We start from the raw sequence: 71,393 nt of genomic DNA, 5'->3' as shown, positions 1-71,393 counted from the left end.
GTGACGAATGCATTGAAAATATCACCATTCCGATGAGGCACAGCTTCTTCTAGCTCGCAGACCCGAACTACATTAGCATTATCAATTTGCAAGGCAACTCGGCGCAACCCCTATCCCAAAGCTTCACCGGGCGGTGAGAACTCCTATACTCTCCCTCTAAAACCATGTACAAACTCCCTTGACCGAAAATCCTCCAAGCCACCGCTATCGAATCACGAAATACAATCGCCAACAGCTCATCAAAATACTCTCGAAGAGAGCCCCATCCGTGTTCAAAGCTACACCCAACGTTAGAGGTGACCGGCCGAACGGAACTATGTCGCATTATTATTAGAACTTCCACAGTATTCTTCAACGAAAGCTAGAAGTAGTTACTGCTTTCCAACCATGCTAACAAGGGCTATTATCTTTTTGTCGACCGAAAGATACTCATTTTGAAAAGAGCATTATTACGCCACATCCAAATTTTCCGGCAAATAGTGTGTGTATCCAAGAGGATTCTCCAATTATCTTCTTTAACTCCTTGAATTTAGACATTAATTTGTCGATGTGCTCAATCATGGATACCAAGAGTAAAGCAACCGAAACATGTCATTCTAGTATCAAGAATACGAACGGAAGATAAGTCTTGTTATGAATGCAATCTCGCAAAACATAAATACGTACTTTTTTTTTTGCCTCCATAAGTCGTGCAAAGTACCTGGGTAAGACGTCTGCGATATCTCTCCAAATTTGTAAGGATTCTACCTTTGCCACACAATCAAATGAATACTCGAATTTTTTCAAAGTCTTTGGGACCAACCCCGCATTAATTTCCGCATTCTATCGAAAGAAGATGCTCGTAATTGCTAAGAACCTCATACATCGAGGAAGCTCGCGAAGGCACCACTACTAGTATTTCTCCAGAAAAATTCATAAATGACTTAAAATCCATAAACAAAATATAGAAATGAAATGACTAGAACATATGTGCATCAACAGGTAAGTAGAGACTTTGCTTCCACAGGATGAACCTCCAGGAGCAGAAATACCAACAATGACCATATCAAAATGAACATATCAATATGAGACTGCATAACATCTATTATCTTGACATTTTCTACATCAGCAGAGTTAGGAGGCCGAATTGGTGGAAGTGACCAACCTTTTTAGACCGCAGATCAGGAGGTTTGCTATCACTAAATTTAGAGGTGGCCAATTTAGTGACGAACAACAATGGAGTTATTCTTTGACTGAGGTAATAGTGGGCACAGAGTTGTCACCGCTTTATGCACTGAGGAGTCTAGGACCGAAGAAATCAAATTTGGCACTGTGGAAGACCTAGGGAAAGTAATCGGTTGTCATGAAAGAGGCGATTATGGTCCACCATATTATGCTTAGAAATCAGTGTGTGTCAACACTTGTCTCATTCACTTCAACAGCAATCGCCCTATTTTCATTTAGATGCTCAACCACCCTAGGAGAAGACCTGGAGGGACCTTTTTTGTTGCCTTTTGGTGACTTTTGCGCAAATGGAGATGATTGAGATTGCACATTAGAACTATTTGTATCACCGGAGAACGTTTCATTTTCAAAAACGGATTCTTAATGGGCTTGATCTTCTACCTCCAAACCATCCGAGCAAATCGAGAGGTGTTAGAATCATATTTAGCTCCTTTGTTACTTGTTGCTTTTCACTATTTTACGCATTAGCTTTTCATGGACGACATTCAGGATATCCAGGGACCATAAATACTATCCTCTCAGAAAATAATTTCTCCACCACCTCCTGAATTAGCGGCTTTGTCTGATTCGTTTGGAGGTTTATTCACATTAGCAGGATTATCCCCACAAAGATTAATGGTATGCCCAAATTTACCACAATGAAAACAAATATCTGGTAGTCCCTCGTATGCAACTTTTTGAGTTTTTCCTTTAAACTCAAACTAAGAGATTAAGGGTTTAGTCAGATCCACCTCCACCGCAATCTTAGCAAAACGTGCCCTATCACACATTGAGCAGTATTGTAGTCGATTTTAACAAGAGGGCCAATTTTATTTCCAAGTGCTCTCAAAATCTTCTTGTGGTATAAGTGGATGGGAAGCCCTGGAAAGCTAACCCAAGCTACATAGAATTAATTCAATCGTCACGTCAAAAAAAAAAACTGTTTCCATGGTTGAACCACCAAACCTAGAACAATCCACAGTCCATCCAACAAAACATGTATGTAGTCATCTTTGGAATCAAACTGTACTAGGTAATAATTTCTGCTCAAGATCAATCACTTTTCATGCATCCCTTTTTAGGCTTCCATAACTTTCCAGCCTTTTCACGAAAATTTAAAAAGTCAATTTCCTTGCCCAGCATTTTCACCACTACAGATTATTGCCAAGGTTTCGCAATTTTCTTTTCGAAATCCTCATCCTCTTCCAGCGTCAAATTAATTTGTCGACTACAGGTTCAGGTCTAATTACGGTAATGATGGACATGGTTTTGGTATCAAACAGGTTCTCATCCAGCTCGTCCATATTATCAGTATTTTAAAAAAAAAAAAATACACATTTATGAAAATATTTGCTAAGAGTATCTGTTAAAATTACCATTCGTGATGTAACTAATACCCTACTAATTTGAGCGGTAAGGATACATTTGGAAAGAGAAGTAATAATGAGTAATGACTTTAAAAAAATTCAAACATTCTGAAGTTAGACGATAGTCAACCTATCAGCCCGATCTAAAAAAAGAAAAGGAACACACAAACTAGTATTTTAGAAACAAATAAATTAGCTCTCAGACGAACATTAGCTGAAAACAAGCACCAGTTCCATAACTTCATCGACCGTGGTCCATTTTGAAACCTTTTGATTGTTAGATTCTAGCTGCGGGAATTCAGACTTCATAATAACTTTGATTTTCCTAGTAATTCAACAGTACAAGGCATTACCAATCATAAATGGCCTAGATGTCAACAACAATCTTTCCATCAAGTTGTGAGAAATCTTCGAAGAAGGCCTTAAAGTGCTCGTATGAATGTTTCACATCATCCACCGCGCACATTTCTCTTATGCTATGCATTGACCACTGCGGTGCTCCTACATCAACAGTTCGAATACCCACCCCGCTTGCCAATATAGGTCCAATAGTCGAGCCACATGGCATATCATTGCGAACCACAAAATCCTGCAAAAGAGCCTCTCAAACTTCTTAAAAATTACACTAATTATATGTGATGACATAAAACAAAACAGATGGCCACATAATAACTGTACATCCGTGATAAATGAACAACATAAAGATTTGACAAACAACAAAGGTGTCGGAAATTTATGACAGCTTGATATTTGGAAAATGTCAACCATTATTACATCTTCATATTGCCAGTTTCTGGGATGAAGTGTTTTAAAGATCCACTATTTTTCACTGACCTGAAGAGGGATGTTGTGCTTAGCAGCTATTTCTCTGAATATGAAGGAGGTGACTGCATTTGTGGCATATCGTTGATTAGCGTTGTGTTTTATAACAAGCCCACCATGAAATTTGGGTTGATGATTCTCTTCGTGCTTGTCCTGAAAAAAGAATTTAAATTAAGATGAAAGCCAAAAGATATTATAGTGTAGATAGTGACACACGAAACAACTTACCGAATAATTAGGATGCAAGGCATGTGCCATATCAGCAGAGACCAGGAAGCTCCTCTGGATCGCTTTCTGTATTAACTGAAGTGCAATGTACAATAATATCAGTGAGCCAGGAATAAACTTCAGTTCAAGCAACCAGAAAGTAATGAAGGTGTAACTACCGATCAGCCTCTGTCAATTAACCATGAAACATAAGATTTACATGCACTCACTAAAATAAGCTCTGAAAATATATTTTTTCCCAATTTGTTCTTTTTATTGTTCAAGCTCCTATGGATCGCTTTCTTTAGTAACTGAAGTGCAATGTACAATAATATCAGTGAGCCAGGAATAAACTTCAGTCAACCATGCAGAACGGCATGTGCCTTTGTATCACCATGAGACATTTACATGGAAGCTCTGAAAATATATTTTTCCCCAATTTATTCTTTTTATTGGATTGCATTTTTCTGCATATAAGATAGAACTGATAAAGAAAGTACGGAGAGCAATGTAGCATTATAATAATATCAGTGCTATCTGTCTCTATCAGTTTGTTAGAATATTTTAAATCCAGATACTTCACATTTTTCCTTAATTTCAATGAGAGATTCTATCAAAAGAAATTCTCTGACAGATAGTTTAGGTTAGGATTTAAACTAAATTAGTTTATCGTTTATGAAATATTTCATTAGGCCAAAGGCTAAAATAGGGTCATTTTTGTCCAACATGGCAATCTAGTAACCACTGTAGACATTACAGTAAAGAGAAGTGCTATCTTGTATTTTTTTCAACTAAGTGGACAAATAGGAAACATTGCAGACATTACAACTAAAGAGAATTAGGAGTACAAAACAAGACCAATATCAATATATCTTAGAAATTTCACAATTTTTCTCAATAGGATAGAGTTATCTAAAGTAATAATTCAGGCCTGCATGAAAATGCATTGTAAGAGCCCTGCTGCTTCTGGTTACAAGTTAACAAGCATATTCTGTGTCCATGAAACCAAAAAAAATAGGCAATTGAACATATTGCGGCAATATGGAGCAGTGAGATAGATCTATTCTATTGCTACCTTTGAATCTGGACTGAATGTACTTGTAATTCGTGAGAGAGCATCAAACATGACGGGCGATCCAGCTCCTTGTGCAGAATTAGACCCAACCTCTTCATGATCAAACAGAGCCACCATTCTTACACCAACCTCGTCCTCAAGACTATTTTCAGGAGAAGTAGCATCGATCAGTGCCTGACATCAACACCACCAAATTAGTTTCATTGCATGAATTTTAAACTAGAAGCACCATGATGGCATTTCATGTTGAACCATCTAGATTATGCAAGTTCACATAATATTTGAAGCAGGAACAGCAAAAGAATTACAGTTAAATGTGTTAGTGATCCTGTTACAAAAGACAACTAGCAAAGTATTCAATCTTTCTGATTAAATAGTTTGCCATTTCACTTTCATATTCTTTTCAAAGACTTCTAGGTTTGCTAAATTATCCCCTTCATAGGCTTTTCCTTGGTTTCCCTTCAATAAACTAAGGATTCAACATGATTTGAAGTAAAACCAGTTCCTGTTGTGCTGCTGTTTTGTCGATATACACCATCACGAAGTTAAATAAACCAACAACAACAACAACATAATCCCACCAAGGGTATAATCCCTACCTTTTGACAGGTAGGGAGGTTGTTTCCGATAGACCCCCGGCTCAAGGAGAGATGAAAAGGCATCATCAATAATAAACAGTAATAATACTCAGTAATAGCAGCAAAATAATAGGACGACGAAGTAAAAGAAACAATCAGATAGTGCTAGAGATAAGAACAAGCAATCCAAAGCAGTATGAAAGGCATGACAAAATACTATCGAAAGATAAGGACCTACAAGAGTAATACTACAACTACTAGTATACAAGGATAAGTAAGACAACACTCAACTACTTACTAACCCTCTGCCCTAATTCGTGTCCTCCATAACCTCTTATCTAAGGTCAATCCTCGGTAAGTCGGACCAGCGCCATGTTCTGTCTAATCACCTTTACCCAATACTTCTTCGGCCTACCTCTACCTCTCCTAAAACCGTCCCTAGCTAGCCTCTCACACCTCCGTATTGGGGCATCCGCGCATCTCCTCTACACATGCTCGAACCATCTCAATCTCGCTTCCCCAATCTTATCCTCCACAGAGGCCAGTCCCACCTTGCCCCGGATATCGTCATTTCTTATCCTATCTCTCCTAGAATGCCCACACATCCATCGCAGCATCCACATTTCCGCAACTTTCATCTTCTGAACGTGAAAGTTCTTGACTGGCCAACACTTTTCTCCATACAACGTAGTTGGTCTAACTACCACTCTGTAGAACTTGCCTTTTAAGTTTTGTTGGTACCTTCTTATCACACATGACTCCGGATGCAAGCCTCCATTTCATCCACCCAACACCAATATGATGTGTGACATCATCGTCAGTCTCTCTATTTCCTTGAATAATACACCCAAGATACTTGAAACTTCCTTTCTTTTAATAATACACCCAAGATACTTGAAACTTCCGAAAGGATTTTGTCTTTTGAACGGCTCCGAGTACCAAGCCTCACTTAGTGTGTCAACTTTCGATCGAGCATGCGTTACGCCACATTTTTAACTTGCTATCGATCTCCAGTATTTTGCCTTGTCCTTGCACTAACCCCGAACATTTCCTTTAGCTCGCTCAGGACCAGTGAGGGACGTGCGGCGAGTTCGAAAGGAAGCTTTGTTCTAACGACCAAAAAATTGCTTTAAGCTTATTTATCCCACTGGGATATCATTAATTCTTTGATTTGGAAAACCCCTACGATTAATGGTGCACTTACTAGTAAATATAAATTTTCGTTATATGTTTGAAAATAAGTGAGTCTCATAATGATATTGATGGTAGTTTTCATTACTTGCCCTTTATTAAGTATCGGTTAGATGAGAGAGCATGTCACTATCTCATGTGGCAGTTCATCAACTATCATATTACAAATTATCTCGTTAAGAACTAAATTTGTCCATCTGACAGAAAAACTTGATGACTAGGAGCTTATGGGGCATAATTTGAAAATAATATGAGCTAACGCTTAATTATTAGGTTGATAGTATTACAAGGGGCTGGAAATATGTAAAACCTGCTAAAGCACTTTCACCGACATACAACATGATATTGATGGTAAATCTTTAATGTTCAGTGAGGAGAGATACACACAGCATCAAGCCATCTTACAAATTATCTCCTAAATTTGTCCTCACATCCTGATGAGACTTATAACCAGAATTTAAAAAATAAGACACAATGCCTTATCTCAATCGCCCAACAACCTTGCATCTAAAAAACACAAAGACATGGCAAGCAAAAGATTACAAAAGGCATTATATGCTTTACCTCAAAGGTGACCCAGAAAGCATAGGCATGGACTAATACCTGAACTTGTTTTGCTAAAGCAACAAAAATGACAAAATAAAAGGCGAAGATATGAAGCAAAGAAACTTTGCAACTTCTCCCTTCTCAAACAAAGAAACTTTGCAACATCTCATAAAATATTGTATCCAATTTCTATATGTAAAGTATGCACATTGTATTTAACCATGCCTCTAATATAAATATGATGCCTTCTTCTAGTAAAATATCCATGAATAACTCACAATGAAACTTTCTGTATTCAGGCATCCTTTACCTTTAGAGAGCAGAATGACATGCATAAATTGTCCAGTCTTCCAGAAAAAATAAATTCCTTCATGGCACCAGCAATAACACTTGGCTGAGTGTCGCATGCTTGCAACTCAAAGTCACATATGTCACTTGGTTCACATCCAGCCTGAGCAGCAAGAAGCTGAAAGAAAAATAAAATAGCATGAAAATAAAACTGTAGCTTGATATACATCTTGAATATACTTCAAGCAATCTAAGAGAAACATTTAGCAACTCAGATTCATGAACACTAACATCCATAACGATTGCGATTTAAGCAATTTATGGTACCTGCAGAAGAAGGGAATGATGTTGCTCACCACCAGGATTTATCGTTTTACTGATCTTACTTCCATCATTTGCAGCTCCATTTTTAATAGAATCATCAGTGGAAGCTGGTTTATTAAGTTCAGCCTGCAAAATGATGTCATATAGATAATGAATGCAAATATCCTAACAGGACACAAGCTTATTCCGAAATAAAGAATCACAAAAAGTTATTAATAATTTTACTGTTTTATAATACTCCCTTGTCCCAATTTATATGACCCTCTTTCCATTTGAGATGTCCCGAAATTTTTTACTCCATTGCATTAATAATATTATTCTACAGAACTTTCACAAATCTGTTTTTGAATTAGCACAAATTAAACTTTCAAAGAAGATTACAAATTCATCTTACTATTCAACATTTAAACTTTGGTGCAACTTTCTCTATCAACCTAACTTTTCATCCATCTTAACTCTGCATCAAGTTAAACACCGTCAAATAAAATGGAACAAGAGAGTCACATTTTCTTTTAATCTATTTTCTTGTGGTATGTTCAGTCTGCTTAATGTATAATGTCCAAAGTGAGTTTACACATTTCAAGCAAGCATATGAAAAGGAGGGTATTTGCGGATGCTTCATGTCCAATAAAACAATATATTCAATTCAGATGATCTTCTGAAGTGCATGAAAAGGACCCACCAACATATGAAAAGCTTATCGAGCTAAGAATTTCAGGGTTAGGGGTTGCAGATGAATGCATGAACTACAAATGTACATATGCATGTAGGCAAGAACTAGAATTTTCTAGATGATGCTAACAAATTAAGAATCATAGCCGATGAGAAAACAAATTAGTTCATATCACAAACAAATCCCCCTACATTAAATGCTTTTTTGGAAAGGAAAGGAACCAAATTGATAAGAACAGAAGTACAGAGAAGAGAGCAAGGTGTCATCAAGGTAGACAAAATAATTATTTACACAAAGTTCCAATCACACTCGATCCTGAAATAAAGACTTAAACCATGAAAAATACACAAGCATCAAACATATGTAATGTAACATTACCTTAATTGATGTAGCCAATACTGGTAGAAGATGGCTCTGTGTGTTCACCTTAAATCCATCATTCACACCTCTGTAAATATAGGAATAAAACTGTAATAAATACTCTCATAAACCATAGGTGAAGATGATTTGGAGAAGAAAAAGATGTTCTGACTCGTTGAAGGTACAACTATGAAGCACATGATCATAATATGTTATGACTAATACGATGATGCAGATCCCTTTTGTTGATTTAGAAGATTTGAACAACATGAAAAAACAATTAGCATCTGTGGTCTCAATTGTACGTCATTTCACATACAAAGGTATAACCATGCTACATAAAACTCAGTACCTAAGCTAAGATCTTTTCTCTACATGTCTGCTCAAATACTGAAACCAAGAATTGTCACAAGTACTTCTAAATTTGATGAAGCTATTAACTGATTCAAAAAGAATAATTACATCTTATGAACTACATAGCAGTTCATAAGTCATAATTACCAGGACCAGTGGTGGAGCCACATGTAAACAAGGGAATTCAATCCAAAAATTACACATATAATCGGGTAAAAACAAAAAGTTTATGTCTATCTTAAAGTTTCTGAACCCCCTTGAAATAAAATACAGTAAAAAATAAAAAGCTTTTCGTGTAGTGGCAAAAAGTGGTTCAAAAATACTAGAGGTGGCATTTTTACATTATTTTGATAGAATTCCTGGCTCTGCCGCTGACCAAGACAATAACATGTTAAAGAGATGCTCAAAATTTTCTTTATTTCCAAATAGGCCCAAAGCTATTAGGCACACACAAGAAATGAAGGTTACATTAGAAATTTGAAACGCCAAGCACCCCAAGACTAATCTTGAAACATGCAACATCTGAAAAAGAGTTCATTTTCTTATGGTTTTACCTGTCTAAGTGAATTGCTAAAGTTGGAATTCGCATTATGGGCTCCTCAATTCTCACAAGCTTTTGCAAGTAAGATTCACAACCATCTTTCTTATTTCTTATCATCATCCTTCCAGCAATTGTTAAATCGCGATCAAACCATGTATGCCACAGACCACCACCATATGTTTGTACACCCACTTCCAGAAATCCACTTTTAATTACCTACAGCAATCCCAATCAATAAGAAGCATACACAAAAATTCAAAACTTAAACAAGCTTCAAAATCTGATTATTTTTTTACCTTTGAAACTGGCTTCAGCTTCACACAAGGACTATCAGTATGAGCACCAACTATGTGAAATCCATTTCCAGCAGCGTATCTAGAAATAAATTCATTTAATATTAACAATATATAAGAATAAACATAGCAAATGCATTTGCCGTTTTCTGCAAACCAATAGAACAGAAAACCTAAGAAAAATAAAAAGAATAAATTTTGGGGCATACTTTTTACCGAGAGCAAAAGCAACAATAGTAGAGTGGTTCCTAGTGAAGAAATACTTGTTGCCAGGTTTCAAATCCCAGTCTTCTCTTTCAAATATTTGTACATATCCTGCACTTTTAAGTCTCTTCTTTGCTTCATCTATAGAACCCCACCAAAGAAAAATCAAATAAAAAAACATAAATTAATTATTTTTTTTAAAAAGGAGATAAGAAATAAATCGAAGATTGATTTGATGGAATCAGGGAGAAAAGTAGAGTACCGACTGCATGAAAAGCAGTAGGAGAAGCGTTCAAGAAATCAATCAGATCGGCTGCTACTACTGCTGAACTCTCCATTCTTAGCGTCTTCAAACTCACTAGTTTCTTACACACTCCTTTTAGTTGCACTCAAAATTTTATTTAATTTGGACTAATCATCATCATCTATATATAAAGGGGTCGTTTAGTGCATGCTATAGGCTGCGATATCCGGTACTAATTTTTTATATCGTGTTTAGTAGGAAGGATAAATTTATGGAAAAGGACCAAAATTGTCCCCGAGCTTTGGAAAATAGTTCATTCATATCCTTCATTATACTTTAGGGCCAATTATCTTTCTGTTATCTTATGCGTCAATTACACCCTTATATACAAAAGTCACGCATTTATCACTCATCAGTCTCTTTAAAATTATTTTCCCCTCAAATAATTTTTTACCCACTAAAATAAACTAACCCGATCGATTTTTTTCCAGCCAAGGGGTAATGGGTTAGGTCCGTATTAGTTTGGCTGGAAAAAAAAATCGGGTCGGATTGAGTTATTTTAGTGGGTAAAAAATTATTTGAGGGAAAAATAATTTTGAAGAAATTTTGAGATGATACGTTGAAACTGTTGTACATAAGGTATAATTGACCCATTAAAGATAACTGGGTAAGGGTATAATTGGCCCTAAAGTATAACGAAGGGTATGGATGAACTATTTCCCAAAGTTTAGGGATAATTTTGGCCCTTTTCTGATAAATTTATCCTGCCAAATACAGTACAAAATGAAGCATAATTTAAAGTGTGGGATATCCCACCTTATCCCACTAAAGTTGGGATTATTTTATTCCATCTAGAGATATCCCACTAAGATTGGGATTATTTTATCCTATTTTTTTCAGATGGGATAAAATAATCTTAAAAGGTGAAATAAATTAGTTTCAAAATTATAATCTTGGGATAATTTTAACTACCTACCAAATCATCCCATGGGGTTTAATTATGGTGTAAATTGTTATTCCCAATGCTCCCGCAACTCTATTTTCGCGTCTTTTTTGTTTTTTGTTTTTTATTTCATTGGTTGCTTTGGAAAAGTGTGAGGAGGAAAAAGAAACGGAATACTAAAAAGAAAAATTGTGCAATCACTCATACGCATTAGGCAAAAAGTTAATTTTGATTCAGTAATTATATTATTAAATACTCCACTATGATATGTTAGTTTTCGCACAAATATAGATATGTTTTTAAAAAAATTCTTGAAAACAATCTAAGTACACAACTTTTTTCTAATATTAACTCAAAAACTAAAGATTATCGATATCTGGTTTAGTTTCAATGGTCGCGACTCTTGAAAATTATTATAAAATGTCAAATATGGTACTAATTTCTTTTTTTTTTTTCAAACAGATACATAAATGATACCGATTTCACGATTTCATTATTACATGCTTAAGTTACTTATATTTACTTTGTTGATTTCAATTCATATAGCTGCCAATTTGTAAGAATTAAAAAAAAACTGGCGATCTATGTAAGTTACAACACAAAGTCAATGGTCAGTTAATTATTCATTTTGAATAAAAGGAATTCAATGTTGGAATTAAAACTTAGAAGTTACCACGATATATTAAAGTAAAATTGCAATTTGCTTTTTGCAACTTCTTTTACGTCTTATAAGAGGCAAGTTCGATACAATTTTCGGTCATACAAAGGTTAAAATGTTAGAGGGAAGGCTGGGCATTTTTTCCAAATCTATTTTCTTAGGTTTGTCATCAACAGATCAAATCCCCTCTAGACATATATGAATCCTCGAATTACTGATGTTTTAACTCTTATCAATTATTAATTATTTAAATAACATAAGAAAACAGTAAACTAGTATTGTGCTACTTCTATGCATAGAGAAGAATTGAAATACTTGGTGTAAGAACACATATCTAACTTTCAGTTTCATATAGTATTATTTTGAGTGAAAGATCAACACTTTAAGAGTCATTTCGTTTCTATTTGCTAATTCTTCTTTCATGAAGAATATATGCATTTTGCTATAGTTAGTACAATGTGATTGTGGTAAAGATTAAATGGAAAAGAGCACACTTTATTAAGCATATGTGCCACTAGAGGTAGGCAATAGGCATATATGCTCTTAGAAGTTGTTACGCTAAGTTTTACTTTCTCATACACTTTGTTTTAATCTATGATACTGCATTATTCAGGGTTAGTTCCCACTAGGGCTGTACAAACAGGCCAGCTGGAGGGGGAAGCAACTAACATTTTTTTGTGCGGATTGCCCTTCTTTTTGGGTGGTCTTTAATTTTTGTCCCTCAAATTGGTATTTTAATTTTTTGTTCATTCTTTGTCATACCGAGGTTAGGTTCGAACTTCAACTCAGTAAAAAAAAAGAAGGAATTTCGCAAGGCAGAATTTTGCCTTCAAAACTTTACCTTAAGGTAGAGTTTGAAACTCTACCTAAAGCATGTAAAACTCTGTCTTGCGAATCCAAACTCTGGTTTCCGAAAATTGGTGGCAAGTAGAAGCATACCAACATTTTTTTTTTTTTTAATGGAGAAGCTTACCAACTTGATCCCATGGTTTCCTTTATGTCCAGTGAAGTGATTTTGTGTTGATTAGTAAGTTTCAAAAGGGGTTGGTTATATATTCCTGAGAAAGTGTTGTCATTCAAAAGTTCTTTGAAGAATTCTCATAATACATGATTGTCTTTTAACAGTAGCTATTCTTAAGAGCTGTTATGGTATTTTCTTTGGAAGTATTCTCTCAAAGGAATTTTCGATATAATTTTCGGTCATACAAAGGTCAAAATGTTAGAGGGAAATTAAGCTGGGCATTTTTCCAAATCTATTTTCCTAGGTTTGTCATCAACAAACCAAATCCCCTCTAAACATATATGAATCCTCGAATTACTGATGTTTTAACTCTTATCAATTATTAATTGTTTAGATAATATAAGAAAACAGTAAACTATTATTGTGCTACTTCTGTGCATAAAGAAAAATTGAAATACTTGGTGTAAGAACACATATCTAACTTTCAGTTTCATATAGTATTATTTTGAGTGAAAGATCAACACTTTTAAGAGCTCATTTCGTCTCTATTTGCTAATTCTTCTTTCATGAAGAATATATGCATTTTGCTATAGTTAGTACAATGTGATTGTGGTAAAGATTAAATGGAAAAGAGCACACTTTATTAAGCATATGTGCCACTATAGGTAGGCAATAGGCATATATGCTCTTAGAAGTTGTTACGCTAAGTCTTACTTTCTCATAAACTTTGTTTTAATCTATGATACTGCATTATTCAGGGTTAGTTCCCACTAGGGCTGTACAAACAGGGCCAGCTGGAGGGGGAAGCAACTAACATTTTTTTGTGCGGATTGCCCTTCTTTTTGGGTGGTTTTTAATTTTTGTCCCTCAAATTGGTGGTCTTTAATTTTTATCCTTCGCTCAATACCCCGAGGTTCTGGGTTCGAACCTCAGCTCAGTAAAAAAAAAAAAAAAAGGAATTTCGCAAGGCAGAATTTTGCCTTCAAAACTCTACCTTAAGGTAGAGTTTGAAACTCTGCCTAAAGCATGCAAAACTCTGTCTTGCGAATCCAAACTCTGCCTTGCAATTTTTTTTAAAATTTTTGACTGAGTGAGGGTTTGAACCCGAAACCAAAGAATTTTTAGTGAAGTGCAAAAATTAAAGACCACCAATTTGAGGGGCAAAATTAAAGACCACCCCAGCGAAGGCCAATCCTGCAATTGCCCAGCAACTAAAGCAGTTGCTTTAGTGCCCCCCAAATGAAGGCCCCAAATTTTTTATTTTATATACATTATTTATATAATATAAAATTATGAATAAAATAGACTAAATTTTATACTTCTTTTCTTGATGTGATAGAGGTTACTGAAATATATAATTCTGATTTTATACTCTTTCCGTCCCATTTATGTGACATTCTTTCATTTTTAGTTAGTCCAAAAAATAACGGCACCTCATTTTACCCTTTATGAGATGATTTATAGCCACAAAATTTCTTTGGCGTATTTTAAACCAAAAGTTTCAAAAATCTTTCTTTTTCTCTTATACTTCGTGTCCAATCAAATACCTTCGCATAAATTATAAGGTAATAAACATTATGCAATATATAAAAGTGAACAAATTGATGACTACTTTGATAATTTTGTAATGATGAAGTCTCTTGTAGGGTTGATTGTTTCTTATAAAAACTGGATTAAACCATTTTTTTAACTTCAAAACTGACTTGAATTGTTCTAAACATATGAAATTATTTTGACATCTGCATAGTGTTACGAAATTGAGATTATTAGATTATGAGAAGTTAGAAAAATATTATCGTAACCATCTATATATGTTTCTTACACAAATGTTTATTTAAATTTTAGTTAATAGAGTTACTAAATATCTTTAATAGTGAAGCTAGCATGTAACTGAGTGAATAATCAAGGTATACAAGATTAACTATATACCATCTTCACAACAACAAAAAATAGAATAAAAATATATGTAAAATTTTACGTATTAGATATTTTAAAGGCCTCTTATAGAGGTTTGGCTTTAGGCCACCGATTTCGTTGAGCGCCCCCTGTGTACAAAGGAAACTGATAATCCGCACCAAACCGACAAACCGAACCTAACCGGAAAAAAAATTCGATTAGTGGTTTGGTGTTGGAAAAAAAAACTGGATCATAATAGGTTTGGTTTGGTTTTAACTAAAACAAGTCAAACCGAAACCAAATCGACCCGATTATATGTATACTACTTTTAAATTATATTATACATAAAAAAAATTATTAGAATGTAATTTATAAATATTTTCTTAAAAGTTTTCATAATTCTGTATTTTTACATTCAAGTTTGGACTTAATTTGTGAAATGGTTCATAAGTTTTGAAGCCCATATAAGTAATAGTCTAGATGATCTTAGAGTATTACTCCATCAACTCTAATGTAGTTTATAGTTTTGTCATATTCTGGTTTGTCTCTAATGCTATTGGAAGCGGTTGGATTTAAGTTTTGGATTTAAGTGTTGAATTTCTCTGGCGATCATTTTCTTGTTGAGGTTATTTTTTAGCAATTACCCTTGTCATATCTTTTAGCAATTATCCTTGGATTTAAGTGGTGAAATTGGTGGCAAGCAGAAGCATACCAACATTTTTTTTTTTTAAAATGGAGAAGCCTACCAACTTGATCCCATGGTTTCCTTTATGTCCAGTGACATGTGGTTTTGTGTTAATCAGTAAGTTTCAAAAGGGGTTGGTTATATATTCCTGAGAAAGTGTTGCCATTCAAAAGTTGCTGAAGAATTCTCATAATACATGATTGTCTTTTAACAGTAGCTATTTTTAAGAGCTGTTATGGTATTTTCTTTGGAAGTATTCTCTCAAAGGAATTTTCGATATAATTTTCGGTCATACAAAGGTCAAAATGTTAGAGGGAAATTAAGCTGGGCATTTTTCCAAATCTATTTTCCTAGGTTTGTCATCAACAGATCAAATCCCCTCTAGACATATATGAATCCTCGAATTACTGATGTTTTAACTCTTATCAATTATTAATTGTTTAGATAATATAAGAAAACAGTAAACTATTATTGTGCTACTTCTGTGCATAAAGAAAAATTAAAATACTTGGTGTAAGAACACATATCTAACTTTCAGTTTCATATAGTATTATTTTGAGTGAAAGATCAACACTTTAAGAGTCATTTCATTTCTATTTGCTAATTCTTCTTTCATGAAGAATATATGCATTTTGCTATAGTTAGTACAATGTGATTGTGGTAAAGATTAAATGGAAAAGAGCACACTTTATTAAGCATATGTGCCACTATAGGTAGGCAATAGGCATATATGCTCTTAGAAGTTGTTACGCTAAGTTTTACTTTCTCATACACTTTGTTTTAATCTATGATACTGCAGGTTCCCACTTCCCACATTGCTTTTTTGAACTTACCACAGAACTGATCCTTTTTTTTTTTTTCTCAGCTTAGTAAACAGGAAAGATTCAACTCTGAAACAAGCTCATGGTACGAATATTTTGCATACAAAAACTTAGGCTCATTGATTTAACTTGTTGATCACAGAAATAAGTCTATTATTATTGTTTACACATGCACGCAGGGACAGGGTGTGCAACATCTCTGTCAATCTCGTTAGTCCTTGGCTCAGGCTGCCCCTGACTTTTGCTATGCAGTTTCTTCATTATCATTTTGAATTCATTCTCACCAACTGATGAATCTTCAGAGAATGGCAGCATCATTCTCTTGTTTGGCTTTATGTACTTTCAGTGTCCTACATATGCCCTATGTCCCTGACCACCAAAATTCAACAAAATACAATCAGCATTCTACAATGTTAATAAACAAGTTCATTATTGCTTTAACTAGGATTTTGACCGACTAATACCTCGAGAGCTCGGCCCATGTTACCTCCATGGGAATTAATGAAAACATCACTGCTCAGCGACACAATATAGTCGATAGCTGCCAAAGTTGAAGATTTTTCCAAGTATGGAGTGAGCTCTCTGTTTCATTGCAATGTATGCTTTGTCACTAAATTTGGGAACTCCTTTTGTAGAGGCTGCATAGCTTGTGTGCCTCCAAAGGGTTCTCCTCCAGCAACATATATACAAGCACTGCTTGGCGCTCCTAAACCCTTCAGAAATCTGCAACAAAATTCCCCATTTGAGAATGATTTTAAGTCCTTTGTTTCCTAAAGAAAAGATATGTTCAAGGACGTTAATGATTTTACCTAGCCATTTCTGATGCATTTAATGGACACATTCCAGCAAGTCGTCGTTGTGCATGAGTCATGTTCAACTTGCCTGTGAGGTATTCAGGATGAGATGCCCTTTCCCTACTTATAATTCTGTCATATTGGACGCCTAAACCGGTAAGACATCCGGTTCTGATCCAAGCATCCTTCTCTAACCTGAGATGGATCGCGACATAAGGACCTTTAATCCACATTCTTCTAGCTATCTGATAGCCTAACTCCCTAATTGGAGTTGCAAATCTTAGTGCATGGAATGCAACCTGTTCAAGTTACAACAGGAAAAAACAGTGATATCTTATCAAATAGTTAGCTTAGTTTCTTTGTATTACCTTGCATTTCAGCTTCTGCTGGTCAGGTGGAAGATTCTTGGAGAGCTTAGAATCTAACCCTTTCAATATAAGCAGACCTTCTTGGTTTAGCCATTAAAATGAAAATGTAACACAAAGTTATGACAATTCAACATTTTTATGTGTTTGGTTTCAAATAGAAGATCATTTCATTTGGACAATTTCTTAATTGATTGAAATAGGAGAAAGTTTTCTTGGCTAGCTTCTTTTTACAGTAATCTACTATGAGCTATATGTAAAATTCATCCATTTTAACCAATTCTCTAGGCAGTTAACTCAATTAGTACATATAACAATCTGAAATATTGGGCCTTGGCCCATCTAAGTTACTTAGGTATTAAGTCTTGGCCCATACTACTTCAATCATAAGCTATTTATTAATTACTTCTCTAGAACCTACTTGATAACTTAAAAAAAAAAAAAAAAATAACAATAAAAGAATAAAAAGGGAGAGAAGTATCAGCATAGTTCCAATAAGAATAAAAAAAAACAAGAGCTACAGGGAAAGGAAGTGAAGAAAAGGAGCTAGAGACTTAGAACCAGATAAGAAAAATTCAAGATCCAACTAGTTTCTCCATTCTTGACTTTGCAAGTAAGTTCTTTCATCACTAAATTCATCCTTTTGTTGGGTAGGGAGCAATAACAACTAAGATTTAGAATTAAATAAATTGAAATTCTCTTCTAGAGTTCTAAATTTGGGGAATAAAACTGAAAACCTGTTGTTGGTATGCTCAAGCCAGACAGAGAATAGCAGTAGCTAGAAATCAAACTTTAGTATCCTGATGAGCAGTGCTTAACTGGGGCAAATTAGCATCTGATAAGCCCATATGTGACTCGAATATTGCTTTATATATTTTAGATAACTGATACTTCAAGGGGACAATTGCCGGAAGCGAATTGGAGTTACTCAGCAAGAGTACAGTGAGTGATAATTCCTTCATAGTTGCTTTTCTTTTTTTGTAGCATGTTTTAAAGTCGTTTTCTTGCATGGAATTGGTCGTCTAACGAAAGAGATTATTTGCAAGCGGACAAGCAACAACATGGCCTTGTATATAAAAACACATCGATTCACTTCCACACACCGGATGTTCTTGAACTATGCCATTTATGAGTTGTTATAAATTCTTCCTTTTGATCAAGATGAGTTGATATATACTGTTGGATTTAAATTCTTGACACGGAAAGAATCCATTTGTATTATGAAAAAGGAACTTTCGGAAAAACTATTGCCAGAATCGCCGTTATCTAACGTCGGGATCGTTAGACCTGGTGCACCTTGTAAGTGAACTCGTATTGTACAAAGGCCCTCAGAAGGGAACCTAGCTGACGGGGTAGTCAGATGGCTATGGTAAATCCATAGCGTCAGAATGTATATTTCGATACTGGCATAGGGACCTCCCAATAAATAAGAATGTGATTATTTAATAGTTTAAACATAGTTTTCATAGATGCATTGTTCTGTTGGTTTAAAGGAGATATCTTTTGATGATTTTGTATGTTGCATGATTTCTTATACACATGCTTGTCCGGAATAAAACGCTATGGTTGATATTATTACTCACTCAGTCGGTGTGACTGACCCCACTCCCTTGTTCTATTTTCCTATAGATAATTTAGCCGAAGGTGACATTCTGACTCAGACGGAGCGATAGACGGGCGACAACGAATCCGAAGCCCCGCACTTGTTTCGCGAGGGCAACCATGTTGCTAACTACTATAGTATATTAGTTTTTTTTTTTTTTCTTTCTTTTCTTTCTAATCCTAGAGTTTTGCTCCTTAAGTCGGCCTTGTATATATCTTATTTTGGCTTGTGTTAGTAAAGTATAGCTTGGGACTTATAAGTTTTGCGGAAACTGTGGCTTGGGATTACGATGCTCTATGACACTCAATATGTTGGTATTGTAGTTCGTTGGATCATTTCTTGGTGTTGACAGGTTTTGATTTTTTGGATTTCCTCCCGGTGCAGAGGAAACTCTGCCGAAATTTTTACTAACAAGAAGTGATTTAGGCTTGTTCAGTTGGCTTAGGCTAACTGAGCGCCGGTCATGACCTAGGTGGGCGGGTCGTGACAAAGTTGGTATCAGAGCCAGGTTTAGGATATGACTTAAGGAGCACCGGTTTAGCGGAGACTTAATTGTGTATATGTTGTGCACCATATGCACGATCGGGACCCCGCAGAAATCGAGTAGGACTTGTCTTTTCTCATTCTTTGTTAAATCTGAAAATGTTATAAGCGGTCTAGAGCCAAGTTAGGATCTGAAAATGTTATAAGCGGTCTAGAGCCAAGTTAGGATCTAACACCCTTGATATGATTACAGATGGCAGATAGAGTTATGCTTCCACCAAACTTAAGATGGGGTCGAAGGAGAGGTCGGGGCCTATCGGCTAGGCGTACGATCGACCCGATTCGAAGAAGGCCCCGAAGAGACACCTCCGTCGCAACCTCGAGTCGGTACTGCTGCGCGACACGATAGGCAATGTTTCGGCGGGCGATGGAGAGTTTGGTAGAAAGGATCCGGACACGACCTCGAGCGGTATGATGCCGGAGGGTATAATGGATATAACCAACCCGATGAACCGCTCCGCAGGTCCATTCGAGAGTTTCTGGATATGAAACCTCCGGTGTTTACGGGGGCTAGTGAGACTAAAGACCCCTTGCTGTTTTTTGGATGGTATTCAGAAAGCATTAGATGCGCTTGAATGTTCCAGTACAAGATCGGTTGAGTTGGCTGCATATTGTTTGCAGGATATAGGCGAAGGCGGTTTAAATCTCTTAAGGCAGGGCGGCCACCTAACTCACGTCCTTTGACCTGGAAGGAGTTCACTAATGCATTGATTGATCGATTTCTACCTATGAGCCTAAGGGATGCTCTGGCGATACAGTTTGAGGGATTAAGGCAGACCCCACAAATGTCAGTGAACGAATATAATATCCAGTTCACTCGGTTGTCCTGACTTGCGCAATATGTGATGAATGACTCTATGCGAGCTAAGAGGTTCATTCGCGGTCTAATTGACCCCACCGTTCAAACCGTTGGCATCATACTTGACAAGGGAGATATAACTTACTCGCAAGCAGTGGACGTGGCGAGAGAAGTAGAGACTAGATGGAGAGACGAGAGGACAACAAAAGCACAGGATAAGAGAGCAAGGATTACAGGGTCTTTCGGAACGAGTATTGGTACAAGTCGAGGCTCAGGATCCCAGGGCCAACCGAGGACCGCACGGAGGGAGGTACGTCGTTGTCCAATCATCTAATAATGCTTCCACCTCTAGACAGAGCCATAGAGATTCAACATCAAATGGACAAGCCAGCAACACTACAGTTACCTGCTCTAGTTGCCGCAAAGCTCACTCAGGCCAATGTTGGAAGGACATCGGTGCGCCTTAGATGTGGGCGGATGGGACATTTCGAGAGAGATTGCCCGCAACAGAGGATCTAGTCAGGCATCGACACTGACTCATGGAACACCACCAAGTTCTAATGCATACGCGTCGGGGAAAATTCCAGGCCAGCAGGAAGAGGCGCCGGGAACAAAAGTACTAACGATGGAGGGCCAAGAGCGGTCGGGAGAGGTCAATCCCGAGTGTTTGCCCTGACGAGGCAGGATGCTGAGGCTTCAAATGCGGTTGTCACAGGTACACTATTAACCTGCTCACTTAAGGAAGTTATCTAAGTAATCTGAAAATGACCTATCCGTATGTGTTAACTAATTGCGGAAAAGAAAAATTTTGACGTATAACCCGATAATTACAGGTATACTTTCGGTGTGTTCATTTGATACTTTGGCTTTAATGGATCCTGGGTCTAACTATTCATACGTATCGTTATATTTTGCAATAAGATTTGATAGACCACCAGAGTTGTTGACAAACCCTTTTGTGGTTGCCACACCGGTTGGGGAATCCTTACTAGTTAAGCAAGTATATCACTCTTGTCAACTCGGTGTTGAGGGGAAAGACACGTTAACAGAACTTGTATGAGTTAGACATGGTAGATTTTGATGTGATCATGGGTATGGACTGGTTAGCTTCATGTCACGCAACCGTTGATTGCTACTCTAAAACGGTCCACTTCAACGTACCGGGTGAGCCAAGTTTTGTTGTACAATGCGAGCAAGGATCACCTCCCAATCAACTGATTTCATTCATCGGTCCAAAACAGATACTAAGCAAAGGTTGCCAGGGCTTCTTGGCACATGTCAAGGATACAAAGCCTACTGTACCAAAATTAGACCATTCTGTGGTTAGAGAATTTCCAGGACGTGTTCCCGGAAGATCTGTCCGGGTTACCTCTCGTTGGAGAAATTGATTTTGGCATAGATCTAGTGCACAGGGACGTTCCCCGTATCGATACCTCCGTATCGAATAGCAACTTAATTGAAGGAACAGTTGGACGACCTTAAAAAGAAGGGATTTATTAGACCAAGTACTTCGCCATGGGGTGCACCAGTCTTGTTTGTGAAGAAAAAGGATGGGTCCATGAGGTTATGCATAGATTATCGCCAATTATATGTTGCATGATTTCTTATACACATGCTTGTTCGGAATAAAACGCTATGGTTGATATTATTACTCACTCAGTCGGTGTGACTGACCCCACTCCCTTGTTCTATTTTCCTATAGATAATTTAGCCGAAGGTGACATTCTGACTCAGACGGAGCGATAAACAGAGCTGACAACGAATCCAGTAAGCCCCGCACTTGTTTCGCGAGGGCAACCATGTTGCTAACTACTATAGTATATTAGTTTTTTTTTTTCTTTCTTTCTTTCTAATCCTAGAGTTTTGCTCCTTAAGTCGGCCTTGTATATCTTATTTTGGCTTGTGTTAGTAAAGTATAGCTTGGGACTTATAAGTTTTGCGGAAGCCTATGGCTTGGGATTCGTGCTCATGACACTTAATATGTTGGTATTGTAGTTCGTTGGATCATTTTGGTGTTGAGGTTTTGATTTTTGGATTTCCTCCCGGTGCAGAGGAAACTCTGCCGAAATTTTTACTAACAAGAAGTGATTCAGGCTTGTTCAGTTGGCTTAGGCTAACTGAGCGCCGGTCATGACCTAGGTAGGCGGGTCATGACAGTACAGCAAAAGGAACGGTTCGTTTTTCTTACTTGCTTGAGAAATCTGGCTCTAAGCCAGAGTGGCGATACATGAAAAGGAAGTTCACGGTTGATGGTCTGCTTAGAAACAAAATGTGTCGATGACAAAGAAGCCACGATTCGAACATCAGCTTTCAAAGTCTTCTTGAAATGCTCAACATCGAAAATATCCGAAAATTCACTGCATACAGCCAAATATAGATCAATGAAATAACAAATCTTGAAGTGAAAAAAATACTAAAGTTACCTATCATCTCCCCAAATGTGATTCACTTGAAGAACAGGAACAACAAGAGAAGCTTGAAGAATTCTTGCTATAACAACTGCATCAACAATCTAGTTTCTTTCTTTGGTTCAATCCTCCCGAAACCACAACAACCAAAAATTTCCTCTTCTCTTTAGAAATCTTTGCAGAGGCTTTTCAATACTTGAGACTGAAATCCAAACAAGGCATGTAACCTTTATTATCTGGTTTAACAGCCAAAACAGAGGCTATGAACAGAGAAGAAGAAGAAGAAGTCTCGGGGCATGAAATTGATTTTGGAAAATGGTTGTGAATGTGGTTAGCAAAATCCCAAAGAAAGCGAGGGAAATGAGCAGAGAGATGAAACAAAGAGCGAGAAATGGGGAGAGTAATGGAGAGAATTGAATGGGGGTAGTGAGAGTAAATAGTGAAAAATGATGGGTTCAGAGAGATGAATGGGCTCTTGGAATTTCTTGTTCTGGCCATTGAAGATCAAGATTCTCTATGTATTCAGTGGAAGATGGTTTTCTAGAGAGAAAACGATGAAATACTTTCCGGTTGCAAATGTATCCCGAGCTGATGAAGGGACGAATCAGTTAAGTTAGTTACAAGATTCTTTTCTTCCTTTCCAGCCACAACTTGAACAACTCTATATTGCAGTTTTCCTCTGTATAACTATTTCCCTAAAATAGTTGCAAATTGCAGAGAGATCCCTCTTACTTCTACTTATTGGATATTGTAGACCTTTCACTTCACTCGAAGAGGGCAAGGGTGAGAAATAATGAAAACAGATAGAGGCGGATCAAGCTTTGTTGTATATATGGCTTACTGATAATCAATAGCTTCTGACCAAATTATGTATATGTATCAAGGAATTTAGTTTTTTGTTTTTTTTTTGTTAATTTAAGCCAATTCCACATACTACAATTGTCTGTGGCCATTAGAGGGTTTGGCATTGACATTGACCTTGTTAATTAAACATCCAAAATAAACATGGGAGGAGGGCTACGCTAATGACTCCCTTTTACATTATTGAGATTTGCTCAGCTCGAGGAGTTACAAAATTAAGGGAGAACATTACTAATTAGAGAACAACTTCTAATTAGTTATGTTCTCTTCAAAAAGCCAAAGGGATGTTTCCATATCCTATACATTTAGTGGTCGTTTGGTAGATAGTCAAAATTATCCTAGGATTGTAATTCCGGGACTAATTTAGCCCAAGAGTTGGGATTATTTTATCCCATCTTCTGGATGGGATAAAATAATCCCAGTATAAGTGGGATAAGATGGGATATCCTATCTTTTATCCCAGGATGCATTTTGTGCTTTATTCGGTACAAGGTATAAATTTATCATAGAATAAATTTATACCTCCTGCCAAACATGGTACAAAAAATTAGTGATGGGATATCCCAACTTATACCATGCACCAAATGACCCCTTATGGAACATCATAGCTAACGTAAAGAGTAAATATATTCACTCAACTTTGAGAAATATATTCAATGACTTTGCTACATATCAATAAAGTCACTCAACTTTAGTCTTTTCTCTCATAAAATCACTCAGGTAGATGTGTCATCAAAAAAATCTGACATGACAATATTAATTAATTTTTTTATGCCATGTAGATATGAACCCCACAAATAAAATAAAATAAATTCATGTCTTAATACCCCAACATCCACCCACCAACCCTTCATCTAAAACCCATTTTCCCCTATTCTCTCTAAGCTTTCTCTCCTCGTTTCTTTAAAATTGGGTTCAAGAAATCCATCTTTGTTTCTTTAAGCTCCTCTTCCACTCTATCAGTGGTTACATCACCTGTAACACCTTGTAAAATAGCCCCTCTAATTGAACATCATTATCCTCCCTATCATCCACTATTATATCCTCAATGCCGGCGTCATTAACAACTTTCAAATAGTTCTCAAAACGCAGCTCTAAAGCCTTTGAAGTTTCAGAAAAAGATACACCCAAATTCTGAAATGAAAACGATAGAAAGAATGCTTAGTATTAAATATTTACTTTAGTACTAATAAATGCTTAATCATTAGAATAAGTTATTGGCAGAAAGCAACAAAAAAGGATGTCGACGAAAATACTAAATTTTTAACTCTGAAATAGTGAAAGGAAGTGTAGAGAGAACAGGGGAAAATGGGTTTTAGATGAAGGGTTAGGGTGTGGGTGTTGGGGTATTAAGATATGAATTTATTTTATTTTATTTTATTTTATTTTATTTATGGAGTTCATGTCTACATGGCATAAAAAAATTAATTAATATTGTCATGTCAGATTTTTTTTATGACACATCTAGTTGAGTGATTTTATGAGAGAAAAGGTCAAAATTGAGTGATTTTATTAATTTTGCTACATAATTTCTCAAAGTTGATTGACCTTTTGAAATATTTACTCCTAAAGTAAAGGAAGATCCTACTCATTTTACATTGGACATGTAATAGATTCATGATGAAGGTACCACCAAGAGTCCACCAAAAAAGTAGCTACCATTTTGTGCAAAAGAATCACGCTCATTTTTGTACTGCTTGTCTTTGTTCTTCTTCTGCATGCTCCATCTCCTTCTTGTAGTTTTGTTCTTCATTTTCCTCTTGCTTGTCTGATCCTAAAGTTGGCTATTTGAGCCTTGTCCATCCTTACAATTGTTCGTGATAATACAATGAAACTACAATTACAATTGAAAAATAAAATGAAGAAATAAAAATATCTTCGGCTCAGGCGCGGATATCTCGCTCTCTTTAAGGAGATTCAAGCCCACTGTAGCAAATCTACCGGTCCAGCAGTAATCTTTCTGACTTGTCCCCTCCAGGATACAACAACCCGATCACGTTGTACAACTCAATAAACTCTGGACAAGACGTTGAGTCCAAAGCTCCATAAAAAAAAAACACCTTCCTTCAACTAATAAACTCTCTTTTAATTTCCTCACTTTTTAAGAACTCTCCAAAGTATATATTTTTCTTTACACCCCACAAGTTAAGGATGACAAACTATTTATAGCTAGGAAAATCATCCTTGAATTAATTTGATATGAATAGGGTAGTAAAGTAGGTAGATAAATGGAAGAATTATTATTTAGAGGTTACATAAGTTACAAGAAGAATGTGGGTAAGTTAATGTGATAATGGAGAAATGAGTTACAAATAAACTTATGGCCTCATTATGCCACCAGAACGTAAGGGTAAGAAAGAGACCATTCACTGCCTCTTAATGGCCACAAACATAAAAGGATGTGAATGCAGCAACAGAACATACCATTCAATGCCTCTTAATGCCACCAACATGAATGACATGGTCAAAGGAAGAAAATGAGACACTTTAACATGTCAATTAAATAATATTAAAATGCTTCAAATGTCCTTCAATCCCCCACTCATTTTAATATTAATATAAGAAAGTATATCAGTTGAAGGTAGACTATTATGCTTAATGAAGGTGTGCTCTGCATTGAACCTTCACTTAGTAAAATAATAATCTTTACTCCAGAGCCGTAGTAGCTCAGACTTGAACTATGACTGCTTTAGGGAAATAAAGAATTATTGCTCACACATAATAATCAAGGTGTTGACATGAGCTTTCACAGCCAGCACATTACGGCTTTGTGCTACCCCGGTTTCATGAGTGCTTTTGAGAACGAGCCCAATTCTCATAGGAAGCGGCCTACTTCCACACTCACATAGGTGAAATCTGTCAAGATTGCTTCTGTAACTTAACATCCCACTCATACGAGCTACAGAGTTTCATTAAGAGTCTATAAACTCAACCTCCACAAACTGTTACAGAATAATGCACCCACACCATAGGGAGGGAATAAATAAAATAGTGCATTTTCTCAATAAGTCATCATGTGATTCGTTTTCCCATTGAACCCGGTTATAGGATCTCTAGTCCCAGGTTGGGTTTCCTCATACGACTCATGAATTTATAGGCTTCAATCCCATCCCCCTCGATGTGCTCCAGACCTTTTCTCTTGCCAAGGCCTTGGTTAGTGGATCTGCAAGATTTTCACAAGATTTGACATAATCAACGTTAATGGTACCACTTATCAAATATGATCTCACAATCGTGTTTTCTCCCTTATAGGTCCGGATTTACCGTCATAATAACGGTTTTGAACTCTACGATTGCGGCGGTGCTATCTGATGAATTAAAATAGGAGGGATTGATTTTTCAAAATAAGGTATTTGAAATAATAAATCTCTCAACCAATTCGCCTCTTCACTAGCTGAAGCTAAAGCAATTAGTTCAGCCTCCATGGTAGATTTAGCAATAATAGTTTGCTTTTTTGATTTCCAACAAATAGCACCACCTGCCAACGTAAAAATATAACTAGTGGTAGAACAGGAATCACCAGATAAAGTGTTCCAATCAGCATCAGAAAAGCCTTCAAGTACAGCAGGATATTTTTTATAAAACAAGCCATAAGTTTTTGTACCCACTAAATATTTCATAACTCTTGTTATGGCATGCCAATGTTTACTACCTGGATTGCTTGTAAACCTGCTAAGTACTCCAACTGCATACGCAATATCAGGCCTAGTGCAATCAGTCACATATCTCAAACTTCCAATTAAGCTAGCATATTCCTTTTGATTTATCACATCATTTTCACTTTGAACAGGAAACAAGTGAACACTTGAATCAAAAGGAGTTACAACATGCTTGTAATCAAGAAAGTTATATTTTTTTCAAAATTTTCTCAACATAATCTGACTGGTCATGTAGCATCCCCCTTAGGAGGATACCACTTACGTAACAAAAGATAATTTTACACTTACCCGTTTAGAAGGAACTTATGCCAAAGGATATTCACAATTATAGTTAGTAGCGGAAATGGCCCCCGAGGAAAAAAAATTTGGAAGTACGGCATTTTTTTTTCTTTTCATTTATTTGTGCGCTCCGAAAAAAATTTCTTAGGTAAAATACAATATCAGAGTACTATTTTAATATGGTAATTCCCTTCTCAAGTTGTCGACACGTTTAAGAACTTCGCATTGAACTTTTATTTCCAAAACGACACCATTGCGGGTCCATACGATACAACAAACCCAAACTAGAGATTTTCACGAAACTAATTTCACCCTTTGTACATAATTACAAGACAGAATACAAATTCGGTATATAGCATGACTTGGGTTAAAGACACACCCTAAGATAGCAAAACCAGTCACCAAGTTTAAGTTACAAGCACATGGTCTTGTTTTCCACAAGCTTCCAAAATTTCATATATAAGTGCCACACATTGTATCATGTACAAGTCCCCAAAAAGTTTACAAAAACTAAATACATATGCACATGTGATCTTCACTAAGGCTCCCAAAAGTATACTCCAAGTGGCCATCTTCATACCTCATCTCGCACATTACCTACGATAGAAAACAACTATCGCTAAGCATAAAGCTTAGTGGTGTATAAACTTTGGGCTTGGAGCCATTAAATTCTCCAATTCCCTTGTTCGTCGTAGGTGGTTCGATAAGGTAAAAAATAAGCCCAAGTGAACAAGTATATCAAGGTATCGAATACAAACCTTGGAGAGTTTCAAAATGTCAATACCAATATTCTAAGGCTCGAGTATCAAGAAAGCTTATAATTCAATTCAAGAGAATTGTCAAATAATCACTTTCGCCCAATATGTACGTCATGCCATCACACTAAGCACAACCAATATCAAGACGGGCCGAAGCCCCGAAATCAAGAAGGACCGAAGCCCATATCCAGAAGGGTCGTCACCCAATATCAAGAGAATCAAGAACCATGTTGAAAGTGGCTTTCCACTCGTACTCGAAAATGGACGAAAATCCATCGTCAAGACGAAATGTAAATCCAAAGTCAAGATGGGCAAGATCCGAATCGAGGGGCATGCCAATATCGATGACTAGTCACCATAACAAGAAGGACAAAGTCCCAACAAGAATGCAAAATGATCAAGCAATTCGTACAAGTGGGCGATTTAGCAAAAGTTTTGCAATACTTGAGACAATAACCATACAATAATATAAGATGAAGAGTAAAGAAATAACTCATCAAGATACTTCAAAATTCCAGAAAAATAAAGATATTTTAAGTTCAAGTTTATACACAAACCTCGGCGTTTTACCACACAACAAGTTCTACCACAACTCGAGGAGTTCAAATCATCTACGCCATAGACCAACCAAAGTCCACTTCGTCAAATAATTCCTCTTAGCTTGTACAAGAGCATATATACCTTAAATACACAATCAAATATCTACTTAAGTTCAAAAGTCCCAGCACATCACAACTAAACACGAAATCAACGAAAATCGCCCAAACTATCAAAACGAAGTGGACGGACAGCGCTACTATCTTGTATTGTTGCTCAGTTTCGAAGGGGTAAATGAAAAAACTGGACTTTGTGTCCTCAATGAAAGTTGTAGATATATGTCTTAGGGTCTCACACAATTTTGAACCACCCCTACAGAAATTTTGTACAAAAAGATATGCTCAAAATACTAACAGCAGTCCATGTAGAATGTTCAAAACAGAAATCTGGACAGCACATCCCCCTGTACTTCGTCCCCCCTTTTCGAGTAGCTAAAGGCAAAACTGGGTTTTAAAGCCTTGATGAAAGTTTTAGGTCTATGAAATATCTTTCTAGAAAATCTTGAATCACTCAAAACGGAGCTGTATACAAGGAGTTATGCTAAAAACACTAACAGCAGTCCCAATCCAAAAACGGGTTTGTATACAATATTTTCATACACTTTATTCTCCCAAATTCAAGAACAACAACTTATCAACAACATCAATAACAACATCAACTATTATTATACATCATAACTCCACTAATTCCACCCATCTAAATCCAACAAAACAGCCCTCAATCCATAAATTGCAATAAGGTAACAAACGAGTTTATAATGCTATTTTCTCCGTTCTAATCCGTTAAAACTCCAAATAAACACTTTAATAACATAAAATAAATCTCATACATACCTTAGCAGTAGCTCAACCACGAAAGTATCCTTCCCCAAGGTCAATATTTAGCTTAAGATGACGATGACAACTCGTACTACACTTTCCTCTTCACGAGCTTTGAGATTCGGAGCTCAGATTTTGATCAAATCTTGGTTTTTTTTCTCTCTACTCTCTTCTCTCTCTTTCTCTAGGAGGTTCTGGATATTAGTAGATCGAAAATGAAGAAGAGGGGCTTAAATATCACTTAAATGTCAAGGAAATGGGCACGACCCGACTTGAAATCGGGTTGGGCCGAATTTTTTGTCATCGAACGACCTTTCGCATTAAAACGTCCATAACTCTTTATCCAGTTATCACCTATAAGCCCATAATATATGGTTGGAAAGGTATTTCAATTATCTACAACTTTCATTTTATGCGTTTTCCCAAATTCCTAAATTCGGATGGGGTTACGACCTCCCGAAGTCAGATCACCCGAAACATAACTTTAAAAAAAAAAAAAAAAAAATCTTCAAAGAAAATTTTGGGGTGTTACAGGTCAAGAAAAATTCCATCACATGTTTTAGTAATTTTTATTCCAAGAATAAAATTTGCCTCACCAAGATCTTTCATGTCAAAATGGCTTCTAAGAATATTTTTAGTTTCACCAATAACATTCATGTTTGAGCCAAAGATCAACAAATCATCAACACATAGGCAAACAATAACATGTGAATTATTCCAAGACTTATGATAAACGCACTTATCACACTCGTTTGTTTTAAAACCATTCTCAATCATGCAGGAATCAAATTTCTTATGTCACTGCTTTGGTGCCTGTTTCAAGCCATATAGGGATTTAGTAAGTTTACACACTTTGCTTTCTTGGCCTGCTTCAACAAAACCTTTGGGTTGTTCCATATATATTTCCTCATTTAGGTCCCCATTTAAAAAAGCGCTTTTTACATCCATTTGGTGAATATGCAAATCAAAAATTGCAGCAATAGCAATTAAAAGCCTTATGGATGTAATTCTAGTTACCGGAGAAAAAGTATCGAAAAATTCTAGGCCTTCTAGTTGTTTAAAACCTTTAGCAACTAGTCTAGCCTTATATTTATCAACGAGCCATCCGGTTTTAACTTTTTCTAAGGACCCATTTACACCCAATTGTTTTACAACCCGGTGATAAATCAACTAACTTCCAAGTTTTATTGGAAATAAGTAATTCCATTTCATCATTTACTCTTTCCAAAAAATAGCATCATGTGAAGATAAAGCTTCTTGTAAAGTAAGAGGGTCATCTCCAATATTAAAAACATAAAAATCAGGACCAAAATCTTTTTCTACTCTATCTCTTTTACTTCTTCTTAACTCAAAATCATCATTTTCTTTATTTTTCAAAACAGAATTAGAAGAACTAGGTAGTGATAAAATATTTTCGTTAGTCCTATGACCCCCACTATTTTTAGAATCAAATGAAAATTTATTTTCATGAAAAATAGCATCACCTGATTCTATTATTATATTATCTTCAAGACTAAAAAATCTATAAGCTGTACTATTTGAAGCATAACCAAGAAAAGCACAAATAGTAACTTTTTTACCCAATTTACTTATTTTGGGATCCATTAGCCTTACATAAGCAAGACAACCCCAAACTCTTAGATATCCCAAATTTAGCTTGTGACCTTTTCACAACTCAAATGGTGTTAATTTAGTCTTTTTATGAAGCACACGATTCAACACATAACACGCAGTTAAAATAGCTTCACCCTAAAAATTTAGAGGTGCACTAGACTCAATAAGCATGGCATTTGTCAACTCAACTAAAGTTCTATTTTTTTTCTCCGCTACACCATTAGACGCAGGAGAATGGAGTAGTTTCATGAATTATTCCCAATGATCTAACAAAAGAATTAAACTCATTAGACTCATATTCACAGCCTCTATCACTTCTAATTCTTTTTATTTTTCTTCCAAACGATTTTCAACTTCATGGAGATAAATTTTAAAATTTTCAAAAGCATCACTTTTATTTTTCATCAAGAAAACATACCCCTTTCCAACATTCAACTTGAACATCCCATCACAAGCATACCCCTTTCCCACAAACCTTTTTTCACTATTACATATTGATCAGACTCAATAATTCACTATTACATATTGATCAGACTCAATAATTTGTTTGAAGCCTGCTTTATTTAGAAGAAAACTAGACATCAAATTTTTTCTCATGGAAAGAGTAAAAAGTACATCTTTTAAAGTTAACACCCTTCCTGAGGTAAAGCTCAACTCGACATCTCCCTTTCCAAGCACTTGAGTAGTGTGAGAATCACCAAGCATGATGGTTTTGGGCTCCTCAAATGGAGTATACACTTTGAACCAATCTTTGTCATAGCGGACATGACGGTTTGCACGTAATCAACCCACCATCCATCAACATTTTCAACCATAATTATGTCCGTTATCACCGCCCCACAAGAGGCTCTTCTGTAATGTTCGCCGAGGTGTAGGACCACGTTTTCGAAACTTGCAAAATCGAGCAATATGCCCACTCTTGCCACAGACAAAGCATGGTCCTCCATTTTGTGCTTGTTGATTTTGTGCTTGGTTGTTACCACCATTATTTTTCTTGGGAGATCTACCATTATTTTTCTTGAATATTTTCTTCTTAGGCTTCATAGAGGTATTTTTGTTAGCATTAGGAGCAGCATTATTTGAAGTAATTAAATTTACCTTATTCGTGACAGTTTGTAAGTTGCTCTCTTCCGTTTGCAAAAATGCATCTTGGCCCCTTGTCTCTTCTTCCATGCGGATTGGCATAATCAACGTCTCAAGCGAAGTTTCCTTTTGTTTGTGGCGCATAGTTTTTTGAAATTCCTTCCATGAAGGCAGAAGTTTATCTATTATGCCACAGACAATAAGGTTATCTCCAATTTTTATCTCCTCGGACCTGAGCTCTCCAACGATCATTATAAAGTCTTGTGCTCGGTCTACCACTGATTTGTTGTCCACCATTTGGAAACGAAAAAGTCTACTAGCAGCATATTTTTTCGCTCCAACCTCCTCGGTATCATATTTACTCTGCAATGCTTTCCAAATTTTCTTTGCAGTAGAGTAAGTTCTATCATAATAATCATAAAAATTATCTGATAGACAATTAAGTAAATAATACCGACACTTGTATGAATCTTCATCATATTTTTCAATTTTTTCTTGAAGAGAAATAAGTTCTTCATCATTCATGGAAGAGTTATCTACTTTGTTTGGATTCTTCTCAGATAACACATAAGAAACATTGAGAAGACTTAAGTAGAAAAGTACTTCACCCTTTCATCTCTTAAAATGAGTACCGTTGAACCGAAATGGCTTGTTAAAATCTCCTACTTTGACATCCGCCGATTTTTCAATTGTAGCCATTTGAATCTCCTTAAAATTGTTGGTGATAATACAATGAAACTACTGTCATACCCTATTTTAACCTAGATCAAAATAGTTTACGACATCCGGGTAATTCCAGGGTTAATTAAAGTTAAGAGTCGCCACCTAATTTATTTACGGTGAATTAGGACACTTAAAGTTCATTAAAGTTATTATCTAAAGTTGATTTTATTAAGGTCTACGAAACCGAAAAGACCTGAGTAAGGGTTCAACTAACCTAGAGGGAAAGTGTTAGGCATCCTCTAAGTTCCATTAATAATGGTTAATCCGACCGGACTTAAAGTTAATTAGGCTAAGTGTAAATGTATCATTTTATAGCATTTAAGAATAATTTGTAAGTATTACTAAAGTTATAGGTAAATGTATAAGAATGCTATTTAAAATAGGACTTGTAAAAAATATAAATAATACTTTTTAAGAAGAGGCTTAGCATATTTGAATTTTAGGTAAAATTGTATTCTTTGTGATAATGCCAACTAAAATCTGGTTTTATTATAAATGTAATACAAAGGACATGAATTTCTTTTTTGTTGACTTCATTTGATTATATTAGACCAAAAGTATGCATAATTGAATAAATCTTGAAAATAAGGTTTATAAAGTATACTTGGATTAATACTTATATATTAGTGACATCTTGAAAGTTTTTAAGATAGTATCACAAAGCATGATTCTTTAGTTTCCAAAATATGTAATCATGTTACTCTGAAAATCCATTGTTCTAAAGTAGATAAATATTGTGAGTATTGTAATTAACTTAATATAAAGAGAAGAAAGATGAAATTTATGGAATTAATTATTTGTTTTCTAAGATTAACTACCTATTATTAAACTAAAGCCCCTCCCAATTCTCCCATGGTTCATCTAAACTAAGAGTCAAAATAGAATAAAATGTTAGTCAAGACAACACAGGTTTAATGTAATAAAGGCACAAGAAATATGAATAAATAGGCTCAGCCCATTTTGGAACAACGTGGACTGTTTCCACTATCGGGCTTAGCCCAGAATTTTGTTTGATGTGGACTGCGGGCTGGAAACAGAGACGTCTTGAGCGGGATTATGTTGGGCTTTTAGCCCAACTCTGAATGCGGGAGAGGAACGAGCCTCTCGGACTCGTATGTGGTGGTCATGCAAAAAAATACAAGAAAAGGATTAGTATATGATCTAAGAATAAAGGTCAGACAAACAAAACATAAAAAGGGACACTAGACACTTAGTAGGGAAAACCATTTAAATGACAAGTTTACATTTTAGGATTACAGTATAAACACTACGGCTGTTGGCATCATAGCCGCAGCCCAAAATGATAACCACGGCTGACCAAAGTATGGCATTCTGAGGGCCTCAAATTGTACCAAGTATATTTGACACCTCCCTTGCTTAAATGGGGACATACGGTTTATAGCCAGTGGTGGCAGTGGGGTAATCACCAAATTACAAATCACACGGCTTTATAGAATCCATAAACACATAAGAGGGAGTTGTACAAACACGGCTTTCATCAAGCAAACAAAGACTAAGTAGGAATGTACTAAGTTAAACTCGAAAAGGAAGAGCATTCGGACGGATATATTACTAAACGGTGACTAAATAAAACTCACGACCTGTTATTACTTTCTTGGGACAAATCATTTTTATCTGAATCAGAAGAATATTACTAAACCTTCACATAGTAGAATTGATACATTTTGATAACATTTTGTTATTTAACTACAACAGGTTCTGAAAAAAAAAGAATGGAAGCTCTATGCTTTTGTGACGGAATTGAAAACAAACATTGATTCATGCTTTCCACACACATGCAAAACATCTCATCAGAATTAAGCCAAATAAGGTATGAACAAACATACTGAAAAATTGACATCGAACTAGACTCCTCGCGCATAGATGAAAAAAAAAACTGACATTGTATTAAACTAATTAAGCTCGAAATGCAGCAGAGGTTCAGCTACGAATGTCATGATTCATTGCCCAAAGTGCGACAGCAAAGCGGATAAAAAATACAGCAGTTTGGGAGCCTAAGTCAAGCGGCAAAATGGCTAAAATGTAACTTCATCTAAACTGAATGTTAGACAACGAACCAAAGCGGATTTAATAATATTACGCATTCCGCCTGAACCAATTATTCGATAAACAGGCCTTGGGTTCATTCGTGCCTATACTAATATTATTCGAACAACCTAGTGAAGATATGCATGACCTGGCCGGATAGGAAGAGCGACTAGACGATAAAGATACTAAACACGAACCAAACAGATTTAAACCAACACGCCTACATATGCCTAGACTAGTATTTCAATGAGCATTCAAACAGAGCCGGGTTAAATATTCAGTGACTTAATATTATTTTAGGACTCGTTTGGTACAGACCTATGCAGCAGCAAACTCTAAATCATGGAAGAATACATAATCATGCTAGCTGCCCTTGTTTCGTATTAGCCTCAACCAGAGGAAACAGATACAAAACGATTATGAGATGGTTCAATGCCTGTCTGTTCTGGTCTCATACCACAATATACCTAAGACATACACCACGGTTTGTATATCAGATATTTATTGAATGTATACCTACTTCCTACCTTGACAAACCACTGTATATCTTATGTATATTCGATTTTTAAATAAGTTCCAAGGTCCTGGAAGTTCAGTCCAAATAGTCAAGCTACAATATACGTCTTTTAGGCTCGTTTTAGCAGTTATAATCCTATTCTAACAGCTCCCAATCATCAAACGAATGACGCGACGACGAAGAAAACTACATAACAATAAAAGAACAGAGCTAAAATTTCAGCCAGAGCAGAAAATCAAATGCGGAAAGCGATAAATGTGTCGAAGTTTACCTTTTTTGCGTGCGATGAACTGGGACGGGGTCACGAACCTATTCTCGCAACGAACAGATCCGAAACTCGACAAAATGAACTCGAGAAGTTTGTTTATCAGCCAACAGAAATGAAATCGAACCTTTATTTCGGCTAAAGTTCCCGAAATAAAGAAGTATGTTTGGAAGATGGTCGTCTATTTTCGGTTGGTCGACGGCTAAAGTTGTTTTTTCTAGGGTTCCAAAACGTTGTATTTATAGGTACAGATTAGGGTTCTTCCAGCGGGAAATCGAAAAAAATGGAGTTTTCAAAAAGAAAATAGGAATTCATGTTCAAAATAGCCGCTTGGCTTTTTGCGGCAGAAGCAGCAGGTCGTGGCAGATGTACAGCAAGCGAGGACGAACTTGCAGCCCCTTCACGTGATTTAGTCAGATTCGTACTCAAAATGGTGAGATTGAGACTTAGTTTCGAAACCCGCTGTACTATCCAAACACGAAGCGAGAAAAGGACATCAGAGCGCTCAGACAAAGATAGAGAGAGATAGTCTTTGCACGAAAATGGCGTGGTAATGGTCTGCCATGGTGAAAGAGGGCCTGGATTTTGCTAAAATAGAGGAGAGAGAGGGAAACGAGAGAGAGATAGAAGAGAAGGGAGGCGGCTCCGTTTGAAAGAGGGATTAGGGATTAGGTTTGTTTTCTTTTGGATTTCAGCTGATGAAAGGGGAATGGGCCAGACCGGGTCGAGTAGAAGGTGTGGGCTGGATCAGTTGTTGAATTGTTGGGCTGATTTAATGGGTAAAGATTGGCCCGAAAATATGTGGCCTTTTCTCCTTCAATCTTAATTTTTCTTGGGTTTATAATTTAACAACTAGTACCATATATACTATATGAAGACAATTAATAATTAGTATGTACAAAATAAAGATTTAAAGTATAATTAATTTAACGAGTACAAATCCTAAAATGAAGCGATGACGACCCATTTAAAAATTGTGATAAAGTAATACTATTGATGCTGATAGTAGAATAGTGGAAATGAAAGTAATATTAACAGTAGTAAAAATAAAAGGGAAGATAAAATATTTAGATTTAATTAATTTAAAAAGCCCAAGGAAATAAGTTGGAATAAAGGAGGGACAAAATTGGGTGTCAACAACTACAATTACAATTGAAAAATAAAAATGAAGAAATAAAAATATCTTCGGCTCAAGCGCGGATATCTCGCTCTCTTTAAGGAGATTCAAGCCCACTGCAGCAAATCTACCGGTCCAGCAGTAATCTTTCTGACTTGTCCCCTCCAGGATACAAAGTCCGATCATGTCGTACAACTCAATAAACTCTGGACAAGGTGTTGAGTCCAAAGCTCCACAAAAAAACACCTTCCTTCAGCTAATAAACTCTCTTTTAATTTCCTTACTTTTTAAGAACTCTCCAAAGTATATATTTTTCTCTACACCCCACAAGTTAAGGATGACAAACTATTTATAGTTAGGAAAATCATCCTTGAATTAATTTGATATGAATAGGGTAGTAAAATAGGTAGATAAATGGAAGAATTATTATTTAGAGGTTACATAAGTTACAAGAAGAATGTGCGTAAGTTAATGTGATAATGGAGAAATGAGTTACAAATAAACTTATGGCCTCGTTATGCCACCAGAACGTGAGGGTAAGAAAGAGACCATTCACTGCCTCTTAATGGCCACAAACAAAAAAGGATGTGAATGCAGCAACAGAACGTACCATTCAATGCCACTTAATGCCACCAACGTGGTCGAAATAACATGGCGTCATGTGGAAGCTAATAATTGCAAACCTCGAACGACGATAAAATAGACGACAAAGAAAACATACTAAAAAAGACATTATATTCTAGTATGGTTTGATCAATTGATCTACATATGAAAATCTAATATAAAAGTATAAAACCTTTTGAAAGAAAAATCTCACTCTAAATAAGACTCTTTAACGATTATATTGTGGATGCTATTATGTTATTGAATGAGAAGAAAAGATCTTCTATTTATAGAAGTCTAAAACTTCTCCTCCAAGAAAAAGATAGATATAGAACAGTCCTTTTCTACCAAAAAACCCTTTCCACTAAGAATACCTTGTTGAAGTAAAACACAATTATGATAGAATCCAAATAAGATAGGAAATACAGGGCGAACCCTAACAACAGCTTCTCTGGCCTCTCTTGGAAGATCCTGCACAGAGTTAAACATATTAGCTATCAAACTATACTGAGTATTAAAACTATACTTAGCCATAGCATCAGCAATTGTGTTTGCTTCCCTAAAACAGTGTTGAACTTTGATGTGCCTTTTTGAAATAATCTTCCTCATTTGCTCTACTTCCTGGACAAATCCTCAAGGGACAATATAATAATATATGACCCTTCAATCCATTTCACAACCATCATTGAGTCTACTTCCAAAATACTATCTTTGATATCATTGAACTCAATCCATTTGATCCCAAAGAGAGCAGCCTTAATCTTTGTACCATTGTTAGAACAAAACTGAATATGTTTGGAAAAGGCCATGATAATATCTCCTCTGAAGTCTATGGCAATTCCTCCAATCCCAGCTTTCTTTTCTTGGACATAACTGCTTCCATTAGTATTGATCTTAATACAATTCTCAGGTTGTTTATCCCAAATGACAGGCTTACTAGACAACCTAACCTTATAGGAATCCATAGAACTGCATAAGTTGTTCCAGTTGTGATTATAGTCCACCTTGTAACCCCTGTTGTTCATAAAACTCTTCAGATGTTGATTGATTTCATAAAAAAAATTGTAAACTGAGTATATTTTGTTTCCATATTTAATTGCACTCCAAACTTTCCAAAGTTCCCAGCAAATAAAGATCTTTGGCATGCTAACTAAATCATTGAGTTCCTTGTAAACGAGGGGCCTTCTCTGACGTGTAAGTTTTTTGCATTTTCTTTGGGAAAAAATATGTTTAAATTTCAGTGCTTTTCCCGTAGGATCCAACCATTACAATCCTAGACTAAGAGTCTGTTTTGCCTAGCGGTTTTGAAGTTAAAAGCGTTTTTATTTTAGAAAAATCACTTTTTTTGGATATTTGAGATGTTTGGCCGATTAGTAAAGCTGGCTTTTAAGCGAAGCGCAAGCTTGCTTTTTTAACGGTTGGGGGAGAAAGAGAAAACTTCTGCTTCTTGAAAAAAGCAGAAGCAGAAAATTATTTTTTTAAAGACAAAAATAACCCTACCATAAAAATATACTTACCAAGTATATATATCCCTCATCAATCCATTAATTTTTTATTAATAATTCTTTGTGTTGAATTTTAATATGTGGAATGATTTTGAATTTATTTTGGTTGTAATTTTTTAGTATACTTAAATCATCGTGTTGATATTATATCAATATTTAATATTTATTTTTTATTTATCTATGTATTATATTAATTTAAAATTTTAATATGTATTGTTAAATTTTATTTAAATAAAATTAAAAACTCAATTGAAGTCTTCCATAATAGATATTTAAAATAATTTCTCTCTGTAAAACAATGTTAATAGTAAACGTTCATTGATACTTGTCCTTTTTCGTAGTTTGACACTCTAAAGCACCTTTTTAAGAAGATTAGCTAAACACAATCTGCTTATTAAAAGTCGTCAAAAGCACTTTGCAAATGAATTAGACAAACACAAACTGTTTCTCACCAAAAGTACTTTTTTGAAAAATACTTTTAAAAAAAGTACTTCTCAAAATAAGCAATTTTTTGCCGCTGGGCCAAACAGGCTCTAAGAAAAATCAATAAATTAAAAAACCTGAAAAACCAAACATAATTTTTTGGTATGATAAAAGCTTTCTACAGGAATTTTTTGGAAGTTGGTTTAGTGTTAGTGCACTACTAAAAAGTCACTATTTTCCCACTGAAAAATGTTCGGTGACTATTTCCCACTGAATATCAGTGGTAAAAATCTAAATAGTACTCCCTCCGTCTCAATTTATGTGATATAGTTTGACGGGACACGGAGTTTAAGAAATAAAGGAAGACTTTTGAATCTTGTGGTCTAAAATAAGCCAAAGATACTTGTGTGGTTATAAATCATCTCGTTAAGCATAAAAAGTTTAAAGTTAAATTGTTGTCAAATAAGGAAATGTATCATTCTTTTTTGGATAGATTAAAAAGGAAAGTGTATCACATAAATTGGGACAGAGGGAGTAGTGTTTTCACACGAAAATTTTTGGAAGTTTCCCAGCCTTTTAATAGGAACTTGTTTCCACCATGCGTTTTTCCAGTGAGATTGTTCGGTAGGAATGAGGAGAAAAAATCATGTTTTATATCATATTTCCCAATTCGGTGAAAAAAACTTCTGTTTTTAGTAGTGGTAGAGCTTGGCGTTACGGGTGTACAAAGCAAACCGACAAACCACACCAAACGGATAAACCGAGTCAAACCAAGAAAAAAAAAACCGACTAGTGGTTTGGTGTTGAAAAATAAAACCCGACCATAATTGGTTTGGTTTGGTTTTAGCTAAAAAAAGTCAAACCGACCCAACATTATGTGTATTTAATTTTTAAAATATTTTATACATAAAAATATTTATTTGTAATGTAATTTGTAGATATTTCTTAAATTTTTTTCATAGTTTTTTGTCTTTTATAATATTATTTTAAGCTTGAACTTAGAATTTTGAATACCAATAAGTTTCATATCCCATAGATGTTAGTAATTCAAATAAAGTCCAAATCAAAATCAACTCAACACTAATGCTAACAAAAGAAATTTAATTCTAACAATTAGGAATGACACTAATGTTGGATATATATTCTTTAGTTTTGCATAATTGGTTTAGAGCGTAAAAATACATAGCTTAATTTTTTTCTTTGTCATGTAATTAATACTTATTAGCCATACTTATTTTAGCATAACTTAGTATTTAGATTAAAGCCATTTTCTTTATGGCTTATTAATTAGCAATACTTATTTTAACCGATTTTATTATCTTTTTTGTTGAATATTTTAATACGATGTCATCACCCATCTTACATTTTGTGTTATTTTCTTAAAAGCATCATGAGTTATATAGTTGTTGTCTTCTTGGGGTAAAGAAATATTTGAAGTAAAAGTCATATATTTTGTATGAAGACTTTTCGAAAAAACCGAAAAAATCGAATAACGAGAAAACCGAAGTTGAAAAGCGAATTTTATTGGTTTGATTTGGTTTATAAATTTAAAAACCCGACGCAATTGGTTTGGTTTGGTCTTTGAAAAATCCGAACCAACCCGATCCATGTACACTCCTACTTGGCGTTAAGGGATGATTGGAAGTTAGATTTGCCAAGAAATATGTGGCCTTGAGTTGAAAGAGTACTGGTCCTGAACATTTCAATTTAACAACTTTAATCCCCAATGTTAAGGGATGATTGGAAGTTAGATTTGCCAAGAAATATGTGGCCTTGAGTTGAAAGAGTACTGGTCCTGAACATTTCAATTTAACAACTTTAATCCCCAATGTATTAATTATGTGCTTACTTCTTTCTATAAACATACAACAGTACTTTATGAAAATTTTAGCTTTGTTGAGTTTTGTAAGTTACGATTGTTTTAAGTTCAAGTATCAAATGTGTAGTGCCTCGCAGTCAAGACAAAGTCGTGTTTTTACTTTCTAACAATCAGAAAAGAGTGAAATAACTGCAATCTTGAGCATTAGAATTTACGATTTTTCTATGTTGTTGACCTCATTCTTTCTTTCTTGGCCGAACCTTTATTAATTCAGTTTATGGATTACCCACATTTCAATCCTAAAGCTAATCATAAGATGCCAAGTACTTATAATTAAACAGAACATCAAAATTTTAATTCTACAAAATAATGTATGCACTTTCTTACTTTCTAAGAAAAATAGAAATTTGGACGAACTCCAATTTTACTAGTGAATCCGTGGAGGCCGCTACCTATAACTATGGCCATATCTTTTTGTAGTTAAATTTAGGAAAAGGATCAAAAATACCCCTTTACTTTGGAAAAAGGGCTAAAAATATCCTCCGAACTTATTTTGGGTCAAAAATACCTCCCATCCTTAAAGTTTTCATATATATATCTTTTGTCTTACTGAAATTATCCCCAAAATAACTCGAAATTATTTTTTGAACCGACCCCGCATTAAATAATAACCCATAAGATCCTTATTCCCCAATACGTAGGTTTGAAGTTTGAGGGAATTGGGGTAATAAAGGGATCTTATGGGTTATTATTTAGTTGGGTCAGGTTTAAATGATAGAGCGGATTTAAGAAATAATTTTTGGTTAGTTTAGGAGATAATTTCCGTCAAGACAGGGGTATATTTGAAAACTTTAAGAATTAGAGGGATATTTTTTATCCAAAATAAGTTCGAAGGATATTTTTAGCCTTTTTTTCAAAGTAGAAGTGTATTTTTTCAGACAAATGAATGGAAGTGTTACAAATGTTGGTCAGAGACAGATTTGGAACTCAAGGGAGTTAATTAGTTGATTGGTTATAGAAACTACACTCTAGTCCAGCTGGGTTTTAAGTACTCCAAAAGTCATGATTGCTACACTTTTGTCTTTGCATAATTTTTAATTTCTTCTAATAAAGTTCAATGCAAGTTGGCTGTGGGTAAGCGTAGGAGAGAATCTTTTCTTTTTCGTGCCTATTTCATATATTTGATATAAAATATATCAGCTATAAGGATCACATTTGGGGTTTTCTCTCTGAAAAAGTTGTTAATAACCTAGTTTTCTCTTCTTCTTACTTAGCTCAAATACCTAATTTAGCTTAGAAGTTGCTTAAATCCTTGTTTGAAACTCTGGTTTTGATCACTTATCTCAGCTCAAGTGTTACAGAAAGTTTGGATTTATTTTATGAAATATGTTATCCAATAATTACTTTCTTGAAATATAATGGTATAATTGACCTATGATCAGGGGCGAATTTATGTGTAAAAAATGGATCACGTGGACACATGGTCACCCGACTAAACTCGGTATATTATGTGTATAATTCTTATTAATATATCTAATTATAACTGAAGGAACACATGGTCAAACTAAATGGAATGGAGCACTAGTTAGGCGCTAGGCTCAAGTGATCAAGGTTGAGGGATTGAATCCCTACTGACCTTTTGTTGCACGTTCTGTTCCTTTTATTTCTTCATTTCCCTTCTTCTAATGCAAATAAAAATGTAGTGTTTGAGATTTGAATTTGGAACCTCAAGGTAAATTTTGAACCTCCTAAATCACCGAGCCAACTTCTAGTCTTGGGCTTATGGGATTCAAAATTTATAATGTGCATAAAAAATAAAAATATTACCATATATATAGTGTATATTTGTCGAAGGGGTTCAGGCGAACACCTTCCCCCCTCGATGGTGAACCCATCCTCTTAAATTCCTAGATTCGCTTCTGCCTATGATGTCCCAAAATTATGGCAAAATGGATACTTGATTGTTGTACCAGTATGCTGCTAGTTTTCCGTAACTCCTGTAGGCCGACTTCTTTCATTCTTCTAACAACAGCTATATTGGATCTTTTTAATGCCCATGGATGTGCGAAAATGACCGACTTCTTTCATCCATATTTGTCACCCATCAAATATTGGTTACCAAATAAAAGAAGTTTTGATATTCCAGCAAATTAGTTATTTTGCCAAAAAATGGGAAAACTTTCCGATAAGCCGTAATCACGAACACATGTACATTTTATTTTATTTTAACTATGTAGAAGCGTGGGTTGAGATCCATGCTTCGTCGTCCGTTGTCCAATTAAAAAAAAAAAGGTGTGGGCCCCATACTAAACACCAACCAATATTAAAAAAAAAAAAAGTGGAACCCACCATCTCCAAACTCAAGGAAAAAAAAAAGTGGACCCCATATTAACAAAATCAAGTAATATAAAAAAAAAAGTGAATTCCATATTAAAAAAACAAACAATGTGAAAAAAAAAGTGCATTACATATTAAAAAATCAAACAATATTCATGTAATTTCCAAAGTATCTCATTATATCAATAATGATGGATTCATTAGCGTGCGTATCAACCCATTAGTGGAAGAAAACGAAATTATTTTACTGAGAACATACTTAAAATACTTATATTTTAAAATAAGATAGAATTTAATTACTTTTTCATTTTTTCCTTACTCTAATAAATGTGAAAAGAGATTAATGTCATAAAAGAAAAAATAATATTAAATGGAAATCAAATAATTAATAAGGTAAATTAGTGAAATTATAATTCTAATTAACGTTTCCTTAAAAAACCATGCAAAAGACAACATGACAAGTAAAATGAGTTAAACCAAAAATATTTACTAAAAATTAAAAAATAGTAGTTCTTCATTTAAATAGAAAATCAAATTTCTACTTTGTTTCATTTTAAACATGTAAAATTAATATAATAATTTGAATTAGAATTATCCAAATCAAAATTTGATAAAAAATAATAGGTATTGTTTAGGCCCAATCTACATACATTAACAATAGAATATTTTACACCTTTAAATTAATCGAATTAAAATTCAAAGTATCAACTGCTACTTAAATATTGCTATTGTTTTATCTCAAAGAGAGGAAAATAGTTTCCTTTTAAATAAGTCTTCTCTTTTAAAAAGTATTAATAAATTTTTGTCAACTTTGTATTCGTAGCAAACACTACTATAATAAAGTTTTGGATACGGAGCACAAACTACAATGTTATATTAATCGTGTTTTAAACATAATATATATATATATATATATATATATATATATATATATATATATATATATATATATATATATATATATATATTACTTTACTATATAGAAGAGTCGGTTTATAAGCAAGATCATCGTCCGTTATTTGGTCTCACTTTTTTATTTAAGGGCAAAAAATCCTTTGTGGTCCCACCCACTTTTTTATTTAAGGGCAAAAAAATGACATTTAATACTTTATATTACCAACTCTTCTAAAAAGTAGATAGAAATACTTTATTATATTTCTATTTTTCTACTATATAGAAGCATCGGTTTACCTATGCTTCGTCGTCAGTCACTCTTTAAAAAAAAAGGGTGGATCCATACTTAAAAAGCCAAGCAATATTAAAAAAAAAAAAGGAAAAAAAGTGGACCGCACCCTCTCCAAACTCATGAAAAAAAAAGTGGACCCCATATTAAAAAAATAAGCAATGTCAAAAAAAAAAAAAAAAAAAAAAACATGCACCCCATATATTAAAAAATCAAACAATATTCATGTAATTCCCAAAGTATCCTCATCAAGTCAATAATAGTGGATTCATTGTCACATGCATATTAACCCATTAGTGGGAAAGAATGAAATTATCAGACAAAGAAAAAAACATACCCCATATTATTGCTTTTCTTCAAAAGGTTAAGTAGGCAAATACATACAATTTCCTTTCTTTTCTTCTATTAGCCTGAGATCTAATCTAGATATTTAATTGTTGTATTTGCTATTCCGCCATGTCCTTTATTTGTTATGTTTACTAAAATAAATATACTTAAAATACTTATATTTTAAAATAAGATAGAATTTAATTACTTTTTCATTTTTATTCTTACTCTAACAAATGTGAAAAGAGATTAATATCAAATGGAGATCAAATAATGAATAAGGTAAATTAGTCAAATTATAATTCTAATTCATGTTTCCTTAAAAAACCATGCAAAAAGACAACATAACAAGTAAAATGAGCTAAACCGACAATATTTACCAAAAATTAAAAAATAATATTTCTTCGTTTAAATAGAAAATCAATTTCTAATTTGTTTCGTTTTAAACATGTAAAATTAATTTAATAATTTGAATTAGATATTATCCAAATCAAAACTTGATAAAAAATAATAAGTATTTTACACCTTTAAATTAATCGAATTAAAATTGAAAGTATCATCGATGCTTAAATATTGCTATTGTTTTATCTCAAAGAGAGGAAAATAATTTTCTTTTAAACAAGTCTTCTCTTTTAAAAAGTATTAATAAATTTTTGCCGACTTTGTATTCGTAGCAAACAGGAATATAATAAAGTTTTAGATACGAAGCACAAACTACAATGTTATATTAATCGTGTTTTGAACATAGTGTGTGTGTGTGTGTATATATATATATAAATATATATTATCACTATCCAAACACAACTACATATACATAGATATACTATAATCCAAAGTATTGAGCCGGTGCACAGCATGGGCATAGGCCATCTAGTGTTCCTAATAATGCCTGATTTTTCTTCCCACTGATTATCACCTTTGTTTAATTTAATTAGGCACTCCTCGCTCGGGAGATATCATCCTTATCCTAGATCAACACTGTGGATCTACCTTTAGGCTAATTGAGAGCAGTGTTTTAAAAGGCAGTTTCAGGACTTGCCTCGAGGCTCGCCTCCCCTCGGGGCGAGGCACTGGCAAAACGCCCCGGGACTCACGTGGGGGCTTAGTTCCTGTGAGGCTTACGCCCTAAGTGCCCGATTGTACGTCCTAAACACGCCTAACGCCCAATACTCGGGGCTCGCCTAACAGTTCTTGCACAAATTATATGTTAAATTCTTTAATTAAAATCATTGACCCTCATAATTCTTTAACAAATGAATGATACTTAATAGTTTTTCATCTATATAAATAAGAAAGATTGGGTGTAACTCAAATAACAAGTCGTGGTATTGCATATTTACTATTTGAGAACATCGTGGGGGTGAATATCACTTAATATTTCTTTTAAAAATACATAGCCAATTTGTACATTTTCACTTGTCATTGGTCTTTTGTCCTATGTATCAAAATTATCATATTTTATTATTTCGCTATTTAAAAGTAATTTTAATTTTATTCATGAAGGAGTTACGTTTTAATTATAATACTGATAAAGTTTATTGATATAAAATGAACAGTATGATAGTAATATTGTTTTAAGAAATTGTGATTTTTCATTGTTTGAAAGTTAAGATAAGAGTTGATTTGTATTCCATGATAACTTTTATTTCATTGTATTGTTTATACTTGTAAAATTATGGTATATATAATTACAAGTTGTAAGCAGGGGTGGCTAGAGGGTGAGGCTAGTAAAGCTTTTGCTTTAGGCCCCCAAACTTTTGAGGCCCCAAAAATTTACCGATAAATTTTATGGTATAAGCTTCTCTTAGATAATACTGAAGATTGTAAAAAGAAGTACAAAATATATATAACAAAAGAAAGAAAAAACACTATCTACATTTTAAGAGCAATATTTTAGAACTTCGAACTAAACTACTCAAATCTTCATATTGTTAAATAAAGTTTTTACAATAACATCTTAGGTAATGTCATTAAAACACATGGTTAATATCTTATTGACTTGAATTGATCCTCACTAATATAAATACTAATGTTACTATATGAAGTAAAAGTTAACAAGTATGAAAAATAAAAAAAAAGGCAACACTATATATATATATATATATATATATACACACACACACTAATATACACACACAGTTTTCTTTCATTTTTTTAATATAATTTTGCCTATTTAAAAATATTTATTGTAACTATATTATTTTATGAAATACAATGGGGCTTACGCCTCACCGAGGCAAATGTAAAACGCCTCGCCTTACGCCCTTGCCTTTTAAAACACTGGTTGAGAGACCTATTGCGCACTTTGACTGCTACCACATGCTTGAGGTCTACCTCATTCAGAGAGGAGTGGTGTGTTATTTGAGCTTCAGCTGGATGGTACCATGTACCAGCCGGAAATCTTATACTATCACTATGGGGAGGAGTACACCCCACGTGATCTGAGGTGGAGACTTCGTTATAAGAGTTGGGGCCACTTTATTAGATATGTTAGTACTATTTACGTTCTGCGACTGAGGAGGCGTAGAGGGATAATCCATAAGCGACGTAGGAGAGTTCGAAGGTCGTAGGCAATAGTTTAGGTTTAGTTATTACTGTAAAGAGGAGGACGAGTCCTCCTCTCATATGGGATTGCACTTCATGCATCGTATACATTAGTTTGATTTGCATTCATAACGTCAATGTAAAGACGAGGAGTCCTTTTCTCATATAGGACATGCATTTTGCATCAATACATGCTAGCTTAGTTGCATATAATAGGTAGGTTGCATACAAATCGTATAAGAGTTGGCTTATCCAACTCTCATTGCATTAGGGAGTAAGGTTTATGTCCCTCCCTCGTTGTACATATTTATATTGTTTTTAATAAAACTCCCACCCAGACATCCCAGTTTGGAAGCAGGGCGGTTCCCTATCTAAGAAAGAAACCACGTGACAAGTCGTATACACTTCACCATATCTATAATACTTGTCAAGAATATAAAATAGCCCGTGCATGTTGGACTGTATAATATCCGTTGAGTTTGCAAATTACAGTCCATTGAAAAATCATGTTAAAGGAGTTACGTACCCTATCTTCATAAAACCAATATACAGAGAATTATCCGGAAGATGATTTTTTTTTTTTACTGATTTGCAATTCATAAGTGACTACAGCACGTTAAATCAACTATACCGCGAATCTGTGTGCACTGCCAAACATTGCTCGTCCTCAGTAATACTAAACTTGTCTGAGTGAAAATGTTGTGCCTATTAATGTATCTAAGTTTTTCACCAATTTTACTAAGAATCAAATTTGCACTGCTCCAAAGGTTTTAAAAGAGACTGGAACTCACAAAAAACATTTGCTTGCTTAAATGTTTGATCATAAATCATACCACATGAACTGGAAAAATCCCAAGTAGTCATCAGTCAAAGGAATTCCCACCTGCATATCAAAAAATTATCCAATCTTAGAGGAAGATGGTCGTACAACTTCAAGCAAATGAAATTTGATCACATTTTAACTGATATAGACAACAAAAAATCATCAAAACACTGTAATCAAACTAGCTCAAGCTAAGAGATGAGAAATAGTATAACAAGAATGTGAATAAAGGGTACCTGGGGATGAGTCATTGACCTCCTTGAAGCCAAAGAACAGGAGGCTTTGTTTATGTCTCATCAACAACCTCAACGAACCAGTAAAACAGACTTTTCACAGATTCCTCATTGACAGCGATAGTCTACTGAACCATAAAGTTTTAAAAGTCATTACGAAACAGGAAAACCAACACAATATTTCCTTCATCAAACATTATGTTTCCAATCCATTCAGATGAAAGTGACGGTTTATATTAAATTGGCTAAATACATATAATACGCCCAATTTGCACATAAATCCTCCATTCCGTAGCACTAACTTGCCTTATGGTTTGGGATATTACACTCATCTCCATTGTCAGAAAAAGCCAAAGGTATGAATATGGAGTATTGTACTAAAAGAATGAAGCCGGAGAACTGTACTAAAAGAATAAAATAAGAAAAGTGGAAACAAAAGCACTAAAAAGTATGAACAGAGAAAGATGTTTGTACAAAAAAGACCATTCCCTTCATCTCCATCCATCCAACTTTATAAGTGTATTTTCCGAGCCCGTGACTTCTTTTCGTAGGAATCCCAAAAAAAGCAAAGGCTCATCTTTCTTTCTTTTTTTTTTTTTTTTTTTTTGGATTGATGAGAAGCGAAGGCTCTTCTTCTAGTCTAATTTTCTTTTAGAATATTCAAGATAGAGTACAATCAAAAATCAAATCAAGGATTTAGCAGAATTAAAAAGAAAGAAGTCCATACAAAAGTATCTATATTTGAAGTAAATAGAACACTCAGAAATTGTCATTAAATGAAACACAAATTAATAGGTAATAGCCAACACCACTAATTGATAATCTAAAGAAGTCGTGGCCATTGATGCCATTCATAAGCAAATAATTTGTAGTGTTGTGTTCTCCGCCAAGGTTCTCCAAAATCATACACAAGTTGAGCAATATCCATTTCCAAGTCGTAAGAAATAACCTTGCCTCTTACATCCAAATAAAAGATGTGGGGAACTGCAGGATGAATAACCATGTTCTGCACCTCAACACGAAGAAAGCCAGTATGTCCAAACGCCTTGACACGAAGAGCGTCACCTCCAAGTCCAAAGGCCTCCGGACACTGCATAACTGTAGCTGCAACATTTGCATCATACTTCCTAACCCATACTGCATCTCGATTACGAATATGACTCTCGAGGCGCCACACAGTGATGGCATCCCTACAATTCAATGTAAAATAGAGAGCCCCGCCAGATAATCCAAGAAAACAATCGAGTCCCCCCACCATATCTTCAGGCAAATCCAAAGCCCAGAAACACTTGTAGACACTATCATAAACAGTGATCTGTCTACCAAATTGATCGAGCCAACAGAATACTCCATCGATGACACCAGCTGCTGCTGCTGATGATGATGAATCCCAATCAAAAGGGTACAAACTGAGAGGTACATCAAGAATTAGATCATGGGCATCCCACACATTAGTCTCAGAAGAGAAACTTTCAATTGTTACAGTGTACTGTAACTCATCCCAACGGCGAGGTATTGCATAGCGAACTATAGTAAAGGATATGACATCATTATCAGGGTCATCTGCTTTACAAATAAATCCAATAGCTTGGTCGTTCTCCATGCAGATTTGAGTTTTAGGGAGAGTCAAATGTTGCCTCGTCGCAGGATTGTAAATATAATAAACTCTCTGCTTGTGTCTATGTTTTGTGCAGAGAAGAAAACCATTGGATGATGCAACAATATACACTTTCCTGTTAAGAAAATTGAGTGACTCATCCAAATCAATGTTATTAGTATTATTCACTTCTTTTGATTCGGGGAAGAAACGAATTTGGGAATGTTTACGGGTCTGATAAAAGATGCCAATTAAATTAGGTTGAGGCTTCCATCGTCGAGAACGACAATCAGCTATGAATTTTCGCCAAGTCCTGGATACACATTTAAATCTTGCTAGTGATTTTGATGGCAAGCGATGCAATATTTCCATTGTCGTATCTTCAGACAACTCACGTTTATCACACAATTTTCGTAGACGTTTCATGATACTTAATAGTCACTCTATATACTTAGTTGACAACTCTCTAAAGCAGTTAAACTCACTCAGATGCTTATTTAGAATGATGAATTGAATCAGAGATTTAATAGTACAGAATTGTGTCACCAAAATGAGTTTTTTATACTGACTAACAAATCCATATTTCTCTGGGATTTGGAAACCCTAAACGAAACCTAATTTCTCTGGGATTCGGAAACTCCAAACAAAACCTAACCTCTCTGGTAGATGCCTTTTTAAAATACTTTTGGAATGCTTCCAAAATAAGATGATATGGAAAATACAGAAAGAACTACATGCAACTTTTTTTTTTTTTTTTTTTTTTTGATCTTTTCAAACATAAAAATTGATTTGCACCCAAATTTGGATTAAGATTGTTGAAAGGGTCCGAGAAAATTCAATCTGGGATTTGGTTTGCTCTCAAATTATTTGTCTTAAATACTCAATATAAAAATAAAAATAAATGTGGAACACCGTGTAGTCAACTAAATGGAGTTGAAATTACTTTTAAAGCCTCCAAGAGAAAAAGTAAATTTAAAAGGGCAAAATTTAGGAATACATTTTTTAAGAACTTATCTAAATTTCAATTTTCTAAATATGGAATATGCAAAAATCCCTAAGCTAGTTAGAAATAATAACTTGAATGAAAAGTTTTCTAGTTATCTATGAAGGAACTTGAGCGTTGATTATTAACTAAGAGGCATCTTCACATAGATTTATATTGGCTATTTACTACAGTAAACAAGTTCTGAAATTGTAATGACAAGCAAGTTTTTAGAAAGTTTATTCAAGATTGATGAATTGCTAATGGGGCATATTGTGTAAAACGTATATGCAATTTTTTTTCTAACAACTATCAATTACTCCATATGTTAAATACGGCTAAACCTAGATTACAAATATAATTAGATGAAATCCCAGGGACTCATTCTGGTTTAAACATTTTCAAATAAAGCCAATTTTGAAATTAAAACTACTTCCATGTCACAAAGATAAAGAGCGAAAAAATGAAAATGTCAAATATGGTACTGATTTCCATTTTACCTTTTTTTCTTATCCAGAAAATAAACGATGCCAATGTCATGATTACACTTTGCTTAAGTGACTTATATTCACTTTGTTGATTTCAATTCATGAAGCTGACGATTTTTAAGAAATAATGATCCGTGTAGGTTTCAATTCGAAGTCAATGGTTATATTACTCATTTTGAAATAATATGAATTCATTCTTGGAATTAAACCTTAGAAACTAACACCTTATTGGCATATACTGAAGAGAAAATGAAATTTGCTTTTTGCAACTTCTTTAAATTCTTAAGAGGCGTTAGCTAAATTTTCTTAGAGGGAAGGCTGGTAAGTTTGTCATCAATAGATCAAATCACATCTAGTTATATATTAATCCTCAAACTACTGATGTTTCAACTCTATCGATTACTCACTAATTCTGATTGTATAAGAACAACAGTTAACTTGGATTGTGCTACGTCCGTGCATACACAAAAATTGGAACATTTGCTGGAACACATATTCAACTTTCAGATCATACTTGAGATTTATTTCGTTTCTAAAGTATAGATGCATTTTGGCTGGTAAAAATTAAACTGGAAATGATCCATTTTTTCTTCAGCTTTGTAAACTGGAAAGATTCAACTCTGAAACAAACTCATGGTATGAATATTGGCATACAAAATCTTAGCCTCAACTCTAAAACAAACTTATTGAGACAGAGATATGTCTATTGTTATTGCTTACACATGCACTCAGGGACAGGGTATGCAATTACATCTCTATCAATCTTGTTAGTCCTTGACTCAGGTTGCCCGTGACTTTTGCTATGCAGTTTCTTCATTATCCGTTTGAATTCTCCCTCAGGTACAGATGAATCTTCAAAGAATGGCAGCATCATTCTCTTGTTTGGCTTTATGTACTTTCTGTGTCCTACATATGCCCTATGTCCCTGACCACCAAATTGTTCAAAGGAAAAAACAATCAGCATTGCACAATGTTAACAACAAGTTCATTGTTGCTTTAAGCAGGTTTGACTAAAGACAGATACCTCGAGAGCTCGGCCCATGTTACCTCCATGGGAATTGATGAAAACATCACTGCTCAGTGACACAATGTAGTCGATAGCTGCCAATGTAGAAGATTTTTCCAAGTATGGAGTGAGCTCTCCGTTTCGCGCTAATGTATGCTTTGTCACTAAATTTGGGAACTCCTTTTGTAGAGGCTGCATAGCTTGTGTGCCTCCAAAGGGTTCCCCTCCAGCAACATATATACGAGCATTGCTTGGCGCTCCTAAACCCTTCAGAAATCTGTAACATAATGCGCCATTTCAGAATAATTTAGGCTCTTCTTGGTCCATAAAGTAAAAAAGAAAAGACATGCTCAAGGACTTAATAATTTCACCTAGCCATTTCTGATGCATTTAATGGACACATTCCAGCAAGTCGCCGTTGTGCATGAGTCATGTTCAACTTGCCAGTGAGGTATTCAGGGTGAGATGTCCTTTCTCTTCTTATAATTCTGTCATATTGCATGCCTAAACCGGTAAGACATCCGGTTCTGATCCAAACATCCTTCTCTAACCTGAGATGGATGGCAACAGAGGGACCCTCAATCCACATTCTTCTAGCTATCTGATAGCCTAGCTCCCTAATTGGAGCTGCAAATCTTAGTGCATGGAATGCAACCTGTTCAAAGTTACAACCAAAAAAACAGTGATTTCACGTACTTCCCAACTTCTTATCAAACAGTTAGCTTAGGTACTAAAAATTTTATTACCTTGCATTTGAGTTTCTGCAAGTCAGGTGGAAGGTTCTTGGAGAGCTTAGAATCTAACCCTTTCAATATAAGCAACCCTTCTTCCTTTAGCTATTAAAACAAAAATGTACCACAAAGTTATGATAATTAAATGTAAAATTCATTCATTTAACCAATTCTCTAGGCAGTTAACTCAATTAGTACAGCAAAATGAACAGTTCAATTTTCTGATTTGTTTGAGAAACCAATTAGTACAGCAAAAGGAACAGTCAATTTTCTTACTTGTTTGAGAAATCTGGCTCTAAGCCAGAGTGGTGATACATGAAAAGGAAGTTCGCGGTTAATAGTCTGCTTAGAAACAAAATGCGTCGATGGCAAAGACGCCACAATTCGAACATCAGCTTTCAACGTCTTCTTGAAATGCTCAACATCGAAAATATCCGAAAATTCACTGCACATAGCCAAAGTTAGATCAATTGAATGTCAAATCTTGAAGCCAAAATGTGAAAAGAAAAAAAAACTAAAAGGAAAATTGAAATGTACCTATCATCTCCCCAAATGTGATTCACTTGAAGAACAGGAACAACAAGGGCAGCTTCAAGAATTCTTGCTATAACAACTGCATCAACAATCTGGTTTCTTTGCTGGTTCAATCCTCCCGAAACCACAACAACCAAAAATTTCCTCTTCTCTTTAGAAATCTTTGCAGAGGCTTTTCGATACTTGAGACTGAAATCCAAACAAGGCATGTAACCATTATTATCTGGTTGTTTCCAGAACTCTTTCTCCTCCTGGGAAAAGTTCCCAACTATCCCATGTGCCGGTAACGGCACCATTGCTCCGGTAGACAGAGTAACTGGTTCATCTTGAACAGCCAAAACAGAGGCTATGAACAGAGAAGAAGAAGAAGAAGAAGATGATGAAGTATCGGGGCACGAGACGTAGTTCTGGAAAAGGGTTGTGAATGTGGATAGCAAAATCCCAAAGAGAGTGAGGGAAACGAGGAGAGAGATGAAACAGAGAGATAGAAATGGGGAGGAGGAGAGATTCGTTTGGGTGGTTCTTGAGTTCTTTCTGGGTGAGTAATGGAGGGAATAGAATGGGGTTAGTGAGAGTAAATGAGTGAAAAATGATGGGTTCAGTGAGATGAATGAGCTCTTTGAATTTCTTGTTCTCGCCATTGATGATCAAAGCTTCTCTGCGTATTCACTGGAAGATTGGTTTTCTAGAGAGAAAACGGTGAAATAACAGAAAATTTGCTGTGGGAGTAATCTGTTTTCAGGTCCCAAATGTATTACTTAATGAGGGAACTGATGAAGGGGCGAAGATATTATTTACAGTTAGTTAAGTTGGTTACAAGATTCTTTTCTTCCTTTCCCGCCAGAAACGTGAACAACTGTATATTGCAGTTTTACTCTGTATGACTATTTTTTCCTAAAGAGTTGCAAACTGCAGAGTTCCTTTTTGCTTCCACTAATTGGATATTGTATACCTTTCACTTCACTCGAAGGGAGCAAGAGTGAGAAATAATGAAAACAAACAGAGGCTGATCTAGCATTGTTGTATCTATGGGTTCATGGAAAGTCACTAGCTTTTTAATAGCTTGTCTAAATTTTGTATGTATATTAAAAAATCTACTAAATATTTATAATAATTTGATTGTGAACCCTGTTATTGTATAGTATTAAATTGAGATAGTTGTAGAAATTCAAAAATTTCAAATTATGAATCCGTTTCTGAAAACAAATGAATGACCAGAACAGGGTCTCCATAGACGGAAAAAATTTCTACGTATTAGTGTTGTGTATGAGATTTGCATGGATCATCTGGTTCTAAATTTCTAACGTAACATCTGGCTGATCAACTTCCTTTTCTTGTACATAAAACGGATAATAATTTGTATTTACCTCCTTCTGTCAACGTAGCATATGAAATAGTTTTATTGGGTCATTTCCTTCCCTGTGAACAGAATTTCATTAAGCATGTGACGAAACAATTATTATCTTCGAATGCTCAATTTGCACTTACAAGATGTGAATTGTGATCACTAAAGAAGCTTAAAATCACGAGACTAAAACCACATCGATTAGTACAGAACCAGAAAACGCCTTCTATTCCTTCTCATAACATAGATTATTCATATAGGTTCGAACTTAAACTTCTTGAAACATTAATTCAGAATGTAAGCAAATTATTTTCTTCTAAAATGAGCAAGTAAGAGCAAGATGGTTTGTGGAGCGACCTGCAACTGATAACAATCTGTTGCAGACAGATATACTAATGTTTCCTACTTGTGAAATAACATTTCCAGAACACAAAAGCCGCTTCTATCCCTACTTGCATCTCCTGTTACACTCTCCTGAATTCACTGTCTTGGTAAGAGTAATAATTTTGTGGCAATTCCTACTGCCCTCTGCAAAAGAGCTCACTAGATAGCAATGTCAAAAGTAAAAATAAATTCACCAACACTTTTGTGATGTTCATAAGGGACTGATGCCAGCTAGTACCATAAAAGAGAAATAGACAAGTCAGTTACGTAGAAATATAACGGGTTAACCAAAATTCAGAGTTCAATTTTCAATCCTCAACAAAAAAGAGCGGCATCCTTCCGTCAGGAGAGAGCTTTCTTGACTTCAGCTGTGACCGCCTGTGGTGGTTTCTCGGCAGGAAGATGCACTACATTACCCTTCTTGACATAGTAGTCAATGACCTGTACATTAATCCAATACAGCTTAGTATGAAGACGGAAACTAAAGTAGAGACCAAACAGAGAGGAAAAACGATTATTGGCTTTACATGTTTGGACCAAACCAAACAAAACTACTGGGTCAAATGACAGCTATTACCCTGTCTATAATGTTTGTCCTAAAGTAAAAAGGCTATACTCTATTGCCAACTGAAAAATATCAACACTTTGAACGTCAAAGTGGTAAATGTTGTCAACATCTTATAGGTTAAGTTAGATTCCCAAATGCAATTCTTTAGTTTTGACATACTTTCCCCAAAAGGGGATCCTACTCAGTTCATTAAGGACTTAGACATCAGCTTGAGATCAACTCTCTACCAAAGCAACTAGTTAAACAGATCTTTTCCTTTCTTTTGCCACCCCACCCCAAAAACAAAAAATAAGTAGAAATAAACAGTTATTTACCGGCTCTGTTTGCCTATGGAAGGATTCCAGCCTTGACTTGAGAACGGCGGCAGTATCATCTTTACGTTGTATCAAAGGCTCTCCAGTGACCTTCATGTAGATAAATAAAATCGAATTAGATTCAGATGTCAGAGAACTATCCTTAATAGCGAAAGTTCCTTTTTTTGGTTGACAAAGTCCTTAATGAAGAAAGTTGTGAAGCTAAGCTTATCTGACAGAATTTAAGCTGCATACAGACAAAAAAGATTTTAAAATTGTAAAAAATCACTTGCTTAATGTGTGTAGACACATCAAAATGAACAACTTCAGAAAAGAAAAAAGACCTTTTTTTTTTTTTTTGGATAAGTTACAGGGGAAGAGACAGTGTTATAACAACAAATAAAAATATAAAAAATAATTTGATACTATTATCTTACATCATCTATCCCAGGTACTTTAGGAGGTGCAAATTTTGTATGGTATGACCGACCACTAGCTGGGTGGATCCAACGTCCGGTAATTCTCTCTTCCAAGATGGCATCATCAATCGCAAAATTAAGAACCTTATCAACTTTAGTCCCTCGATTTTGAAGCATCTCATCAAGCTGCGATTGGTAGAGAAGGACATGATAAAACTACTACAAGGATACAAAGCTGACAAGAATTTCACATAAAGTTCATATAAACATAAATATTTAAGGATTAACAGGAAAAGAACCTTTTCTGCTTGCACCACAGTCCTAGGGAACCCATCAAGAATGAATCCTTTTTGACATGATGGCTTTTTTAATGCTTCGTCTATGATCCCAACAACCAAGTCATCAGAAACAAGTTCTCCCTGAAAAGATAGTACAAAAACAATTTTACTGAGAAAAGGAAAACCAACGTGTTCTCTCCCTTATATTCTCTAATTGAAACTTGAAAGAAGCAGGATAAGTCAGAGAAATATAAAAATATTTTTATTTAAAAAAAAAAAAAAAAAACAATATGACCTTATCCATAGCCTCCTTCGCCTTAATGCCCAAAGGCGTTTTAGCAGTAACAGCAGCCCTCAGCATATCCCCTGTGGCTAAATGACACAAGCAATATTCATCCTTAATAATAGGAGATTGCGTTCCTTTCCCTGATCCAGGTGGGCCTGCAGAATTTTTCTAGTTTTTTGAGATCTCTTAACACTTTAATAGTTTGGAGAGAGAAGAAAAATCATAGATTTATCTATCACAAAAATTGGCAAAGCACAAGAGAACTACTCATAAATCAATATATAAGTCCATATGAACAACTCAACACCCAAATGAATTCAGATTTAAGGGCATGGATGACATTGTTTGTTCATAGACGAAACAAGGACTAGTCAATTGGGAAAAGGAAGATTGACGTAACTCATTAAGAAAAAAACCAGCTCCAAACCCAAATCCATATATAAATCCTTTCTAAAACTTCCAACCACCTACACATCCGCCCCCTAAGAGCATTATGATAAAACCTTAGAGAAGTAAAAAATGCCAAAAGACCCAACATGAAATAGGAGGCAAATTATTGTCAAGTCTCCTTTTCGAAGCATGTCGAATCCATAGCAAAGTTACATTATTGAGAATCAAATCAAGTTTTTCCATTCCCGACCAAATGATGAAACCCTGGTTTACCATTGCAATGGTTGAGGGGGCGGTAGCTTGAATTACAAAGAGATTCCCAAACAGAAAAACACCATGGAATATATGCATATAGAGAGAAAGTGTGTTTTACCCGAGGAAAATGTTGCTACTTCCACCCAATACTAGCAAAAACCAAACAAGTCAAAACGAAATCACTTTCAGTATTATGTACACTTAACTTTCATAGTCTTGTACCGTGAATGCTTAGCAACATAAAAGCTAGAATTGTTACTAAACTACCCGCTAACAGTCAAGAAACCAATTTCACTCGTCTCATATCATAGTTATTATACTCCTGCAGCCTCTCAATTTCATTTTTCTTTACCTTCTGAATTATAGTATCTTTCTTTTACTTCTCTAATACTAATAACCAATCTTCTAATTTTTCAACATCTGACATGTTTGTAAGTAACATCTGATCAATGTTGTCAAAAGCGAAAAGCTCTGAGGTCCTTAGGGGCTTTAAGCACAAAGCACAAATAAAATGTGGGCTTTAATGGAAAAAAAGGCGCAAATGGAGACAAAATACAAATATGTACGTGTAGTCCAAGATTAATCACCATAAAGCATGAATATTATATGGACAAAGAATTTTAAAAAAAAAAAAAAAAAAGATAAAGTGGAAAATCAATTGTTTAGTTTAGCATCTTTATTCTCCAGGACCACGCTCCCTGCCAAGGAAAAGTATACATTAGAGCCTTGATGACGACACTGAAGCGCCCATAAAGCGAGGGCAAAGCGCGTGCCTCGCTTCCGGGTCTAAGCGCGCCTTTGACAACACTGCATCAGACACAAATGTAATACCTAGAAGTTTCTTTTTATAAATGTCAAATTGTTCTTAAATATAAACAGAAGATGTCAGTCACAGATGTTAACCCAAATGTGCCCCCAGGACGTTGGTTCAGTGGTTTGGACGCAACAGCGGAGGTATAGATAAGGCGCATCTCACAGATTCGTAAACTACCACCAACAAGGAGCCTGGTATTTTAGCGGGAGCAGGGTAAGGGGACAGGCCATACTCTCCCGACTTCCAAACGGATGGACCAACTAACTCAAAAAGAATTCAAACTCTTCCGTCCATCATTCAGGAATTGTTATTTTCCCCATTAAGAAAATCAATTTTTAACTCTTCGCTTCTTTACTCAATAAAATTTAACCTAGTGCAACCTGTGCTAAGCAGAAATATAAAAAGATTTTCATTGTTTTCTGGAAGATTTTGCCTCGTCCTCTAAACCACAAAAATAGCATAAATTCCATTACTTTCGTCTTGCTTCCAAGTATGGACAAACTCCCTCCCAGATCCCCAAGCAAAACCAAACAGAGAAATAAACTACTCCATAATTACAAAATTCAACTCCACTATAATGGAGAAACTGTAGATCTGATAGCGATTTGGGGGGCAAAAACCATATAAAGTACTCAAAGAAACAACTTTGACAGCTAGCACCACACATATAACACCCCATAAAGCAAAACCCAACAACTAATAAACTAAACATTCACAAAATCCCACCCCAACAAAATGGCAAAATGCAGATCTGATAGCCATATGGAAGCAAAAACCATAAAAAGAGTCAAAAGACAGAATTTTGACAATGACCACCACATATACACACACAAATAACAAAGACCATCAGATAGCACCCCATAAATCAAAACCCAAGAAAGTAAAAGACTAACATTCACAAAACTCTGCCAAGCAAAAGTTTCAAGAGACGGGATCTGATAGCGATTAAGAGGCAAAAAAAACATATAAAATAGTCAAAAAGAAAGAATTTTGATAATGAACAATCAGATATACACATACAAATAATAAAAAGAAGATAAGAGTATTATTAATACCAATGAGAATAAGACGTTTGTCAGGCTTGGAGGAACACCTCATGCGACGGAGAAGCTCAGACATGAGGTTGTCGGAGGGAACATCTTCTAAGTTCACTGATGATGTCGACATTCTTTCTCTCCAATTGCCTTTTTTGTGTTAACAGAGAGATTGAGATGGTGCCTCTCTACTCTACTATTATTTGGATACTTTTGGATGTTGGGTTTCGGAGATTCCAACGCTTCAAATTCAAGCAAAACCGTACTAACTGAGGTTTTTTATTTTAATTACTATTATGCCCTTTATTTGATTCCTTTACAAAATTGGTTTTCAGATTTATGTCTTTTTTATAAAGGATCTTTCATTTTTTCACATAAAATATCTGAAAATAACGGAGATTTGAAAAGATTATGTTTTTTAATTTAAATTTTTACCTCATATTTTGGGGTCAATTAGTTTCGTCATTTTTTGCAAATTTATTTTTAATTTTATGTTATTTTTATGGGAATATTTCATTTTTACGTATAAGAGATTTGAACATGTCTATTTGTTTTATTCAACTTGGCAAAATCTTTTGTGGTCCTTTACAAATTGAATTTTAATTTTATGTCTATTCTTATAGGAAATCTTCGTACAAAATCAAAATGTTGGCACCACATATCTCTCTCTCTCTCTCTCTCTCTGTATCAAGTAGTATTAATTTGGTAAGTTTAATAATTGGAAATTTGAAATTTGAGAAAATATGTGGGGTCACATGTAGTAATGTTTTTAATCTTTAAAGCATAAATGGAGAAAAAGTTGGATAGAGAAGCATAAAGGTTGTCACATATAGTAACGGCTATATATATATATTTTTGGGTAAATTTTGGAGTATTATATGCTTAAGAAGATTCTTCCTTTTAAAAAGAGTGGACGCTATTTTGGCATAGATTAAAATGACAACATGAACATATTGAAATGGAACTGAAGAGTGTACTTTTCTTTTAATTGGTCCCAAAGAATTTGGCCCTTTTAAAATTCAATCTACCTCTTTTGATCAATTCGTCCGGCTTTTCAAAATCATTTGGCATACTTTCCACAAAACTCTATACAATAACTTGCTTCATTTGTACTTGGTTTGGAGTATGAACTTTGTAGGATAACTAATTAATTGATTGAAAACAACCATTTAGTACGAAAGAATAGTTATAATTGTCAGGTCTCAACATAACAAAACACGACCTTAAAATAACCCAAGCAAAGTCGATCTGCCAAACATGTCTGTTAGTTTTGTATTCTATTACTAATACATAAGCAAACCACCAGTAGTAATCTATAATGCGAGATTTCAGCATGTCATTCTACGGTACAAAAGTACGTCATCAAAAATAAATAAAAAAGAGACAAGAGGGATAAAAAGAATCTAAGCATCGAATCCAAAATCTCAAATCGCAAGACATTTGTAAACTCCTTTAGAAATGTTAACACAACTATATAATTCAATAGGGACAACGCCGCAGTAGAACTGCTTTCGCAATGACAAAGTTAGGTGACATGTCTTGCTCAATATTCTTGGGTAAAGTACTAATCCCAAGTTTACGTCTTGATATAAACATGCTAAGAAAGAAGTCAAATTTAAATGCAAGTAATTGAAGATATTCATCTACATATGTTAAAGTCAAATATGAATTTTGAACCCCTCTCTTTCATGATATATCTCTGTTTCTTTGACTAGGTTATCTGCACAATTGGATCAGCTGTCCAGCCTAGGTACAGAAAGAAGACACAGAAAATAGGCCACCTTAAGTGAAAAAAGGGTAATCAATAATTGGGTAATATTGCAAGCTTGGTACTCAATTCAAGATTGTATATTTATACCAATGACCTGAGTAATTACAGATTCTACTCTTAGTTCTGTCTGTCTGGATTAATCCTGAAATGGACTCAAAGATGGACATTATCTACAATATAGCATCATATCAAGAATGTAGACCAAAAAAATATGTTGTGTTTACCAGTAGTCACCACAAGAACAAACACCATTTTCAAAATGGTGAAACCTATTCCGATCTCTAACAACAATTTTTCTCCGTGTAATCTTAGATATAAGCTTAATAACTGAATGGCAGTCATTGCAAACTCTAAGATTTTTTACTACTCTTATAGTGGTACTTGGTTTGGTTGAGATCAAGCCATAACATATTGCAAGCCTTTCACTATGTATGCTCAAAGCCCATTTTTTCTCATGTTCTTCAATATCTTGTGAGATGACATCGGTTGCTGGAGCATAATCTTCGGATTTCAGCATATCATTCAGCTCCTTCAGTTTAATGTATATTGCTTCCCTTTCAGGGTGTCTAATGTCTCCCAAAAGAAACTCATGAATCCCATTTTTCACTTCAATCGAACTGCAACCTGGTTCCTTTTGGACACCTAATTCTTCTCTCAATTTCGTTCTCACTTGTGCTGCTTCCTTAAATTTACCAAGTGAAGCATAGACATTAGACAGAAGAATATACGTTCCAGAATCAGCAGCACCATACTCCAATAGAATTTTTGCAACCCTTTCCCCTAGTTCGAAATGTTTATGAATTCTGCAAGCACTTAACAACGATCCCCAAATTATATTGTCCAGAGCAATGTTGCCTTTTTGTATAAAATCATAAGCCTCTTGAAGACGGCCTACACGACCAAGAAGATCGACCATACATCCGTAATGTTCAATTCTTCGTTCAATTCCATATTCACTTTCCATACTCTCAAAGATCTCAAACCCAACGTCCACTAACCCACCATGACTACACGCATTTAAAACACCGGAAAATGTAATACTTGTCGGTTTAATTCCTTCACGTATCATTCTCTGAAAATTTTTGATAGCCTCTACACTCTTCCCATTCAATGCATACCCAACAATCATAGAATTATAAGTGGTCACATCTCTCGCTTTCAACTCTTCGAAAATGCTAGCTGCCTCATCAATATCTCCACACCTTGAATACATATTCACCAAAGCTGAACCAACTATATGATTAACTTCAATATTATACTTCTCCACATACGAATGAACCCATTTACCGAGCTCTAGCGCTCCTAACTGCGCACACGCAGATAGAACGCAAACAATCGTAACTTCATTAGGCTTTACACCCGCCATCTGCATTTCTCTAAACAACTCCAACGCGAAATTCATTTCACCATTTCTAACTAGCCCATCAATCATAGCTGTCCAACAAACATTATCCTTAGTAGAAACCAGCCGAAATTCATCCATCGCCTTACTCACTAATCCATGATCAAAATAACACGATATCATAACAGTAGAAGCAACAACATCTCTTTGAGGCATTTCATCGAACACCTTCTTCGCATCATCAAACTCCCCGCATTTTCCAAAAAGTTCAATTAGCTTTAACCTCACAAACCTATCCGAACTCAATCCCAATTTCATGACCTGGCAATGGATTTGTTTACCACTTTCCAAATCTAATGCAAACCCACATGCTTTCAAAACCAAAGGGATTATATAATTATCAGGCAAAATGAAACCCCTAATCATTTGAAAATAAGTTTTAATTCCATCAGAATAAGACCCTGAAGAAACAAACACGTCAATAAAAGCAGTGTGGAGAAATACATTTGGGTTCGGGGTTTGCTGGAATATCTTGGAAGCGTATTCAATGGAGCAGGATTTGGAACAAATGCGAAGAAGCTCGAATAATATAAAGGGGTCATTGGGGTTGCCGTTCTTGATTATATGAGCATGAATTGGAGTGGCGTGTTTAATGCTTTTGCATTGTTGTAACTTGAAGACAAGCTGCTTTCGGTCTTGGAGAGTGACGGGGTTTGAGTTTAAATATGGCGGAGAAATAGGTGGTGATGCGGTGGTGGCCCCTAGCATGAGGAACTTATCTGAAACTAATAGGACAAGGTTGTTTGAGGGAAAAACGACGACTGTTGTTAACTCCTTTGTGCAAAAAAAAAACTTAGCATGAGCTAGAAGAGACAAAGTACTCAACCAACACGTTCATATGTTAGATTATTTGATTCAAATAGTACTAATTATAGTACGTTTTGTAAGAATTTATGGACTTCCACATATTTATTCAGGGACTAACACAACGATGAATACTTGTACCAAAAGCTATATAAATTATACATTTTAATCAACTATTTCTTTATCCCACGTGGATGTATATCATAGCATTGAATATTTATTCTCTTCTCATGTATACACGTATGCACTTCAATTTTAATTCTCCGACACATCTATTTTCTCCGTGTACTTTTACTTGTTCACTTTTGACTTTTCACGTTCTTTAATAATTGATAAATGAAGTACTCCCTCCGTCCCATATTACTTGTCCACATTACTGATGGTATAGTAGGCTTAGGGTGAAGTTACCTGGGAGTTACGAAAGCCGGAGATTAAGACACACTTTAACACAGCAATGAATATTTGTACCAAAAGCTATATAAATTATACACTTTAACCAACTACTTTTTTATCCCACCACATGGACATATGTCATAGTACTGAACGTTCTCTTCTCGTGTATACATGTATGCACTTCAATTTTAATTCTCCGACACATTTATTTCTTCCGTGCACTTTTACTTGTTCACTTTTGACTTTTCACGTTTTTAAGAATTAATAAATGAAGTACTCCCTCCATCCCATATTACTAAAAATATATGTCCAAATTATTTGTTCATTTACAAAACCAAGATAAAATTAATAGAAATATATTGGGTTCACGTCACATATTACATATATACATCATATATGAAGAATGAGGCCAACAGAGAGTAGAAAAGGGAATTCTGGGAGGGTGGTTACTTTCTCTGGGTTGTTGTTGTTGTTGGTTGCTTTCTCTGTTTGGCCTATGATTTCCTTGACCCTATCAGATGTACTAGTAGTCTAGTACTGTTTCTTGTTTCATGTTTCATGTAAGCTTAGTAGACATCACTTAGTTTTAGCTTATGTTTGTTAAAAATTGCTAGAAATTGTCCAAACTCCTACTTGTGGCTTTGGGAAAGTTTCCATATCTAAACCGAAGAAATCGAACTGAATAAATCGAACCGAAATTGCAAAAACCAAACTGAACCGAAGTTATTTTAGTTCCCATTTTTTACAAACTGAAAATCGAAAACCGAAAAATCAAACTGAACCAAACGAACGCCCAGCCCTAGTTGTATGTTATTAGCTATCATTATAAGGTTGGCCCTAATTAAAAGTGATCTACTAAAGACTAAAAGTTTATGGGCTAATTAAATACCTCATAAAGTATGGGTTACTATGTGTAGATACTCGATTGTAATTTCTAGTTTAATGATGGGCTAAACTAGAAATTAACATAACTTGTGCAACAATAAATAAGGGTTATGGTCCCCAAACCATACGTAGGTTTTTCTTTTTCTGATTTCCCGTCTTCAGTGAAGAGTAAACGACTTACATCTAGGTTTGGAAGGCCAAAGACCGCTAGTTGAGCAATCCGGTTTTGTCATGGATTCAAGTACGCTTCCACATCTAGTTTTACATTCTCGATGTTCTGACATGATAGTTCTTGGGAAAAGATGAAGAATTTCATCTTCAAAGTTATTTGGTACTAACACATTTATGTATAAATGGTTTATGCGGATTGATTTTTAATTCTTTGAATTCAGTTCAAAATATTATTTTACAAGAAATTAATAGAAACAAAATTTTAGCGCAAGTAAATTGTTACACCCCTCGTTTTCGTAGTAGTAGAACCTATGGTCTCCTAGTCGGGTATGCCCTTGGAATAGAGACTCGAGCTCGAGTTTGGAGATAGGAAGTGCCTTACCCCATGAACAAGAGTACCAGTATGTGTTCCGGGTAATTCTCAGAGTTAGAAGTTGAACGAATCGAATCGACGCGATCCGAACCGAATCAGAAAAATCTGCAGACACCAGTCATCGTCTACAGGTTGTCGACATGTTCGACGGACCGTCGACGTGCGGCGTCGATGGGATTCCGCAGCCATGCATTTGCAGGCGCAGGTCGACGGGCAAGTCGACGGACCATCGACATGTCGACAGGCCGTCGACTGGCTCGTCGAACCGGACCGCTGTAGCCTTTTTGGCTTCCAAATATAAATATGTGGATCACGACTTCATTTCATATTTTTCCCCTTCCAAAAATCAGAAAACCCTGATATATTCTCTCCCAATATTTTTCATCATACTAGTGAAAACTTGACAAGACCCGGACCCCGTAAACCCGAGATAGTGAAGGAGAAAGGTTGCTTCTAGGGTTTCTTCAAGTGTGGAGTTTAGAGAGTTAGAGTTAAAGTGAGTCTTGGGATTCTTGACCCCTCAAGGTATGTAAATTATTTCTACCTTTGTATTTAAGATGAGTATCAAGAGTTTTAGTGATCCTAAGTAAAGAGGGGGGTAGTTGTGAAAGTGGTAAGTTGATGAAAGACAAAATAGTAACTTAGGGTTATTGTAAGAGATGATTGGGAATGGATTTGAATATATTTTGATATGTAAATGTTGTTATTGTTGTTATTAAAGTGAATGAGAAGTTGAAGGGTTGTTAAGCTTATGAGAGAAATGTTGTCCATGATTCGTTAAGCTCTCTATACATCTAAAGGAGGTTAGCAAGTGAAGTGCATAGTCTAATGAAGGTCTATGTTATCTTAATTGTAGATTTACAAGTCGAGAAGTAGGAGTTGGACGATTTGATATATGTCAAGGTATTTTAAGGCGATCCTTTTCTTCTTTTGGCATGATCCTATGACACGATACAATAAGCGAGTAAACGAGTCCATATACTTACTCTTAGAAGTATTAGGAGTATTTCGTCTTTGGTTCATGTACCCCCACTACTTTATGATTATCCCTTCGTTCATGTGTCCAGTTTTATGTATACAGTTATTCATGCATTACATTCATTTATATATATATATATATATATATGTATGTTGACCGTGACCGAAGGCGTTATATACGTGAAGCATTATATGTATATGGGGTATGGAAAGGAGCGAGGGCGTTATATACGCGTTACACGATCGGTGGTGCCTTATTATGATGATATGAGAATCGGTACCGCAAGTATAAGCGACATGTATATGATGATGGCCGTAGAGAGGTGATATGATATGAAAAAGAACGAGCGTTATATACGCGCATATATCAGGCGTTATATACGCACCTATATTTAGATGTACGACCTTCATTGATAGGCATGAGCATGCATATTATGTGCCCACAGAGGCATTGTAATATGTGCCCACAGAGGCATTGTCAGTTATACAAGTTTATGCAGATTCAAGCAGATACTAGTTCATACGAGTACATGCATTCAGTTATTTCGGCTTATGAGTTCAGATCTTATCCATGGTCCTCATGTATATACATATATATATGATGTTGCTCTTATCTTTTTTACGTACTCGATCCTTATCGTGCGACTCCCGGGTGCTCGGGGGTTGCGTTCATGCCGCGGTACGGGGAGACGGACGACGGTGGTCCGGCTCGGTAGGACCTCTAGATCTGGCGGTGTTCGATGCACGCTCCCGTTCCGTCCGGAGCTACGGTCGGTTTTGGTATGCCCCTTTTGAGATACGTATGCACATGGGTATGACGGGGCCCTGTCCCGTCCTCTCTACAGCTTTTATTCCAGTAGAGGTCTCTAGACAGTTGTATGTATTAGCCAAACGATGTAGCCTTGTCGGTGTCCATTCTTTTGTGTACGATATATGTCTGCCCGGCTTTGGGCGGCCTTTGTTCTTCGCATGATTGTATATATATATATGTACGGATTGTACAGAGTTCTGATGTTTCCTTTTTATGAGATTAGTTGTGCCATTCATGGGCCTTGATGTTCAGTATATTTCAGATACGAGTATAGGGGTGTTTGGTCGCTAGAGGTCAGACTCCCGTCACGGCTCATCGGTTGGGTCGTGACATAAATTTTATTTGCACATTTATTATTTACTTTTTTATTTTTAAATAGTTAATTCTTGCATTGTACTCTATAAATGCTAGCATTAGAACGCGCACGATGCGTGGTTAGTAGTTTATCATATCGATTTCTTATCTTGTTTGCTTGAGCATATAATCATATGTAATTATTTCAATAAAAATTCAATTATCTTTTTGCTTTTCTTGGCAATATACCCAAGAACGAAATTTTATAAAATTAAAGGAAACAAATCATGTAATTAGTGAATAGCGTCTGAATGCCACAAAAATATCATAATCATATTGGTTGCAATATAAACGAACTGAATAACCTGACTCAAAATAAATAAATAAATAAATAAATAAATAAATAAATAAATAAATAAATAAATAATAATAATAATAATAATAATAATGATAAAAAAATCTTCAACTAATAAAAAGTACTTAAATGATACAAAAAGATAAAATAGTCATATCCACATTCCCACCTCACCCTCCACAATTACAAATCAAATGGAAAAAAAGAAATAAGCTTTAGTGTAGTAACGTCTCAAACAAACTAATAAGACGCATACATTCTCTTCTCAAGATTAAAGGCTATATCTTTCATACCGCTGACAAATTTAACCATTTCCTCAAGCTTTAAATAAGTGAAATCTCATCTTCGATTGAGACAATATGACTGATCTCGTCTACTTGAAAATTTGTATAGAAATTGTTGTTGATGAGGAGGATGATCCTTTGAAGAATATAATATCTTTGATGTTGGCTGTAGCCATTCCCATTACCACATTGAATATGAACAAAATAGAAATGAATAAGTTCCCCTTTAGGACTTAAAAAGAAGAAATGCCTATACGAAATGGCAACATTCATATCGGGCGATCACAATCACCGGTTATCACGTGTTCAACGGAATGAAGCACTCAATTTCTTCAATTACTTACCCTAAAACTCAATGTTTTCCATCTCGATGGAAGGTTGAGTAGTTGATAAAATTCTGACCCATTTGTGTTAGGCTTAACATTAGTTATAAATATTGTTCCCTTTCATTCATGCATCAATTCACAATTTTAATCTTCAAATTTTAGCTAATACAGGTGTTACCCCGATACAATTGTCAACAGAAGTATCATTCACATTGCCTTATGAAACTCTCTAATCACACGAAGAAGCTTGAAAGAAATTTTCTTTGCTCTGATTCATTAATGTCAAAAAATACTCAAATTCATATACACCACAAGTTCGTGTTTAGATTATGTGGAGATGATTTTTTCTTACATAGTTAAATAAATAATGTATTATTTTATGCGATGTTTTATATTGGAATAATTGTTTAGTGTTTGCCCTTGGATTACAGAAGTAAAAAGGGGCCAGGAACAATGGACTGGTCTGCAAGTAAGTGTTGGTAGCAGTTTGGGGGCAATGGTCTATCATACTTGCAGAGCCTAGAATTGAAAATTATTTAAAAGCACATATGTCTAGATAGTTGAGGTAGTTACACAGAGGGATAAGGCCGTTATTTGAGAGATTTTAAGGTCCTATCTGCCCTAAACTTATTTAAAAAACGAAATTTTACGCAAACGCCGTAGCTCTTATATGGGAGAGTGACATACGCTCTCTCCAACACGTGTGTATTTATTTGTTTTAAAAATAAATTTCATCTTACGTGTCAATTTTTTTAAAAATAAAATAAAAAACTGATTTTTTTTTTTTTAAAATTGATTTTAAAAACCCCTTTTTAATTTTTTTTTTGAAATTTTGATTTTTTTTAAAACCCATTTAAAAAAAAAAAACTGAAAACATGGATTAAAAAACTGAATTTTCTTTAAAAAAGAATGATTTTTAAAACCAGTTTTAAAAAAAAAAAAATTAAAATTTCTTTTTTTTTTTAGAACCCATTTAAAAAAAAAAAAAAAAAAAAAGCGAAAACATGAATTGTTTTAAAATATGGAAAAATGGATTTGTTAAAAATATGGAAAACTTGATTATTTTTTTAAAATGTCTTAAAATTCTTGATTTTCATGATTTCATTTTCTTAGGACACTTTTAATTTTCAAATGCAATCCGAAAAAGTGTTTTCTTGTCAAAATGTGAAAAAAGCTGAATTTTTATAAAATTTTAGAAAAATTAATCATTTTTAAAATGCGGAAAACGTTTTTAAAACGTGGAAAACCGAGTTTTAAAACTAAATTTGGAAAACTAGATTTATTTTCATATTTTAAGAAAATACAGATTTTTAAGAAAAAAATTAAAATTTCCCATTTTTTATGTTTCTCACTCTCTCAAAGAGAGTGAAACATACTCTCCTTGCCACGTCAGCGTTTAGGGGGGTAATTATTCCGTTTTAAATAAATTTAGAGGGTAATAGGACTCAGGAAAAGGTAAGGTGTGTCGTAGCAATTTAGGGTATAGTTCAGGGGGGTAATAGTGCCTTATCCCTTATACAGATTAAAAGAGAGATTTTTGTTAGAGACCTTATAGATGTAGAGCTTTCTTACAAAGGCTAAAAGTGTAATTAGTTTTGATTTGTTGGGGCCTGATACCGCACAATAAATAAAATCTATTTGTTTGGTTATACGATTACCTCTCTATAACGACGTCATTTGTTGCAATAATTTTGCACATATAACGAGTTGTTGTTATAGATAACATATAATACAACATAACGTGAAAGGTCGGATCCACGAGAAAACATGATTGTTATAGTTGAGTGTTGTTATATAATGATCTTGTTATAAAGACATACGATTGTACTAAAAAAATTATTGCCCCTCTTTGGGGTGGTGCTTTTAAATATTCTTTTTTCATGTTGTGGTCTTTAAGTTTTGCCCTTCGCTTGAAAAATGGCCTTATACCGAATGTTCTGGGTTCGAACTCCCGCTCAGGCATAAATTAAAAAAAAAAAAAGATCGCAAGGCAAGGCTTGGATCGCGTGTATGCCGAACCGGCGTACACTTGTTGGAGAATAACCAAAGTTATGCGGACCGCATACTTATGCCTTATGGGCAAACTTTTAGTTAAGCCTTAACTAAAAGTACGCCGTAAGACGAACTTTCCTTAAGACATAGTTTAGTTATGCCTTATCGGACAGACTTTTAGTTAAGGCATAACTAAAAGTATGCCTCATAAGGCATAACTTTTTCTTAAGACATAGACTTTGCCTTATAAGGCAAACTTTTAGTTAT

The 71,393-nt window shown here is 35.0% G+C and overlaps 6 protein-coding genes, 2 long non-coding RNA genes and 1 pseudogene across 9 annotated transcripts; 1 reads left to right on the top strand and 8 right to left on the bottom strand.

Annotated features, from left to right (window-relative positions):
• Positions 1 to 2,641: 2,641 nt before the first annotated feature.
• LOC132056066 (probable aspartyl aminopeptidase) lies at positions 2,642 to 10,458 on the bottom strand. The gene is made up of 11 exons (XM_059448114.1): positions 10,289 to 10,458; positions 10,032 to 10,167; positions 9,826 to 9,904; positions 9,543 to 9,745; positions 8,653 to 8,722; positions 7,605 to 7,727; positions 7,300 to 7,455; positions 4,675 to 4,848; positions 3,621 to 3,695; positions 3,405 to 3,545; positions 2,642 to 3,159 (listed from the first exon to the last, which is right to left on the bottom strand). The coding sequence occupies exons 1-11, from the start codon at positions 10,362 to 10,364 to the stop codon at positions 2,938 to 2,940; spliced, it is 1,455 nt and encodes a 484-aa protein (XP_059304097.1). The 5' UTR covers positions 10,365 to 10,458; the 3' UTR covers positions 2,642 to 2,937.
• A 5,932-nt stretch (positions 10,459 to 16,390) lies between these two features.
• Positions 16,391 to 23,417, bottom strand: LOC132056063 (O-fucosyltransferase 37-like; annotated as a pseudogene).
• On the top strand, positions 17,708 to 22,294 carry LOC132056064 (uncharacterized). Of its 2 annotated transcripts, none has more exons than XR_009414711.1 (3): positions 17,708 to 18,006; positions 18,274 to 18,335; positions 22,041 to 22,294. It is a non-coding gene; the product is annotated as an uncharacterized LOC132056064 (long non-coding RNA). The 2 variants fall into 2 exon arrangements; XR_009414712.1 differs by lacking the exon at positions 22,041 to 22,294 and adding an exon at positions 19,023 to 19,068.
• Positions 23,418 to 25,356: 1,939 nt separating the features above from the next.
• LOC132057566 (secreted RxLR effector protein 161-like) lies at positions 25,357 to 27,504 on the bottom strand. Its single transcript, XM_059450200.1, has 4 exons — positions 27,491 to 27,504; positions 27,260 to 27,387; positions 26,983 to 27,160; positions 25,357 to 25,441 (listed from the first exon to the last, which is right to left on the bottom strand). The coding sequence occupies exons 1-4, from the start codon at positions 27,502 to 27,504 to the stop codon at positions 25,357 to 25,359; spliced, it is 405 nt and encodes a 134-aa protein (XP_059306183.1).
• A 532-nt stretch (positions 27,505 to 28,036) lies between these two features.
• LOC132058217 (uncharacterized) lies at positions 28,037 to 29,933 on the bottom strand. The gene is made up of 3 exons (XR_009415221.1): positions 29,734 to 29,933; positions 28,861 to 28,984; positions 28,037 to 28,142 (listed from the first exon to the last, which is right to left on the bottom strand). It is a non-coding gene; the product is annotated as an uncharacterized LOC132058217 (long non-coding RNA).
• Positions 29,934 to 49,690: 19,757 nt separating this feature from the next.
• On the bottom strand, positions 49,691 to 50,906 carry LOC132058215 (F-box protein At5g03970-like). The gene has a single exon (XM_059450767.1). It carries the CDS (start codon positions 50,904 to 50,906, stop codon positions 49,707 to 49,709), a length of 1,200 nt encoding a protein of 399 aa, XP_059306750.1. The 3' UTR covers positions 49,691 to 49,706.
• Positions 50,907 to 52,525: 1,619 nt separating this feature from the next.
• LOC132058214 (O-fucosyltransferase 37) lies at positions 52,526 to 55,003 on the bottom strand. The gene is made up of 6 exons (XM_059450766.1): positions 54,225 to 55,003; positions 53,964 to 54,132; positions 53,703 to 53,792; positions 53,328 to 53,611; positions 52,975 to 53,233; positions 52,526 to 52,875 (listed from the first exon to the last, which is right to left on the bottom strand). The coding sequence occupies exons 1-6, from the start codon at positions 54,860 to 54,862 to the stop codon at positions 52,660 to 52,662; spliced, it is 1,656 nt and encodes a 551-aa protein (XP_059306749.1). The 5' UTR covers positions 54,863 to 55,003; the 3' UTR covers positions 52,526 to 52,659.
• A 1,119-nt stretch (positions 55,004 to 56,122) lies between these two features.
• On the bottom strand, positions 56,123 to 60,539 carry LOC132056062 (adenylate kinase 4-like). The gene is made up of 6 exons (XM_059448113.1): positions 60,309 to 60,539; positions 57,804 to 57,949; positions 57,530 to 57,649; positions 57,249 to 57,416; positions 56,833 to 56,922; positions 56,123 to 56,391 (listed from the first exon to the last, which is right to left on the bottom strand). The coding sequence occupies exons 1-6, from the start codon at positions 60,418 to 60,420 to the stop codon at positions 56,293 to 56,295; spliced, it is 735 nt and encodes a 244-aa protein (XP_059304096.1). The 5' UTR covers positions 60,421 to 60,539; the 3' UTR covers positions 56,123 to 56,292.
• Positions 60,540 to 61,760: 1,221 nt separating this feature from the next.
• On the bottom strand, positions 61,761 to 64,369 carry LOC132056061 (putative pentatricopeptide repeat-containing protein At5g59200, chloroplastic). The gene has a single exon (XM_059448112.1). The coding sequence runs from the start codon at positions 64,166 to 64,168 to the stop codon at positions 62,279 to 62,281; it is 1,890 nt and encodes a 629-aa protein (XP_059304095.1). The 5' UTR covers positions 64,169 to 64,369; the 3' UTR covers positions 61,761 to 62,278.
• Positions 64,370 to 71,393: the final 7,024 nt, after the last annotated feature.

This window comes from Lycium ferocissimum, chromosome 5 (assembly GCF_029784015.1).
Source record: "Lycium ferocissimum isolate CSIRO_LF1 chromosome 5, AGI_CSIRO_Lferr_CH_V1, whole genome shotgun sequence".
In the NCBI taxonomy this organism is placed as follows: Eukaryota; Viridiplantae; Streptophyta; class Magnoliopsida; order Solanales; family Solanaceae; genus Lycium; species Lycium ferocissimum.
The sequence above is the reverse complement of the archived record's forward strand: the minus strand, read 5'-3'. Positions and strand labels throughout refer to the sequence as shown.

What these genes read in the sequence shown, in the direction of transcription:
- LOC132056066 (XM_059448114.1), bottom strand. Translation starts at nt 10,364, where the DNA reads ATGGAGAGTTCAGCAGTAGTAGCAGCCGATCTGATTGATTTCTTGAAC. An exon ending in TTAGCAATTCACTTAGACAG is followed by an intron (nt 8,723 to 9,542) that starts GTAAAACCATAA and finishes CTATATTTACAG; the next exon opens with AGGTGTGAATGATGGATTTA. An exon ending in TGTCATTCTGCTCTCTAAAG is followed by an intron (nt 4,849 to 7,299) that starts GTAAAGGATGCC and finishes TGTTGATGTCAG; the next exon opens with GCACTGATCGATGCTACTTC.
- LOC132057566 (XM_059450200.1), bottom strand. An exon ending in CAGGTTTACAAGCAATCCAG is followed by an intron (nt 27,161 to 27,259) that starts GTAGTAAACATT and finishes CTGTACTTGAAG; the next exon opens with GCTTTTCTGATGCTGATTGG. An exon ending in GCTAGTGAAGAGGCGAATTG is followed by an intron (nt 25,442 to 26,982) that starts GTTGAGAGATTT and finishes TTGTAATTGTAG; the next exon opens with TTTCATTGTATTATCACGAA.
- LOC132058215 (XM_059450767.1), bottom strand. Translation starts at nt 50,906, where the DNA reads ATGAAACGTCTACGAAAATTGTGTGATAAACGTGAGTTGTCTGAAGAT.
- LOC132058214 (XM_059450766.1), bottom strand. Translation starts at nt 54,862, where the DNA reads ATGGCGAGAACAAGAAATTCAAAGAGCTCATTCATCTCACTGAACCCA. An exon ending in GAGCCAGATTTCTCAAACAA is followed by an intron (nt 53,793 to 53,963) that starts GTAAGAAAATTG and finishes TTGTTTTAATAG; the next exon opens with CTAAAGGAAGAAGGGTTGCT. An exon ending in TGCAGAAACTCAAATGCAAG is followed by an intron (nt 53,612 to 53,702) that starts GTAATAAAATTT and finishes AACTTTGAACAG; the next exon opens with GTTGCATTCCATGCACTAAG.
- LOC132056062 (XM_059448113.1), bottom strand. Translation starts at nt 60,420, where the DNA reads ATGTCGACATCATCAGTGAACTTAGAAGATGTTCCCTCCGACAACCTC. An exon ending in CAAACGTCTTATTCTCATTG is followed by an intron (nt 57,950 to 60,308) that starts GTATTAATAATA and finishes AAAATTCTGCAG; the next exon opens with GCCCACCTGGATCAGGGAAA. An exon ending in CTGTGGTGCAAGCAGAAAAG is followed by an intron (nt 57,417 to 57,529) that starts GTTCTTTTCCTG and finishes TACCAATCGCAG; the next exon opens with CTTGATGAGATGCTTCAAAA.
- LOC132056061 (XM_059448112.1), bottom strand. Translation starts at nt 64,168, where the DNA reads ATGCTAGGGGCCACCACCGCATCACCACCTATTTCTCCGCCATATTTA.